The 72,089-nt window shown below is 37.5% G+C and overlaps 5 protein-coding genes, 1 long non-coding RNA gene and 2 pseudogenes across 22 annotated transcripts in view; 2 read left to right on the top strand and 6 right to left on the bottom strand.

Moving 5' to 3' along the window:
- Nucleotides 1–2,710, bottom strand: part of ugt2b6 (UDP glucuronosyltransferase 2 family, polypeptide B6) — a 19,046-nt gene extending 16,336 nt beyond the window's left edge. The window contains 1 exon segment of the mRNA NM_001177335.2: nt 1,957–2,710. Within this exon segment, the coding sequence (NP_001170806.2) occupies nt 1,957–2,665 (709 nt within the window). The 5' untranslated portion in view covers nt 2,666–2,710.
- A 5,994-nt stretch (nt 2,711–8,704) lies between these two features.
- ugt2b5 (UDP glucuronosyltransferase 2 family, polypeptide B5) lies at nt 8,705–14,102 on the bottom strand. Its single transcript, NM_001177345.2, is given in 6 exon segments — nt 8,705–9,062; nt 9,149–9,371; nt 9,560–9,647; nt 9,827–9,958; nt 12,920–13,068; nt 13,370–14,102. Coding segments are annotated over 6 exon segments (1,584 nt in total). The 5' UTR covers nt 14,079–14,102; the 3' UTR covers nt 8,705–8,779.
- A 15,298-nt stretch (nt 14,103–29,400) lies between these two features.
- ugt2b1 (UDP glucuronosyltransferase 2 family, polypeptide B1) lies at nt 29,401–43,214 on the bottom strand. Of its 4 annotated transcripts, none has more exons than XM_073951966.1 (6): nt 42,431–43,214; nt 31,887–32,035; nt 31,377–31,508; nt 31,110–31,197; nt 30,747–30,921; nt 29,401–30,545 (listed from the first exon to the last, which is right to left on the bottom strand). In XM_073951966.1, exons 1-6 carry the CDS (start codon nt 43,137–43,139, stop codon nt 30,473–30,475), a joined length of 1,326 nt encoding a protein of 441 aa, XP_073808067.1. In that variant the 5' UTR covers nt 43,140–43,214; the 3' UTR covers nt 29,401–30,472. The 4 variants fall into 4 exon arrangements, with proteins under 4 accessions (XP_073808067.1, XP_073808065.1, XP_073808068.1 ...); XM_073951964.1 differs by having other exon boundaries at nt 29,401–30,612; nt 30,699–30,921; nt 42,431–43,186; XM_073951967.1 differs by lacking the exon at nt 42,431–43,214 and adding an exon at nt 36,629–37,452.
- Nucleotides 33,646–35,036, bottom strand: ugt2b4p (UDP glucuronosyltransferase 2 family, pseudogene B4; annotated as a pseudogene). Its single transcript, NR_033480.1, is given in 1 exon segment — nt 33,646–35,036. The product of NR_033480.1 is annotated as a UDP glucuronosyltransferase 2 family, pseudogene B4 (transcript).
- On the bottom strand, nt 39,900–40,648 carry ugt2b2p (UDP glucuronosyltransferase 2 family, pseudogene B2; annotated as a pseudogene). The gene has a single exon (NR_033479.1). The product of NR_033479.1 is annotated as a UDP glucuronosyltransferase 2 family, pseudogene B2 (transcript).
- A 2,747-nt stretch (nt 43,215–45,961) lies between the features above and the next one.
- LOC141385707 (uncharacterized) lies at nt 45,962–48,645 on the top strand. The gene is given in 5 exon segments (XM_073951750.1): nt 45,962–45,977; nt 47,486–47,703; nt 47,705–48,045; nt 48,047–48,076; nt 48,078–48,645. Coding segments are annotated over 5 exon segments (1,173 nt in total).
- A 7,911-nt stretch (nt 48,646–56,556) lies between these two features.
- On the top strand, nt 56,557–60,576 carry LOC101885541 (uncharacterized). 11 transcript variants are annotated; one of them, XR_002456884.3, is made up of 9 exons: nt 56,557–56,896; nt 57,264–57,323; nt 58,054–58,205; nt 58,624–58,675; nt 59,516–59,700; nt 59,786–59,893; nt 59,967–60,026; nt 60,118–60,292; nt 60,389–60,576. It is a non-coding gene; the product is annotated as an uncharacterized lncRNA (long non-coding RNA). The 11 variants fall into 11 exon arrangements; XR_012406701.1 differs by lacking the exon at nt 58,624–58,675; XR_012406707.1 differs by lacking the exon at nt 56,557–56,896 and having other exon boundaries at nt 57,281–57,323; nt 59,598–59,700; nt 59,970–60,026.
- Nucleotides 60,577–70,200: 9,624 nt separating this feature from the next.
- LOC571561 (UDP-glucuronosyltransferase 2A1) overlaps nt 70,201–72,089 on the bottom strand; it is a 10,437-nt gene continuing 8,548 nt past the window's right edge. For both annotated transcript variants that reach the window (XM_021476405.3, XM_073951963.1), the window contains exons 5-6: nt 71,110–71,329; nt 70,201–71,035 (exon numbers count right to left, since the gene is read on the bottom strand). In XM_021476405.3, coding sequence (XP_021332080.3) covers nt 70,765–71,035; nt 71,110–71,329 — 491 coding nt within the window. In that variant the 3' untranslated portion in view covers nt 70,201–70,764. The remainder of the gene's footprint in view (nt 71,036–71,109; nt 71,330–72,089) is intronic.

Here is a 72,089-nt window from a genome sequence, read left to right as displayed (position 1 = left end):
CAGACTTCAACTGTATGTCTTCTTCCAGCCATCTCAGGTATTTTCATAAGAAGGTCGATTTATAATCCCCTGCTAATTGACATAGCATGTTAAAGTAGAATGTAGCTATACAATATGCTAGATACATGAGCTCACTGTGATTTAACTATTACAGAAACAGATGTGACTGGCTATATCATATCTAGATAAATATACCTAGATATCTATATCATATCTAGAAAGCTAGAACAATTTACGTTTTTCTGACTAATTTGCATGTATGCATTGATATGATGCACATTTTATCGATTACAGTTATTTTATTTCACCAAAACTAAACATATTTTATACTGTGCTTCATTAGTAGTTAGAACTATTCAGTTTCGCGAAAGAGTTGTATTATTACCTCATCCACTTCAGCTCTTCAAAATAATGAATAAATGAAGTGCAGTGGCGGAACTTTTTTTAACATCATGTGACAACAGTGCCACTCCCACCTGCCGGTAGATACAGGTACTGCTGAACAGCTGACCCGACACAAACACTGCGTGAGGTGGAATGTGCGTGATTTACGCAGTTATTTTCAGTACTTAGATAACAAATTAAATGTTATACACCATTATATATACTTATGTATTATATATTATATATACTTATATTTTTATTTAAGTGCAACATATAGCAAAAGATCAGGGGCTTTTGACAATACATCAGGGGCTTAAGCCCCCAAAGCCCCCCCCTCGCAACGCCACTGAGCGTGACATACAGTAAAATAAATCTGCTCTTCCAGACTCCAGTGTGTCTTTTAAATTCAACGCAGGCTATAATTGTAGATTTTATAGACTTAATGAAGCACCAAATATGTAATATTGCAATAATTACAGAAATTATTTGAAAACAGTAGTGCTAAAATAGTGACAATGTAAAATAGGATTAGTTAACTTTTAAAAAAGTGAGTATGATAAGCATAATTATAACAATAAATTCAACAAGCAGTTTCAAGTTACAATGGGTTTACATACATTATCTTTGTAAAGTCAACTTGTTGCTTTTAAGGCAATGGGTTTACTCCCTTTAGAAAGCTAATCATTGTTTACAGTGTAGTATGGAAGCTTTTTCCTAACAAAATAAAAATTAGAATGAAAAAAAAGGATTTGATTCATCATTTGCGGAGTCAGTTGGAGGGTTTGATTAACCATTTGCGATGTCAGTTTTATGGATATATATATACACTATATATCGCATACGGACCCTGAGCATGCGTCTATAGCGCCGCCATATTTGTACAGTGCTCCCTGGACAAGTGTTTTTCAACCGCACTAAGACAGTGTTACTACGTGACGATGCTGGACTTTATCGCTGTCTACGGGTGTAGTAACGAGCAAACAAAGAAAACAAAGCACAAAGGCAGAACATTTCATAGGTAGGATTTAGTTTTTTATGTTTTTGTATGTTATGAACTTTTGTGCTAAAAAACATGTAACGGATGATAATACAGTCACTTACTGCATTCACCATAAGGCAAAGTAGCTCCAACTTACTCTAAAATACTCGGCTTATGCTAGTTTTGTTGAATAAAAGCTGCAAATAATGCATAAGAAATATGACAACGAGATGCTGCGGTGCCAGAAACTTGTATTATTGTCGGCTCAGTGAAGGAGTCGCTCATAACGGAGATTCATTCACAACCGCATTCATTTCAAAGAAGCGCTACCCTGTACTAAAATGGCGGCTCTATTGACGCATTACTTCTAATAGTAAACAACAAGGTAGGCGACATCTAATGTATATATCTGTGTCAGTTGGGGATTTGATTCACCATTTGCGATGGTGGTTTGGGCATTTGATGTATCATTTGATCTTTTAAGCATTTTAATTTTCATTTGAATTTTTTAAGGAAAAAAAACTTTCATAGTGTAGGTAAAATATGAAAAAAAAATAGACATCTGTTGGACATGAACTCGCTCTTTAACTCACCAAAATATTCAGTGTAATAGTTGTCAATTTTTTTCCAGGCAAAAACAGCAAAAGCATCTTGGGAAAGGTAGAAGAGCATATTGTAGATTCGCTCAGTAAAGCTCATCCTGTCTGTGAGTTTACTCATGGCTCCAGGAACATATGATGGTGGAGCTGGTATCTGACCACACATGCGCTCTGCTGCATGAGCAAGGGAAAACCGGAAAGTGTAAACCAAGGGAACATTCAGCTCCTCAGCCACAATATCACTACACTGATAAATCGGATCAGAAAAAACAACATCAAACTTGTGTTTCCTCAATTTATCCAGCAACCCTGGAGACTTCAGGACGCCGTCACAGTATGAAATGGACATGTCCTGAAGTTTGGAGGTGAACTCGTAGACTTTTGATTGCATCTGGAAAAAGTTCAGCTGGTCCATTTCATACAGTGAAAAATACAGAAACTCCTCGATGAAGACTTTCATCTCCTGTTCATCCATGGACACGTTAAAGGGCTGGTAGGAGAAGCGATCCGATGCGTTGGCTTTCATGAAGAGAGAAGCATCGGGAACCAGCACCGTCACATCGTGTCCCCTGTCGATCAGCGTTTCCAACACAATCTTCATATTAATCCAGTGGCTGCCCTCAGTAAACCAAACCAAAACATTCCCACATTCTCCAGCGCTGAGGAGAGAGAGAAGAGAAAGAAAACACGCCAACGGTCTCATGTTTTCCAGCTAGATGGAGTGTGTGTGCGCGCGTGTGTGAGAGAGTGTTCCTTTAACCCTCACAGCACCTGTAGGCTACAGCAGAATATTAATTATTAACTAGTGTGGTCAATAAAGCATTCAGGTAAAAGATACTGATGAAAGGAAAATCAAGTTCAGCTAAAGTTAATTCATTTTGTGATTAAAATACTTGAAGCACTTATGATCGTTCATTGTTGGATACGTTTATCTTATATCTTATTATTATTAAATGAAACAATATTCTGCATATTAAAATGTCACGTTACGACCGTGTAGAGGCAATTAAATCTGCTTTTTTTTGTCCAAATATGGAATTGCGCGTCGATGAAAACAGCTTTCGCGGGTTTATCGAGGGTTGCCAGGTCCGTTGTTTTACCGCCGGATTGTGATACATTTAACCCTTGCAGCAGAGGCGTGTTTTTTCATCAACTACAATAATAATTGCGCTGAAATATTTTACTCTTCCCACAGTAGCTTATATTTTACAAAATAATAATAGCTGCTATAGGATGATGAGTAGCCTACGGATAATTTTGTGAAGTTCAGGTTATCTGGGTTTGCCTTATTTGCTGAATGTTCCCCTATCTGAAATATTGTTACGGCCTTTTATTCTATTTTCTTCATCTGTGTTAAGCTGCTTTGGCACAATTGTAAAAGCCCTATAGAAAAAAAGATTAACTGAATTAAATAGAAGAAAAATTTAAATAATTGCTAAATAACGGGAAAGTATGCAATTTACAGAAGAAAGTGAGTCAATTTACAATTTAGTTAATAAATCTTCCCTGATGAATAAAGGACTAAGCCGAAGGAAAATGAATGAATCTTATGGATAAATACCATGTCAGATGTGTTATCAGTCATTTTCATTGATAACAGAATAATTAGTTACTGATACATTATTTTTATAAAACACATTATATTTGTATATTCTTTCCAGTTCTCCACTATTTTCATAGGGACTCACTCGGCACAAAGGATTTGACGCATAAAACCACAAACTTGCGATGTAACAGTTTACTTTTCGTTTGTCAGGATTCAATAAAAATCAAAACACAAACGCAAGAACTATTTACACTTTTCCCAGCTTCAATAAGGCTTTGTAGAACGGTTAAATACTGTCTACCATCAAGCCCCTTATTTCTTTCTTTCCTTTTCCCCCTTTTGCTCACACATACATGTGACGTATGGCATTAGTTAACATATAAAAAAGTTATACATAATAATATAAAAGTAATAACATAATATAATATCACAAAATATACAAATCAAATGCTGTATTAAATAAGAATAACTATACACTTCATTACAAATAATACAATAATATAGAAAAATATTAAATCTCTTTGTGCTCTTTAGGGCTCTAATAATATTTATAATAGGGATGTAAATCCTACTGAAAAAAACAGCTTAAACCAGCCTAGGCTGGTTTTATAGGTATTTTGGCCACTTCTAGGCTGGTTTCCAGTCATTTCCAGGCTGGGAGATGACCAGCTAAAACCAGCTTGACAAGCCTAGCCAGGCTGAAACCCCAACCAAAACCAACTATGTCCAGCCTAAACCAGGCTGGTCAAGCTGGTTTTAGCTGGTCATTTTCCAGCCTGACCAGCTAAGACCACCAACTGTCCAGACAACCAGCTTAGGCTAGTTTAATCTGTTTTTTTTTTTCAGCAGGGAAATGTGTACTTTATGAATAGGTGGTGGCATATTTTGAGTTTGGATATTACTGGTCTATATTTCTTGTGAAACCTGGCAACCTAGGCTTAACTGTAATTTGAGCATGGCAAGTAGGAGAGAGTGCAGCTTCTGAGAGTAATCACTTACTTTTAATCCTTTTTCTCACGCAAACCTTTTTTTATGGCTTTAGATCGTGTGTAAAGCAAATATTAAAGATTATGGGCTCTTTTATGGTACGTTTGTTTTCCATTTTTGGAGATGAAAACAACAGTAACAGCAGTGAGGTGGGGCGCTATTACTCTCATTATGCTGCTAACTAAAACAGGTAAATCATTTAATAGCTAGGCCTATCTGATATTAAGGCACAGATATACCAGGGTGACAATTGACACCCTGAGGAAATGCATTTCCAGCACTGGCAACCAAGTGTATTAAATTATAAATCAGTTTTCTCAACCAATTTACAGCAGAGGCGCATCACTGACATAAAAATACCCCAGCAAACATAATTATCCCCTAAAGTTCTCATTTGGTTCCTGTTTGGTTGTTTATATATATATATATATATATATATATATATATATATATATATATATATATATATATATATGTATATATATATATATATATATATGTGTGTGTGTGTGTGTGTGTGTGTGTGTGTGTGTGTGTGTGTGTGTATTGGGAACCAAATAAGAACATTGTGTGAACGTTCTCTATAGATTATTTTTGGTAACCAAAATATAACCTTCCCAGATCGTACTCTGCAGCTTATTCGATGGTTATTTTTATTTTCAACAGAAAACTATTCCAGAACGTTCCCCTCAATGTTTATTTAGATTTTATTTTCATAACCTTGAGAGAACCTGTAGGTTATGTTTCCTGTAGGTTAATTTTAGGATTTATTTAATAACCAGGAGAACCTTCTCAGAATGTTTCCTGTAGGTTATTCATTCATTCATTCATTCATTCATTCATTCATTCATTCATTCAATCATTCATTCATTCATTCAATCATTCATTCAATAATTCATTCATTCATTCATTTATTTTCTTTTCGGGTTAGTCCCTTTATTAATCTGGGGTCACCACAGTGGAATGAAGTTCGAACCAGCGACCTTCTTGCTTTGCGGCAAAAGCACTACCTATACTGCGCCACCGCGACGCTCCCTGTAGGTTATTTGTGGGTTTTATTTTCGTAACATAGAGAAAACCTTCTCAGAATGTTCTATGTAGGATATTTTCATGTTTTATTTTATATCCAATAGAGAATTTTCCCAGAATGTTCCCTGTATGTTATTTTCACACATAGTTTAATAACTAAAATAGAACCTTCCCAGAACGTTCCATATAGGTTATTTTTTTATTTTCAAAACCTAGACAACCTTCCCAGATCCTTTTCTGTAGGTTTTTTTTTTTTTTTTTCAAATGACAAAATTATAGTAACACACAAACACACACGTTTGTTTTTATATTATGTTTTTATTTTGTTTCTGGACTTTAAATCTGTAATAGAATTTGATGATTTATTATTTTATTTTAAAATATTTAGTAATGCAATTTACATAATATAATAAGTATGTGTCGTTGACGTCGACTGTATCACGTGAATAATTCAAACTAATGACGGGCAGCTGGAACTCTACACAGAAGACCTGTCACTCACACTCCAGCTTCTTGACGTGGTCGTCCAGCTGTGCTAATCAGGTAGGTTTATAAATTTTCATTTGTTTTCGGTCATTTTTGAGGACTTTGTCAAAATCCTTGTGAATTTGTCCATTAAACCTAAATTATTGTACTGAATGTAGAAGGAGATTATTCAGATTATACAGTACTTGCTATTTAAAAACAAATGGTTATAACGGTCAACTCGCTGCTTCTAAAACCCCACAAATCTATTAACTTAAATAAATTTACAGTCATAATGGTGTTAGCTTGATTTATTGTTGAACTGCTCCTCATCGAAACCTTCGAGGTGGCCATATGAGCTGGTATATTGCAGAATGATAACGCAGGTACAATAACGTTATCTTTATCAATAAATGCACTGACATTTTACCAAGTTGGCTCAGATATTCAGAAATGTGCTTTTTACAAAGGCTAAACAGAGAATATTAGCATGTAATTAACGTCATCTCTTTTTGTAGGCAAGGTCTAGGCTTTTGTAACAAGCTGGGAGAAGAGACTCATTGGCCTTGTATGTATTGTTTTTACACACACTGACACATACACGTTGACTATGTGGTTTATAAGAAACAAGACAGAAATTAAACTTCATGAATTTTATTTGTAGTCCTTAATACAGCACACTTCCTAATAACCCCTCCTCCAGATCTCAAACCCTAGAAAGTGGCAAATGCTGCTATTTAATTGTAACCCCAGGCAGCTGAAGAAAAAGGCAAACTAATATCAAGAATTAAACTCAAACTAGAACCTCTGATTAACAATCAAACCTTTATTAATTTGATCACATCATGAACGATAAACTAATTTGAAAAAACAGATGCATCTGGGATTACAGCCTCCAGTGCACTTGAAGCTGGGTTCACACAACTTGTAATTGCAGAAGATAAGATACAAAGGCACTGGGGAAAAATATACAGTACGCCAGTTTTACATCAAGATCAATCACAAAGGAAGTCTCGCATGTCCCATTTACAAGCATTATTCAATGATATTGCAGAGCACCTGAACATAGTTAGTAACTGTAGATAGTAAAACTAGAATAGTAAAGTTCATAGACAAACGTTATGGTGTCTTGAGAAAGTCTAGTCTGAAAGTTTGAAGTCATTTCAAAGCTTAAATGACTGAAGTAGTTTGTGAAGTTTGAAGCAGCTGGCAGAGAGAGATCCCTACATATATATTAGCCGCTTTCTAGTATGGATTGGCATGTTTCTTGATAGGGGGTTCTGAGTGGTTGCTAAGGTGTTGCTAGGTAGTTATTAGGGTCTTCTGAGTGATTGCTAGGCAGTTGCTTAGGCATTGCTAGGTTGTTGTTACGGCATTGCTAGGTGGTTGCTATGGTATACTTATTGGTTGCTAAGGCGTTGCTAGGTGGTTGCTAAGGTGACGAGGTCATTGTTAGAGTGTTCTGAGTGGTTGCTAGGCAGTTGCTAAGGCATTGCTTGGTGGTTATTAGGGTCTTCTAAGTGGATGCTAGGCAATTGCTTAGGCATTGCTAAGTCATTGTTACCATGTTGCTAGGCGGTTGCTAGAGTGTTCTGGGTGGTTGCTAAAGCACTGCTGGGTGGTTGTTAGGTGGTTATTAGGGTCTTCTAAGTGGATGCTAGGCAGTTGCTTAGGCATTGCTAGGTCGTTGTTACCACGTTGCTAGGCGGTTGCTAAAGTGTTCTAGGTTGTTGCTGGGGTGTTTCAAGTGGTTTCTAGGTGGTTGCTAAGGTGTTGCTAGGTGGTTGCTCAGGTGTTGCTAGGTGGTTGTTAGGGTATTCTGAGTTGTTGTGTGTGTTACTACGCAGTTGCTAATATAAATTATTCTATATAAATATAAATTAAATATATAAATATATAAGTTGTAGTATGAATTAACATGTTGTTAGCATGAATTTGATCAGAATTAGCATGTTGCTAGTATGAGTAGTATGTTAGTATATTTCTAGTATGGATTGGTTTGTTATTATTTCCAATGTAAAGTCAATGGCAGTTTTTTATAATGAAGGTCGCTAGGGTGCCGTAAGTGGTTGCTAGGGTGTGACTAGTAAGATGAAAAGTGATCAGTGATTGGCAGATTGGTAGTGTGAGTTAAATGAGTGTAACCTTATGTCTGTTTGACAGTCTAGTGCAAAGTTATGAGGTCACAAAGTTTGGTCCAATGTTCAGTCAATGGGACTTCTCAGAGTTTTCCAGGTCAGTTTTTGGAAAACCGTAAGTCGATTCAGTTGGAAAAGATATAGCAACTTAATTCAGTATAGTTTGAAGGTTTGGAGGTAGTTTGGTGGTTTTAGTATGAACAGTCTAGTAGAAAATGCGTTAATACAGTAAATTAGTCGAAGAAGTAGAAGAATAACAAGTTTATGTAGTATAACAGTGTGTTGGATTTCTCAAGCCAATATAATAATCAAATGATACATTTTTGAATTTAGATTTTTTTTTTTTAAAGTTGGATGCTAATTGTATAATCAGATTTAATGATGCATGCTAAGCTAAATTTCTCCCTCCAGACACAGAGATTGGCTGAATGGATTCAAAAATGGTAAAACTAAACTGTTTAGGTCTAGGGGAGCTGTAAAACAAGCCTATTTTAAAAAGTGGAGTGTTCCTTTAAAAGTGCATATTAGAAGCTAAAGTTTACCTATTAGTACCTAAAATACAAAAGTGTTAAGTACTATCATGGACCCTTTAGGGACAAATATGTAACTTCTGGAAAAGTATATTCATATTAACTCTAGCAATATCTGTAAATCACTCTTTCTTGCTTTTCCTCTTTGATCTAAAGCAGCAGCGCATGATGAAGAATTTGGCCATTTTAAAGCAGATGTAGAGGACTAGAGTCAGGACAGTGGTAAGAAAAGCGAACACATCCAGACAGTGGTACTGATACCAGGTCAGGTTGTGGGCCTCCACACGCAGGTGTTTTGCACCTTTATTGCGCATGACGAACTCAATCCAGAACACAGACTCATCTAAAGGCTTCATTGGTCTGTCGTGATGAATCCTGGACAAACGCATTGCATTCTCTTTATACCTGTGGAGAAACAGAGCATCTTAGTCCAGAGATCTGCAGTATTATGCACTGATAACAGTGTAAATCAGATCATATGAGTGACTTACGAAGGGTCATTAATGACTGTATTGAGTTTGTCTACCAGTTCTTGTGGCTGCATGCTCTTAATGCTGTCTACTACAACAGCAGCACCTCTGGTGGTCATATGAACCATATTATCAGGCTGGTCACCAAACAAGGGGATGCCGACCATCGGGACACCATGATATATGGCCTCATATACGCCATTGGTGCCCCCGTGAGTGATGAACGCTCTGGTTTTGGGGTGGCCTGATTGAGAAAAAACGTTTAATTTGTCAATGAAGTAACTTACAAAGTAGATCAACAGACAGTGGTGAAATGACCAAAAAATCATAATCAAGTAAAAGTACAGAGAGTGTGTTGAGGTTAGTCTGTCTGTGATGCATGATTGGATTCTACTTAGTCTACTTGGCCTAGTCACAAATGTTAATACAAACCCAGTAAATCATTCTGAGGCATCCACTTATAGATTCTAGTGTTTTCACCAAGAGTATCTGGTTTCTCTCCACCGTATCGCCACAAGACCTGCAACACAGTTACACAAACACTCTCAACTGATCATTGCAATGAATAAGAGATTACAGACAAACACATGTGAATATTTAACATGACTTTATTTCATTTCAGTCCATTTATTTAGAAGCAGTGTTTAATCCTTAATGATACTTGCAAGTAAAGACTGCACTGTAGGGATAATCTCTTACCTTCTGAGGTATCTGTGCCAGTGCTGAGGCGATTCTATTGCTCATCTCTTTGGGCACTTTGTCTATCATAGACCCCAGTGTGAAGACCACGATCCCATCATCCCCTGAGCTCTGCACAAACTCTTCCATGTCCTGCACAACAACAAAAACACTTAAACTAAAGGTGTTTAAAGTAATTCCACATATTTATGAACAGTTTGTAATATGCTGGGACATGTACATCCCCAAATCAGAAAAATTGGGACAAATAAAAAAGAAAGTCTGATTTGTAAATTTACTTTGACTTATTTAATTGTAGACAATACAACAAAAATGTGTTCCTCAAGATATTTAAAGGATTTTTCAAAATAAGCACCTATTCCAATTCTTGCAACACATTTAAAAAAAGTTGTATCAGTAGACCATTTACCACTTCATAATGTTGCGATTCCTTTTCACAACACTTAAAAGGCATTTAGGGACTGAAGACACTAAGTGATGAAATGTTTCAGGTGTCATTTTGTCCCATTCATTCTGCAAACAAGTCTTAAGGTGAGCTACAGTACGGGGTATTCACTGTTGCATTTGCGCTTCAAAATGCGGCACACATTCTCTGTTGGAGACAGGTCAGGGCAGCAGGCAGGCCAGTCAAGTACCTGTATCTCTTCCTCTGCAGCCAGGACTTTGTAATGTGTACAGAATGTGGTTTTTCGTTGTCTTGTTAAAATATACATGGGCATCCCTGGAAAAGAAGGCAGCATGTTGTGCTCCAAAATCTCTATGTGCTTTTCAGCATTAGTGGTGCCATCACAGAAGTGCAAGTTACCTTTGCCAAGGGCACTGACACAAGCCCATACCCTGACTGACCTTGGCTTTTGGACTTGTTGCTGGTAACAGTCTGGATGATCCTTTTCTTCTTTGGCCCAGAGCACACAGCATCCATTTCTTCCAAAAAAAAAAAAAACCCTAAAATAATAATTCATCTGGCTACACGTTTCCACTTTGTGATGGTTCATCCCAGATGCGTCCGAGCCCAGAGAAGTCGACAGCACTTCTGGACACTGTTAACCTAGGGATTCCTTTCAATACAGAACAGTTTTAACTGACATTTGTGGATGTAACTACGTATTGTGGTACTTGACAAAGGTTTGCCAAAGTAGTCCTGAGCCCATGTGGTGATATTGCTTATAGATAATGACGATTCTTGGTGCAGTGCCACCTGAGAGATAGGAGATCGCGGTAGTTTAGCTTTGGCATGCGCCATTGTCCTTTACTTATTGAAATTCCCCCAGAGTCCTTGAATCTCTTAATTATGTTATGCACTGTTGAAGGTGAAATATCCAAATGTTTTCCTATCTTTCTTTAAGGAACATTGTTTTTAACATTTCAATAATTTTCTCACATATTATCCTTGGCCTATTTTTGCTTCTAAAGGAGTAGACCTTTTTTGGATGCTGCTTTTATACTTTACCAAATCATAACTATAATATGATATCAGAGGTCGCGTTTACCGAATATTTTCCGTCATTGACGGATTTTCTTCAGCAGTGACGGAAAAATCTGAAGGTGACTCACTCCTGTCCAGCTGATGGCGATTGTGCTTGTTTTGTCTGCTTTTGTAACCGCTGCGTAGTTGCAAAAACAGACAAACCTGATAACACTCCCGTTTTTCCCGGGAGTCTCCCGTATTTCAGACCCATTTCTCACATTGTTCTATCTCCCTGAAAACTCCCCCCCCCCCACTCTTCAGCTTTTTGGTACAGTCCCCATGCGCACCGAACACAACATGCAACCGTCTCCATACCTGCTTTGCGCCTTTCAGTTCATGCGCACCACACCTACCCCTCCCGCTCTTCACTAGCTTAAGTGGCTCTAGTAATTCTGGTCTCCAGTGTTGCAGCAGAACACTTCAGCCTCCAAAACAAAATTAAAACTATCAGAAGTCGACTTTCCAAGGCAAAGATGCAGAATTTAATGACAATTGCCTCTGCATCAGTTTCTCTTGATGCGTTTGATTACGCACAGGCAAGCACCCAGTTCAGGTCGACATAGAAGAAAGATATGAGTTTTTGTTCGTTTGTCAAATAAATAAATAAATAAATAAATAAATAAATAAATAAATAATTTAGCCTATATGCTCATTGTGCAAGTTCATTATTAAAATATAAATGAAAAACGCGATTAGAAAATATGCAAATTAAATGACAGTCAATAACAGGTTATGACGGAATTTTTACAACCCTCTCCGTCAAAATGGACAGTGAGAAAGTCTAACACGGCCTCTGATATATATATATATATATATATATATATATATATATATATATATATATATATATATATATATATATATATATATATATATCAGAAACCGCGTTAGACTTTCTCACTGTCCATTTTGGCGGACATTTTGATTATATATATATATATATATATATATATATATATATATATATATATATATATATATATATATTCCATTTTGTCCATTTTGATATATATATATGTCAAATCACATCATTATTTAACCAATTTACCTGATTACTCGCTCTAAAATGCTCCTGTACCTTTTTTGAAATGTGTTGCAAAACCAAAATTGGAATACGGGTTTATTTTGAAATAATATATAAAATCATGAGGAACACATTAAACAATGTTTGTTGTATAAGTCAAAGTAAATTTAGAAATCACTACTTTATTTTTTATTTATGATTTTCACACTGTTCAAACCTTTTCTAAATTAGGTTTGTAGAATATACTGCCGTTTGAATGCTGCTGGTAAAATAAAGATGGATGAAATGAAATGAAATATTAAAGTAATAATACTATTGGTCAGAAATTGATTTTTTTTTAAGTTTTATGTTTAAAATTTTACCCAAACAGCAAAGTACGATTCAAGAACAAATGACCCTCATGAGGTGTTGTTGTTTTTCAATAAAATTGGTTAAGAAATACTGAGTTTAATGAACATGATTCATTCAGACCATCACAATAACATTGTGACTCCCTCACCGAACATTACTTTCAGTCAAATAATGAACTTTTCTTGTACTTGTAGGCTTGCTTTTTACCAACAAATTAATCTTTGAATGAATGTTAAAAACACAGACACACCTTGGGTAATGGCTTGGCAGGGGTGCAGTGAAGCCCTCCGATATATTTGAAGTTGGGCACGAATGGCCGTGGAAACTCAAAATCCCAGTAGGTTCTGATTAACCAGATATCAGCTCTACCCATCATCTCACAATAGGAAGTGGACCGTCCTGAAATGAAGTGTGTTTGATAGTATGTAAAAAAACTACTTCCCTTAAGATATTTTTGCAAATTCCCTTCTACAGATTTATTAAAACTGTCATTTTTTTATTAATAATATGCATTGCTAAGGTCTGTTTTTCTCATTTATGCTGCTTTCAGATGATGTATGAATATCAATTGTGTTTGATTAGCTAAAGGAACATACCAAAAAAACCTTCATCTGGTGACTTGAAATATATCTTACATTCTGTAATAACTATTTTTTGAGCAGGCCAGTTAATTATTATTTGAAAGCTTCATGTTACTCACCAAAATATTCTGTGTAATAGTTGTCAAATCTTCTCCATATTAGTCTGGACAAAGTGTCTTGAGAAAGGTAGAAGAGCATATTGAAGATTCGCTCAGTAAAGCTCATCCTGTCTGTGAGTTTACTCATGGCTCCAGGAACATATGATGGTGGAGCTGGTATCTGACCACACATGCGCTCTGCTGCATGAGCAACGGAGAATCTGAATGTGTAAACCAAGGGAACATTCAGCTCTTCAGCCATAATATCACTACATGGGTACATTGGATCTGACAGGACAACGTCAAACTTTCCTTTCTTCAATTTGTCCATCAACTCTGGAGATTTCAGAATGCCGTCACAGTAGGACAAACTCATATCCTGATGTTGGGAACCAAGGTTGAAGAATTTCATTTGAATCTCCAGAAAACTTGAATTGTCCATCTCAAATACTGAGAAACGCATAAGTTCATCAAAGAAATCTTGCATGTCCTGTGCAGATTTGGACACACTGAAGTGCTGGTAGGAGAAGCGATCCGATTCTTTGGCTTTCATGAAGAGTGCGCCATCAGGAACCAGCACTGTAACATTATGTCCCCTGTCCAATAAAGTGTCCAACACAATCTTCAGATTAATCCAGTGGCTGCCCTCAGTATACCAGACTAATATATTCCCACATTGTCCAGCGCTGAACACAGTGAGCAGAGAAAGAAAACAGACCACGAGTCTCATGATTGCAAATGGCAGAGTATGAGATCATCAGTGTTCTGCTTGAACATGTACTGTCTGGATTAATTTTTAAGCTAGTGTAAACGTCAAGTCATGGCGCATGGCATACATCAATAAACTTTTAAGGTAAAAGGTAGGAGGCCAAAGGGAAAGGCAATGAAAGTTCATACTCATAGACCTATAATCACTTCTGGGGGGTAAAAACAGGGATACAGTGTTACACGTAAGCAAACACACTATATCAACAAGTGAGGGACAAAATACCAAGACAAACTAAATGCAATAAAGGGAGTTTTATTTACAAAGATAGTGTTAATAATAATAAGTGTAAAAATGTATATAGAAAGAACAATAAATATTTACAAAAATATATTGAAAATTACAGACAACAATTGGGACACAAAATGTTTGAACAGGTAGAGGGAAGAGTTGGAGACGTGAGACGTTGGTGGCGTCCAAACAATAGAAATAAAAAAAACAAAACAAGCCCAACTTCTATCCTAACTGTTTTAAAGGAAAATAAATCAGTTATTGAAAAGAAAATCTTCACTTCTCTGACGCACTACCTTACCTACACTAAGATAAGAGAAAAGTAAAAATTTACAAAATAAACAAAAGGAATTGCATTTTAGTATTTTTAGGATAAACCATACGAAACATGTCTGTTCCATCCTGTTTTCTTACCAGTAAACACGGCGATGCCCAACTCGAACACAAGGGTTTTTCAGTGTTATTCTTCAGCATGTATTAAGTCTAATTAAATGCGTTTTTCAAAAGGGACGCGATAAAAATGCTGGCGTATAGGTGAAGCATCACCTACATCCATGTAGTGCTCTATTAAATGTGTTCCAAGACTTCACACTTACAGTAGCTGATGATTCATTATAAGCAAGTTTGGCATGCTGTCCCGGGAGAGCCCTGAGCTCAAAACTCCTTGAGCCCTGGGCTCCCTCTCGTTTGTAGGGCGAGAGGGGAGATCTGAGCTCAGGTAGGTCTCGAGAACCCCCCCCCCTTTTTTTTTTTTATAAGAGCTGATGAAATAAAATGCTTGCCATGAAGAGATATGCTGCTGGACGAGAGTTTGACTGTAGTGCTAAATTTAGATTGATCAATACACGTGTAGTGCATGTTTTTGGAATGTGGGAGGAAACTGGTGAACCCGGGGGAAACCCACGCGAGCACGGGAAGAACATGCAAACTTCGCACAGAAACGACGACCGGCCTGTTAAAGGACTAGAACTGGTGACGTTCTTGCTGTGAGGCAACAGTGTTAATCACTGGGCCACCGTGCCGCCCTATGAAGGGCAAGGTGGAGGAGTAGGGGTGGAATCAAAGATGACTGTAGTGAGAAACCCTGGCTCTTTATAGTGGGTTAGGAATCGTCTGATTGGTGGATCATACATAGTTAATGCAGAACCAGCCGTGTTCAATCATAATCACGTGATCTTCTTGAAATTAGTTTATAAATAAACTTCACTTGTGATGGAACATTCCCAAATAATGATGGAAACTCACGTATCTACGGTGATAGCTTGCTGCAAAACAGACAAGTGAGACAACAAGTCCTCCAAATCTTTTAGAGTCTCAAAATTTTTTAATCGAGGTTGCACTACAGCATCATCTAAAAACGTACCCCCTCCCTGTCTCCCGCGGAGGACTGTCTCAGCACCTCAGTCATGGGACTGACCGCCTCGGATGATTTAATATCAGCTGCTTGACAATCGTGAGAGAAAAAAGGTTTCGGCAAGTTCACATGACAGACTTGGGTTTTTTTTCTTTCTATCTGGAGTTGCAATTTCATATTAAGATCAGACATGGCATGCACCTGAGTATACGGTCTCACAAATTTAGCGCAGAACAGAGAGCTCCCTAAAGAGAGCAATGCCAAAACCTAATCCCCGGACTGAATACGTGCTATTCAGACTGACGATCAAAAGCTTTTTCATTTTAATTTGAGCATTTTCCAATTTTTTTCTGTCCTGCCTGACCAGCTAAAAACAAGCATCTTTTAAACCCATTGACATATTCAAGTAACCTTTTTGGTGGTGGTTTACCTTTTAACTGATCTGCGAGAACGGCAAGGGGGCCTCGAATTTTGTGTCCAAAAACTAAATAGTTTGGACTAAAACCCAAACTAGACTGTGTGACCTCCCTTGTGGCTAACAAAAGCCACGGAAGCCCTTCTCCCCAGTCACGACTGAATTCGACACAATACGCATGCAAGAGACACTTCAGTGTTTGGTGAAATCTCTTTTCAAAGTCTACATGTGCACAATGTATGTCGTGTGACATTCTTACATGTCCCAATCTCTAAACTCAGATGTGCATAACACTGATGGTGGACAAATGGAGAATAGATAAATAAAAGCGGACATATACCAAACCGTAACACATACTGAATGAATTGCAATGAATCCCTGACACACAACACAACACAGAAATTTAAGTGTCCCGGGCCTCGCGAGAAGCGTCCTGTCACCACAATTATGCCACGGTGGCAGCAGCTGGATTGGAGACTGTGTGATGACGTCAGAGGGGGACACGGAAAACAGCTGGGCAGCGTGAGCCAATAGGGACCACTGTAGGAATAGCAGCGGGAGAAGAGAGAAAGTGAGAGAGAGAGAGAGAGCAAAAGAGATCACATGACTATAACACATGGCTTTAACGCTACCGGAAGACAGCAGACCAGCCTTCACTATAAACAACAACACGGACACAGAAATGGGAGCGTTTTTTGCACTATTGTCCGTTTTAGGTATCATTGTGCAGTTACACTCTGCGTTTTTTACCACAGCTGCTGCATATATTCGCAACAGGCAAGCTATTGTTCGAGCTCTCGCTAATCGCTCGCGTCTGTCTACAAAATTACCTCTCTTGCTTTCTTTGCCACCGCGTTCATTGTTCAACCGGTGTTTGTTGACTAACAATAACAAAATGCCGAGCAAGACACATGCTTCCTGTTTATACTAGAACGTGCATGCCCAGTGTGTGCGAATGGTCACGTGATATAGATTTTGGTGGCGTAGTGTGGACGGAGATATGTTCAGAAACGCTAGGTAAAACGCTGGTGTGGACGTGGATCGTTTTTTTTATCTAAAACACCGTTTTAAAACGAAAATGCACTAGTGTAAACAGGGCCTACAGATACTCGAAGCCTATGCTGGCATTTCCCCTGCGGTGTTGCTATCAGTGTGTGAAGAGTGGGAGAAGAGAGTTGCATTGACAATTCAACACAATGGGCAGCACATTGAACAAGAGAATAAAGAATAAAGTTATGTTAAAACCAAGCACACCATTGCTTTTCTTGTGAAATTCCCAATAAGTTTGTGTCAAATAACCCTCTTCCTATTGAAAAAACTAAAGTTGGATGCAAGATGGCCGACTTCAAAATGGCCACCATGGTCACCACCCATCTTGAAAAGTTTGTCCCCTCACATATACTAATGTGCCACAAACAGGACGTTAATATCACCAACCATTCCTATTTTATTAAGGTTCCATTTAAATGGCCCACCCTGTACACTATTTGAACCTCTTCAGTACACTTTCCAAGGGCTTAGCTTGTTTCTTTTTGTCATAGTAATATTTGCCAACACTATTAATGACACTTTATTCTGTCATCATTTACATCCCACCTTCACTCATTCCAAACATTCATTAGATTTTTCTGATTAACACAAAAAAGATATTTTGAAGAAAGCTGGAAACCTGTAAGTAACCATTGACTTTAATAGCATGTTTCTCCTACTATGGAAGTCAAGGGTTATAAGTAATCAGCTTTTTATTAAATATAGAAGACAAAAATATTATGGGTGAGGTTTGAAACTACTTGAGGGTTAGTAAACAGTGAGACATTTAATACAGTGAATAGACTATCACCTTATTATGTAAGAAAAACACAATGATTATCATCATATTGTCTAAACATTGTCAAATGCCATCAAAGCAGCAGCATATTTACCTTTATAGAGTGGAGGAACTATGAGGTCAATTTGTATGCCAAAACCTGGAAGCGAGTCAGCATTATACATATAGCAGTTTCGGTTCCCGTGTCCCAAAGTAAATGAGTTTTTTCAATGGGATTTCAGTTAAATCGCTTAAATAAGGTTCATGGTTTACACAAACTCAAGATACTTTCACTTGTTACTCTACGACATAAAACACATCAGTTACATTACTTTTGATTTTTTAAATCGGTTATGCTTCTTTAAAAAGACGGTTGCTATCAATTTACTAAATGGGACTACAGGGGGTGTCGGAGACATTATACGTCATCCAGCTGATCTGTCTGTGATTTAAGTATTAAATAATGCCTTCACTTGTAAAGACTGGCAAGACAGATTAATTTGTTGATCATTTATTTTAATGAAACGATATTATGAAGATACTGCTTACCAGTGCAGCCTGTCTCTTTCCTGCTCTCAGTAATGCAAACATGTGAATAAATGTGTAAAAAATACATATTAACTGTCATTTAAACATGAACAAATGATTTTTCGACATTTTTTTCTTCATCTGAACACATTTACTGTCATACCTGCACTATGTACACTCCTCCTTAAAATATATAGCAGATGTGACTGTATGGGCTGCTTTTCGCTGTAATTTGTGACACAAAAAGAATATTGATCGATACAGTTATTTAAATATGTCTTATGATAATACTATGTAGGCACATTTATACAGTTTTAAAACTTTTACAACAACCGTAAAGCAAAACAGATGTATTTCTCAGGTAGAAACATTTTTTGCGTATTTATTTGTTTATAATAAACTGAGAGATTAACTCTTTGTCACGGTCCATATTTCTAAAAATAAGCTTGAAAAGTTGTCTGTAGCAGGGGGGTGCTGACGTCACAGGCGAGTGTCCTGAAGGCGCTGTAGTCCGTTTATAGCCTAATGTTAGCTTTTCAGTTCTTGCGTTTGCATTTAAGATCTTAAAGTGCTCAAAGTTGTATTTTCGTGTGAGGATTATCCGGCTGGACAAAACGTGTAAGTGTAATGAACAGTGTTTCAGCACAGAGCTTATTATTTGCAATCTTTAAAAAGCCTATGGGAAAATCCTTCACGGATTTTATTGAGGGAACCAGTTTTATGCTAGCAGCCATTTAGCCTACAAGGTGATGTCATAGTTCCTCCACTCTATACAACAGAACATAACAACAGCAACTAAATCACAGACCAGGATGATGTAGACTACTTGTTTCTTTAAGTTTAGATAGATACATTTACAGTGGAATATCATTCATGAACATCCTTTAAACATTTCTCTGCTGAAAAAAAACAGCTTAAACCAGCATAGGCTGGTTGGCTGGTTTAAGCTGGTTGACCAGGCTGGTTTTAGAGGGGTTTTGGCCATTTCCAGGCTGGCTTCCAGCTATTTGCAGTCTGGTCTTAGCTAGTCAGGCTGGAAGATGAACAGCTAAAACCAGCTTGACCAAGCTGGGAGCCCAGCCAAAACCAGCTATGTCCAGCTTAAACCAGCTGGTCAAGCTGGTTTTGGTTGATTTTAGCTGGTCATTTACAGCCTGACCATCTAAGACCAGACTGGAAATGGCTGGAAAACAGCCTGGAAATGGCCAAAACCCCTCTAAAACCAGGCTGGTCAACCAGCTAAAACCAGCCGACCAGCCTAGGCTGGTTTAAGCTGGATTTTTCAGCAGGGTTATGTATGGTTGCCATTCATCCAACATAAAACAAATCTCAATGTGAACTGTTACACCAAAAAGTATTGTGTACAGACAAAAGTTCCTGTCAAGGTCTGTAAAAGTACTATACATATTGTCATCAAATAGTCTTTGCTGATCCTTCCTTTACCAAATGGCTGGCGAATCCCACCTTGCAGGGTAGGTTATTATATTAATCATCCCAATGTTCACTCATAGGGCAGCATGGTGGTGTAATGGGTAGCACAATCGACTCACAGCAAGAAGGTTGCTGGTTCGAGCCTCGGCTTGGTCAGTTGGCATTTCTTTGTGGAGTTTGCTTGTTCTCCTCGTGTTTGCAAGGATTTCCTCTGGGTGCTCCGGTTTCCCCAACAAGTCCAAAGACATGCACTATAGGTGAATTAGGTAAGCTAAATTGGACGTAGTTAATGCGCGTGAATGGGTGTGTATGGATGTTGGATGATGGGTTGCAGCTGGAAGGGCATTCGCTGGGTAAAACATATGCTGGATAAGTTGGTGGTTCATTCCACTGTGGTGACCCCAGATTAATAAAGGAACTAGGCCGAAAAGAAAACGCATTAATGAATGAATGTTCACTCATTAATGTTCACTCATCCCTAGTCATGATCAATCCCACACACACCCGCACTCGGCTAGTGTTTAAAGGGAAAGGCGCATTCATGTTTTACTGGATCTGGCACTTCATATTCAGAATTGTTTTGTGTCATTAGCCCCTTTAGCTTAGCAATTAAAATAAAAACCAGGATGCAGCTTAATGTATGATATTTTATTAAGTGTAAATAGCTACATTTACACTGGAATAACACTTTGTGTGGTTATTTATAACCTAATTACGAGAGGATCACGTGCTTATGATTAACACGGCTGGCACCTCATTAGCTCTGTAATCTGCCCTATTAGATGATTACGGAAGCATTATAAATAACCAGAGTTTTTCACTCCAGTTTTCTTCGTCTTGAAGCTTCGCCTCTTCCACCCCTACTTCCTCCCCTTTTTTTCCGATAGGGCGTCACGGTGGCTAGCACTGCTGCCTCACAGCAAGAACACCGTTGGTCCAACCTCCTATCAGGCCGGTTGGCGTTTCTGCGCAGAGTTTCCATGTTCTCCCCGTGTTCGTGTTGGTTTCCCCCAATTCCCGGTTTCCTCCCACCGTCCAAAACATAAACCATAGCCAATCGACTAAACCAAATGATCACCCAAGACAACCTTAGTTCACCCTTCTCACACAGCGACAAGCAGGGGAGTTCTCGAGACCTACCTGAACTCGAACTGCACTCTCGCCCTTCTAACAGGAGGGAGCCCCGGGCTCGAGGATATTACGAGCTCAGGGCTCTCTCCCGGGACAGCATGCCAAATACGCTTTATTCATCATCAGCTAAGTGTGAACTCTTTAAAATAAATATTCATTTAACATTTATGTAAATCACAGTGCAGGTTGTCATTCATCCATTAAAAACACAATTTTAATAAAAACACCAAACAGTATTATTGTGTTGCTGCATGAAACAAAACTACATGAATTTTATTTGTCGTCATCAATGCAGCACGATTATTAACAATCTCTCCACCAGATCTCATCATTTTCAATCCCTGGCAATAGTCATGCAAACAACCTTATGCTTTTTCACAAATGAAGCATGATACTGTAGTTCATTGATGAGATGAAATAAACTGAATTGTTGTATTAGGATTTTCAAAAAGACAATACAAATATTAATATTGACTAGACCTAAGGATTTCTCACTGCTTCTTGAGGTAGTTACTCACTAGTTATAAGTAGGCCCACACGAAATCTGCACGCAAAGAATTCTGCAGAATTTTAGCCCATCATTGATTACATTTACATTTAGCAGACGCTTTTATCCAAAGCGACTTACAAATGAGGACAAGGAAGCAATTTACACAACTATAAGAGCAACAATGAATAAGTGCTGTAGGCGAGTTTCAGGTCTGTAAAGTCTAAGAAGAAAAGTATTAGTACATTTTTTATTATTATTTTTTTTTTTTTGAGTACAGTTAGTGGTATATCCAGAGAGGCAATTGCAGATTAGGAAGTGAAGTGGAGACTGTTTATTTCTGTTTATTTACTGCTGTAGATGTCCATAAATTCATATTTATTCAGTTTTTAAAATTAATTTCAGTAATATTATTGACTAATATGAAAATATTTATCTGATTTATTTACAATATAGTTTGTAAAGTAATATTTTCTGTCTTTTAGTAGATATATGGGAGACTTGCTTTGTTTTTCAAATAATGTGGATCTACTGTAATTAGATTTGCATTGTAAACATTAAATACAAGTTAAAACAGTATTGCTTTTATTTCATATATGAAGGTTTTAGTTCTGATACTCCCAAAATCATTCCGCATAAATCCACAGATTTTTACCCAAATTCTGTGCAGAAATAGCAAAAAACGTCTGCAGTTCCTTTCTGGCCCTAGTTATAACTAAACAGCAAAGTTGTCAAAGCTGTACATGTATAGCACTTATTGAAAAACATGCTTTTCTTGCCACCACATAAATCATTTTCTAGGTCCGCCCCTGCTACTGTTATAATATGTACATTGTAGTGTCGGGATGGTTTAATGACTACTTCTAAATGACACAAAAAACGTACTTACATATTCGAATATTCCTATGCTTACAAAAACAGCTATAAGCAATGAGAAGAAACATGAAAGACGACAGAGGCACCTTCCACAGAGAGATCGAAGAGGACAAGAACGATATACTGAAGTTTGTCAATTTTCTGCTGACCACAAAGGAAGAAATGGCCCAAATGACACTTCTGACCAACTATTACAATCGGAAACTGAAAGAAGCCTGGGAGCATTATCTTAAGAAAAAGATATTCTTTGTCAACTAGGAGCTATGACCTTGGAGAACAAGACTCCTGGAAGACTGCCCGAAGGCTGAGGTAATACAAAAAATGCTTGCTATGTTTGTATTTCAATGTATCACCCTAGAGCAGGGGTCACCAACCCTGTTCCTGGAGAGCTACCTTCCTGCAGAATTCAGTCCCAACCCTGATCAAACACACCTGAACCAATTAATAGTACCTAAAGCAGCACTTGATAATTATAAACAGGTGTGTTTGGTCAGGGTTGCAACTGAAATGTGCTGGAAGGTAGCTCTCCAGGAACAAGGTTGGTGATCCCTGCCCTAGAGAGTGAACACAAAGAAATTTCTTCTATGTATTAACAGATATACTCACATATATCAAACTTTAGATATTCTCAAGTATATCTGACACTAATTGTGTATTTACTGAAAGGGATTTCTATGTATTAACAGATATCCTCAAGTATATCAGACTTTGATAGCTTAAAACATTAAAGGCATGCCTGTATTCAAGGCTTGAATACTGTATAAAAGGCTGGTGTGGACAGACCAGCAGCGCGCCTAAACTGACTTCTGTATACTGAATGTCTCAGGCCCTTTATTCTCAAAGGAGGATAAATGATTTTGATTTGTTATTGTGATTGTTTTATTCTTCTTTTTCACTGGATTTAACTTATAACTAAAAGGGAATTTTATTAATTTTCTTCACTGGAGTGAACATTGGCTTCATTTGCAGAACCCATCAAGATACCTTGTGTGGTAAGTTACAAATCTAATTTATTCCTTGTGGAGGAGTCCATCTATTAGCCCAATGACGAAACTAACAGCATGGTTTAATGCATGTAAGCCTTTTCCAGTATTTCTGAAAATAATTTTATTATTTATTAGAATTTATTTTTATTAGTTTTTTAGCTCCGAATTCAATCTGACTCCAATTTAAATGATCCTAAAATTTAGATTGTATTTCTAATTGTAAGAAGGGATCACATTCATCATTTATGATTTAATTTAGAGTTTTGATATTTTCTGGGGTCAGATATTCTAAATTGTACGATCATTTGGGACCAACATCGCTCAGAGTTCCACGCCCCGCGCTTCTTCTCACGGACAATATGTTGACACTCTGAAAATAGTCAGAGGATGCAGGATTAACTAATATTCAAATAGGCTGGTTGCCTAAGGCTCACCTAGTCCTAAAAGAATAGATCCTTTACCCAAGCCCATACAACTTGCTACTTTCAGTGGTTAGATGATTAAAAGGTCTACATGTTATCGGCTCGCTATGGCTACGTATAATCAAATGCGCCTATCAATCAAAATCTAATTTATGCCGTACTATAAAAGTAGCAAAGACTCCTCGTAATCTACTGGATACAATGAATTCGCAAAATCCAGAATTAATCAAAACTTAACATTTTATTTGTCAGGTAAAATTGTATTCTGCCAATTATATAATAAAACCCAATTCAAGGAAGCCAATTCAGAGATGAGACTGTAACAATACAGCATCCATTAATCAAAGATAAGTCAAAGAATTATAGATGCATACCTGACCAGAGAAGTACATTGCAGCATAAGTCTCAGAGATGCTGCAATGGGGTGTCTTTTTACTAGATCCCCCCGTCCTAAAGCACATCTTACCTTATATACTCAAGTCAAAACAAACAGTCATAAATTCAAGACAATAGAGGTGTCACAGAAACCCTTGCCTGGTTAATTTGGGGAGTTAAACATCTCTTAGGAGGGAGAGCATCTGGCAAAGATTTTATCAAAGTCAAAAACCAAATCTACATATACCAGTGAAATATTTCTGTAAAATTAAGACCACTTTACCAATCACACAGAGACATTTAAAATGAAACCAAACATTAATATAGTGCTGTAAGATACATCATATTAAAACCTTATAGGGTCACGAAACACCAAAACACATTTTTTGAGCTGTTGACAGTCGTATATGTGTCCCACACTGCTAAAAACACTATTAGGACACCTATATTTCACTAAAAAGTGTAAATTGGTTGTTTTTGCGTTATTTCAAGCAAATTCGTACTTCCTGTTTGAAACGAATTTTTGAAGCTGCGTCACGGTCATGACATAATAGCCTGTATTCCAGCGTGCAGACTGGGCGTCTGTGCCAGAGTGTGTCTTATTACGTCTTACAGTGTGATGCATTAATGCATGAGTAAGGCTTGGTTCAAACCAATCAGCGCGCTCTATTGTGCAACTTCATTAATATTCATTACTGTCACCGTGTTTACGCCACAGAGACGCCACGTTGTGTTGGCAAAACAAGCGTGAAGTGTTGCTTTTATAGTTTGCTGCCATTAAGTTTCGTTTTCATTTTCTCTCTGTGAGAGCTCATCTGGATCACGTGTGGATTAACAGTGTACGCGACGCTCGACAACAATAACTTACGTGTCTAAGGAGGATTATTGTTTACCTGAGAGCTGTTCTCATCTGCAAACGCTGAAATCCGGATTTGCTTGTAGTCTTCTCTCCATAAAGACGCGGCTCTAGTTGCTGGGTATTGTCCTGTCTCTACAGATTTGGTAAGTGAGGGACCAGTGCTCTTTGTTTATTCAGTTTGTTGTTATTCAGTACAAACATGTTAGCACCGCATTTTGTGACCGGAATAACTCACGCGGCTTTCTGACGCTACCTGCCGTGTGCATCTAAGTTTCCGGGAAATGCAGAGTTTTTTTTCTCTCATTCGCCGTGCGGTATCAAACATTGCATGAAAAATACACGCTTAGAGCAGTTCCTCGAATCAAATATCTCGTTTGTCGCGAGGGGCATGGATGAATTCCCTGAATGAAAGAGCCAAACTGCAGTTAAAGTCCAACATTTAATAATTTGGCAAATAATTCGACTACAGATGTCCATGTAGGTTAAACACCATCACTTTCTCATGTGTGTGTATTTTGACTGAAACTCGCGCATGCACAAATAGACACTCCCACACCATTCCACTTTAGTTCCTCCGACACTCCCCCCTAAACAGAGCTGGACACGCCCACTTTTCTGACTTTTTCCAAAGTAGAGGTGTGAAAACACCCTGCTGAAATGAGGGGGTTTCATGGCCCTTTAAACATTTTATGTGAAATGTGCTCTGATCAGAAGGTAACATAAGGGTCAAGAAGGGGGGTTTAGGTGAAAGGAGAAGGGTGACTTTCTCGCATTACCCCCTGCTGTGGTGTAGCTCTGTTTTTCAGCCTGTGTTTGCATTGTCAACAGTGATTTTAATAGAGCAGTTAAACAGCTGCTTTTCTGATCTTCTTCTCAGATCAGAAAGGCTATTGTTGTATTGCATATCAATTCTTATGGTCTTGTCTCATGAACAGTTTTCAGGGTCCGATATTCTGGAATCTTACACTTGAACAACCTTACAATATAAGGTCCTAAAGAAAACTCTAGCTAAGAAATATAGCCAAGAGAAGATTCTGGTTTCGTTGTTTAATTAGGGTTAGGGCTGGGCGATTTTTCCGATCTTTTCGATTAATTCGAATTTACGTTTTCAGACGATTTAATTTAGAATCAAATCGAGAAATCAGGATTTAAAAAAAAAAAAGATAGATATATATATATATATATATATATATATATATATATATATATATATATATATATATATATATTACATTATAATGGCACCAATGCGCTTTGGTTCACTCTGTATGAAGCAGGAAGCACACCAGAAGCACCTCTCGGCGACGCGCCACGCAGCACCACGATTCAGGATGCAGGTCATATTTCAGCCGCGCCACAGAGTGCCATCTGATTAGTTTCATGTTAATAATCATGCGAATGTGCCCGTTTGGTGTGTGATAGTTTAAACTGTCATGTGTCGCGGCGCTTCTGGTGTGCGACCTGCTTGACTGTCTGTTAAAGCGTGAAGTCATGTAGGATTTTACTTGTAGCATTAGTCTGAGTCACGCCCGTGTGGATTGTCAAGACATATTCCCTCATTAAGTCGATAAACTCGATCTCAACATGTTTGAAGGACGTAAAACCCTTCCATGTGAAAAACCGCACCAATCTTTTGGTTTGAACACGAGCAGAGGTGAGGGCCAGTAGCAGTGAAAATGAAAAAACCCGCCCCCATGACGTCATTTAGCGCACCTAGTTAAAAACCAGACAGATCAAGCAGCATAATACAGAGAGTGGAGCAAAGCACATCAAATGATCGATATTCAAAAGGGGGAAAAAAGAAAAAAAAATTGAATATATTAATTTATATTAGACGCACATCTGGTACTTGTTTTTGCTCCTGCTTTGCGTCCACAACTTCACACATTGGGTTAAATTAGGCTTTACAGTTTCCATGTTCAGTCCTTTTTCTTCCACTGTATCTTTTTAAGAAAAAGGCAGCATCATTACAACCTTTCATTCAATTCCTAGGCTCAGCAAAACATGCAAAAAATACCTCTGTATTCCTGCATCTGCAATATTTACACAAACATTTCTCATTCAAATCTTCAGCAACGCTATTTAATTCGTGAATTTGTTTTACATTTACTTACACCTTGACCGATTTTTGAATGACATGGCCATTAAAAATACAATGTTCCTTAACCAGATGGTTTAAGTCACTTTTAAAGAGAATGTTACTATAGTCATGTTGTTGTAATGTTTTGAGAAGACTAGTAACACAATAAAAAAATTAAAAAATCGAAATCGGTCAAACTTTATGAAAAACCTAGATTTTTTTTTTGCCAAATCGCCCAGCCCTAATTAGGGTATTAAATAAAGGCATCCAGTACAACATTAGTATTTTACATTGGTTGCTGAAATATAAACACGAATACGTTATTAATAACAAAGTATTGAATTCGATTTTATATGCTGCTTAATTCCAACAGACTGACAGGACTTAAAATTAGACCAAATTACACAATTAGCTAATTCTATCCCATTTGTTTTTAAGGAGGGATCACATTTTTCACAGTCTATGAAACAATGCTTTGAGACCACCAAAGCCTATACAATAAAAGCGGGCCTTAACATTAATTTATTGATTACTGTTGTCACAATTTGATGATATCTTTTTTCCTATGCCTTATGATGCTTTGAACAAACTACAGGAGTAATTTACAATAAACTGTACACAAGCAGCAAAGTGTTAATGTATTGTATAATACAAACACTATGGATGAGCAGTGTATAATGAACTCTAAAGAGCTTCAGCCACACAAATCCTCTTGATTTCACTCATATCACATTCATATTCCAAGCATAACACTGCTTTCATTACAGATAAAAATAAAACACAAAGGTAACAATTAGGGGTGTAACGATCTATCGTTGTACGTTTTATTGCGATGCAAAAATTTCACAATATGCGATTTGATTACAATATGATGTCCGTTTTCTCTTATTAGTTGAGCTGTTTGCACGTGAGCTACGTTCCACCTGCTGTCGCACATGAGTTCAGATTGCAGCAGCAGTAATGTTAGCAGACCAAGATGAGTGGAGTTGAAATAGAGGATGGCCCATCTCCTCAAAATCAGACGTCTGGCAACATTTCGGTTGTACAGTCATTGCTTTAGACTCGTCCGCTTTTTGACACGCATACTGGGACAAACATAGCCTAAGTTTTAGTCTTCACAGTGATTTACATACTTTGCACAGCGACATGGATACCTCCTAATGGTGTTGAAAGAGTCACATACTGTATTTATAAGGTACAATTCACCCTAAAATATCATTCTGTCTTCATATAATGATGTATTGGCGGCCGCAAAATCACACATGACGTGAGCTGACCGTGAGCTGTTACTACAGAGGGAGCGCGCGTCTGCTTCAGTGAACAGAACCTGCAGGTTGTGACAAACATTCAGCATTCAACACTGTGACTAACATTCAACATTCAGTTTGTGGAACAGAGTGATCGTTCAGGAGCCGCGTGGGAAGTACGAACAGCACTTAGCAGTGGAAATGAAACCGAAAGCGTGCATATTATTTAAATAATCATATCGCATTTTAGAGTTATGATTACGACGAGCATGAACTCTTTTGAGTACAGAGGTACACAAAAATGCACGTCAACATGAGACACTTGATAGTGCCGACATCAGCGACGCCGAAGAAATAGTAAACCTGCCTAAACCGCTGAAAAGAGCCACGACTGTCCCGTGTAATGAAAAGACGGCCACCCTGTCACTCATCATGCACAACATGAAGTTCAGGATTATTTTATAGAACTGCTGATTACCTGGAAATGTAGAATTTTTTTTTTTGCACACACAAAAAAAGCAAGTGACCAAGCAAAGCCTTAAGCTCTTACTGTTAAATTCAATTGAATTGAATCATTTCAATAATATTTTATAAGAAGTTTTTAAATTGTTTTATTCTCCAGAGACAGTCCTGTTTAATTTATTTTCTTAAAGAAGGTTCAGTTTAACAAGTTGAAAAAAAAGAAATGCATAAAAAATAGTTTACTTGGTAATAAATTTTTTTTAATAAAATTTGCATTTCAGTTTAATTTTCAATTTTTATTCCAAATATCGTGATACATATCGAATCGTGAACATTATATCGTGATACACATTGTATCGTGAGCTGAGTGTATCGTTACACCCCTAGTAACAATACCTCTCTATTAGTTTTCACTACCCTTATGGATCATGTTTTAATCTCTAATCTCTCACCATAATATTAATGTAGTCAGTTGCCCTGACTAGATTGTGGCCCATATTAGTTGTAAATAGTGTTAATATGTTATTAATTATAACCCCAGTCAGGGTAAAAAAGCATATCGTAATATCAAGAATAAAACTCAAACCGAAACCTCTGGTTTTTAACAATCCAACTTTTAATAATTTGATCACATTATGATTCATTGATTTTCTTTTCAGCTTAGTCCCTTAATTATCTGGGGTCGTCACAGCGGAATGAACCGCCAACTTATCCAGCATATGTCTTACGCAGCGGATGCCCTTCCAGCTGCAACCCATCTCTGGGAAACATCCATACACCCTCATTCACACTCATACACTATGGATAATTTAGCCTACCCAATTCACCTGTGCCACATGTCTTTGGACTGTGGGAGAAACCGGAGCACCCGGAGGAAACCCACACGAATGAAGGGAGAACATGCAAACTCCACACAGAAACGCCAATTGACCCAGCCGAGGCTTAAACCAGCGACCACTGCGTTGCCCACATAATGATGTATAAACTAATAAAAAAACATGTATCATAAATTACAGCCTCCAGTGCATTTGAAGTTCACACATCTTACAATCGCAGGTTCAAGGCACTGAAAAAAAAATATAGCCAATTTTACACAAAGTACAAACACAAAGGAAGTTGCGAATGTCCCGTGCATAAGCATAATTCAATGAATCACAATGATATTACAGAGCACCCGAAAATAGTAACTACAAAAGTGTCAAGTTCCAAATGAGAAAATGATCAGACTCTAATCGTCTATTCGGATTTAATGATGCATGCTAAGCTAAATTTCTCCCTCCAGACACAGAGATTGGCTGAATGGATTCGAAAATGGTAAAACTAAACTGTTTAAGTCTAGGGGAGCTGTAAAACAAGCCTATTTAAAAAAGTGGAGTGTTCCTTTAAAAGTGCATATTAGAAGCTAAAGTTTACCTATTAGTACCTAAAATACAAAAGTGTTTAAATACCATCATGGACCCTTTAGGCACAAATATGTAACTTCTGGAAAAGTGTATTCATATTAACTCTAGCAATATTTGCAAATCACTCTTTCTTGCTTTTCCTCTTTGATCTAAAGCAGCAGCGCATGATGAAGAATTTGGCCATTTTAAAGCAGATGTAGAGGACTAGAGTCAGGACAGTGGTAAGAAAAGCGAACACATCCAGACAGTGGTACTGATACCAGGTCAGGTTGTGGGCCTCCACACGCAGGTGTTTTGCACCTTTATTGCGCATGACGAACTCAATCCAGAACACAGACTCATCTAAAGGCTTCATTGGTCTGTCGTGATGAATCCTGGACAAACGCATTGCATTCTCTTTATACCTGCGGAGAAACAGAGCATCTTAGTCCAGAGATCTGCAGTGTTATGCACTGATAACAGAGTAAATCAGATCATATGAGTGACTTACGAAGGGTCATTAATGACTGTATTGAGTTTGTCCACCAGTTCTTGTGGCTGCATGCTCTTAATGCTGTCTACTACAACAGCAGCACCTCTGGTCTTCATATGAACCATATTATCAGGCTGGTCACCAAACAAGGGGATGCCGACCATCGGGACACCATGATATATGGCCTCATATATGCCATTAGTGCCCCCGTGAGTGATGAACGCTCTGGTTTTGGGGTGGCCTGATTGAGAAAAACAGATTAATTTGTCCTTAAAGTAAATTACAAAGTAGATCAACAAACAGTGGTGAAATGACCAAAAAATCATAATCAAGTAAAAGTACAGAGAGTGTGTTGAGGTTAGTCTGTCTGTGATGCATGATTGGATTCTACTTAGTCTACTTGGCCTAGTCACAAATGTTAATACAAACCCAGTAAATCATTCTGAGGCATCCACTTATAGATTCTAGTGTTTTCACCAAGAGTATCTGGTTTCTCTCCACCGTATCGCCACAAGACCTGTAACACAGTTACACAAACACTCTCAACTGATCATAGCAATGACTAAGAGATTACAGACAAACACATGTGAATATTTAACATGACTTTATTTCATTTCAGTCCATTTATTTAGAAGCAGTGTTTAATCCTTAATGATACTTGCAAGTAAAGACTGCACTGTAGGGATGATCTCTTACCTTCTGTGGTATCTGTGCCAGTGCAGAGGCGATTCTATTGCTCATCTCTTTGGGCACTTTGTCTATCATAGACCCCAGTGTGAAGACCACGATCCCATCATCCCCTGAGCTCTGCACAAACTCTTCCATGTCCTGCACAACAACAAAAACACTTAAACTAAAGGTGTTTAAAGTAATTCCACATGTTTTATGAACAATTCGAAATATGCTGCAGCATGGGGAATCTACTGCAGTTCTGGTGAAATAAAGATGGTAAATGACATATCACTGTGATAAAAAGATTAACACAAACAGCACAGTGCGACTCAAGAACAAATTACTCTTTTTTATAACGTTTTATTTAATGAAGTGGTTAAGAAATCTTGAGTTAAATGAACATAATTCAGACTATCACTAAAACATCATGTGACTCATGTGACATTACTTTCAGTCAAATAATGAACTCTTCTTGAACTTGTAGGCTTGCTTTTTTCCAACAAATAAGGCTGAATGTTAAAAACACAGACACACCTTGGGTAAAGGCTTGGCAGGGGTGCAGTGAAGCCCTCCGATATATTTGAAGTTGGGCACGAATGGCCGTGGAAACTCAAAATCCCAGTAGGTTCTGATTAACCAGATATCAGCTTTACCCATCATCTCACAATAGGAAGTGGGCCGTCCTGCAATAAAGTGTTTGATAGTATATACATTTCTTTTTGTATAGTATTCAGTATTTTGCAGCACATTATACTGTATGAACAGCTGTAAATTCTATATTTGACCCTGGACCACAAGCATTGTACAGCGTTATATGGGTCAAATGATTGATTTGTCTTTAATGCTAAAAGTCAAAGGATATTAAGTGAACATGATGTTCCGTTACCATACTAAACCATAACTTTTCTATTCTTCTTTCAGATTAATAAAAAATTACCCTTATGATTGGTTTTGGTGTTCATGGTCACATATTATGAATAATTTGCCTGTACTGAAGTTTAACATAATTACAAAACTGATTAGCTGAAGGAACAAGCCTAAAACCTTTCATCTGGTGACTTAAATTTTTTAAATGATTCAGACTCAGTCAGACACAAAATAGACACGTCAATTCATTTTATAAAAATAAATAATAAGTTCATATTAATCTGACCGGTTAACAAGTTAATATTCGATTAACCTGTGGTGGTTGTCGGTTGGGAAAATTAACCAAAATGAGTATCCCCACAGGGGACTGATACTGTTGCTCTCACTCCTAGACACATACTATAATCCCTTTTGGCGGTGAAACATGGGTACTGTGAAAAATATAAGCCAACAATGCTTACACGATGCTTTTAAAAGCAGAAAGCAAAATAAAATAAAAAGTTGATGTCACGTTTTTAAAAAAGGGGGACCGGAGGGTGTGCTCCAACTGTAAGGAGATCATACTCCGCCTCCCTGGAAAAGCCTATGCCAGAGTACTGGAGCGGAGAATCCAGCTGATAGTTGAACCTTGGATTCAGGAGGAACTATTCATGGGAGTTTGCTCAGTCCACATGTGCTTTGTAGGCTTGGAGAAGGTATTTAATCATGTTTGTGGAACTTTGTGACGGTGCTCTGGGAGTATGCGTTCGAAGGCATTCTCTTACGGGTTGTCTCTGTATGACCGGAAGAGGAATTTGGTTTGCATCGCCAGCGAAAATTCTGACGTGTCCTTGAACATGACTCTAAGTCTGGTTTAGGGAGTCATCTCTGCTGTTTGCAGATGATGTTGTCCTGTTGTCTTCATTGGAACTTGGACCTTCAAAATGCACTGTGACAGTTGAGTGTGACATGTGGGGGTGAGAATCTGCACTGGTGCTCATCCGAAAAAGGAGGCTTGCCATCTCCAGCTTAAAGGAGAGTCCTTGCCCCAGGTGGAAGAGTTCAAGTCTCTTTTAGATGGCTCAGTGCAGCAGCAGTAATGCAGTCAATGTACCGGCCTTCTGTGGTGAAGATGGAGCTAAGCCGAAAAGTAAAGCTCTAGATTTACTGCTTAATCCAAGGTCCTACTCTCACCTATGGTCATGGGTTTTGGGTCATGATTGAAAGAACCAGACCTCGGATACAAGCAGCTGAAATTAGCTTCCTTTCCTCAGAGATAGGGTGAGGAGCTCTGTCACCCAAGGAGCCACTGTCGAAAGAAGCCAGTTGAGGGGGCTCTCAACCAAATATTACCCTGTCCCAATGAACCATACATCAATGGAAAGTTTATATATTCAGCTTTCAGATGATGAATACATCCTAATTTCCAAAAATATACACTTTTGACCGGTTTTGTGATTCGAGGTCACATGATAAATAATTAGTCTGCACTGAAGTATAAACTAGCTGAAGAAACAAGCACAAAACCCTTCATTTTAAATAGTAGTGTGCCTCTTGCATTCTGTGGATGCTTTTTTTTAAGCAGGTCATTAATTTATTATTTGGAAGCTTCCTGTTACTTACCAAAATATTCAGTGTAATAGTTGTGAAATTTCTTCCAAGAAAAACTGTAAAAAGCATCTATAGAAAGGTAGAAGAGTGTATTGTAGATCCGCTCAGTAAAGCTCATCTTGTCTGTGAGTTTACTCATGGCTCCAGGAACATATGATGGTGGAGCTGGTATCTGACCACACATGCGCACTACTGCTGTCACAACTGTCCGTGACCACCTGAGGGCGCTGTAGTTCAACAGGACTCAGATGGAACTACAGCGTCCCAAAACACTACAACTCCATACTTACCACGCGCATACACCGGAACACATACACTGATCTGCCATTCACAGCTGTCTCCATTTCTGTTGATTATCTGGACTATATATCCCATCATTCCACCGTCGTTTGTCTACCTTGTCTTTCCTGTTCGAGTTTTCCCAGTAAGTCTTGTATGCCTAGTTCGTTGTTTCTTGATCTTGTTTTGGCATTTGCCTAATCTAGTTTTTCAATTATTGTTTCTGAGCCTTGTCTCTGTTTTAGTTTCTGGTTTTGTCGTTTGTTTGTTACTTTGTATTCTGATCACCTTGTTTGATGCACTGTAAATAAATAATCTGCTGCACTTGGATCCGCACCCTTTTTGTTTCTCTGATTTGATCACGCTAAAACGTGACAACTGCATGAGCAATTGAGAATTTCAAGGTGGAAAAACCAAGGGAAGGTTCAGTTCTTCAGCCACAATATCACTACATGGGTACACTGGATCTGACAGTAGGACATCAAACCTTTCTTTTTTCAAATTGCCAATCAACTTTGGAGATTTCAGAATGCCGTCATCAATAAACCCATATATTGATGTCTGGAATAAAGATTGTAGAATTTCATTTGAATCTGCAGTAAGTTTAATTACTCCATCTCAAACACTGAGAAATGCAGAACTTCGTGTATCAAATCTTGCATGTCCTGTGCAGATGTGGACATGCTGAAGTGCTGGAAGGAGTAGCAATCCGATTCTTCGGCTTTCATAAAGAGCGCGCCATCAGGCATCAGCACTGTAACATTGTGTCCCCTGTCCATCAAAGTGTCCAACACAATCTTCAGATTAATCCAGTGGCTGCCCTCAGTATACCAGACTAATATATTCCCACATTGTCCAGCGCTAAACACAGTGAGCAGAGAAAGAAAACAGACTACGAGGCTCATGATTACAAATAACAGTGTATAATTATCAGTGATCTCCTTGAACATGTACTGCCAGGTTTAATTTTTAACCTAATATATAGATTTCAACAAGTCATGGTGCTCATAAATCAATAAAAGCTAAAAGATAAGAGGCCAAAAGAAAAAGGTAAAGCAAGTTCATACACATAGTCCTATAATCATTTTTGAGGGTGAAACAGGAGTACACTAAAAAATAGATGCCAATTTTATGCAATAGTTTTAAAAAGAGAATGCAAACTAATATAAAAGGTTGATGTCACAATTTTAAAGAAGAGGGACCAGAAGGTGTAGTCCAACTATAAGGGATCACCCTCCTCAACTTCATTTGAAAAGCCTATGCCAGTGTCCTGGAGAGGAGAATCCAGCTGACAGTTGAACAATGGATTCAAGAGAAACAATGCAGATTTTGTCTAGGCTGTGAAACACTGGATCAGCTCTGTATGCTCTCTACGATGCTTGAGGGTTTATGGGAATTTACCGGACCAGTCTACGTATGCTTTGTAGACTCGGAGAAGGTATTTATTCATGTCCATTCAAGAATTATGCAGTGGGTGCTCTTGGAGGATGGGGTTAGAGCAGGGGTGTCCAAACTCGGCCCTAGAGGGCCAGAGTTCTGCAGATTTTAACTCCAACATGTCTCAACACACCTGCAAGGATGTTTCTAGAAAGCCTAGTAAGAGCTTGATTAGCTTGCCCAGGTGTGTCTGATTGGGATTGGAACTGATCTTTGCAGGAAACCGGCCCTCCAGGACCATGTTTGGGCACACCGGGGTTAGAGGCACTCTGTTAAGGGCTGTCCAGTCTCTTTATGACCAGTGCAGGAATTTGGTTTGCATTGCCTGCAAAAAGTCAAGCATGTCCTTGAACATGTTGGACTCCGGGTCTGGTTTGAGGACACAGAAAATCATCTCTGCTATTTGCAGATGATGTTTTCCTGTTGACTTCATTGGACCTGGACCTTCAACATGCACTAGGACAGTTTGCTCTCAAGTGTGACGTGTGGGGGTGAGAATCAGCAAAAAGGAGGTTTGCCATTTCCAGGTTGGAGGAGAGTCCTTGTCCCACGTAGAAGAGTTCAAGTATCTTTTGAGAGTTATTCAAGAATAAGGGAAGGATGGACATGAGACTGACAAATGGCTCATGTCAAAAAAAGCAGCAGCAATGCAGTCAATGTACGGGTCTTCTGTGGTAAAGAAGGAGCTAAGCTGAAAAGTAAAGTACTCAATTTACTTGTCAATCTGAGGTCCTACTCTCACCTACTGTATGGTCATAGGTTTTGGGTCATGACTGGAAGAACCAGATCTCGGTTACAAGCAGCTGTAATTAGCTTCCTTTGCTGTGTGACTGATTTAAACCTCAGAGATAGGGTGAGGAGCTCTGTCACCCAAGGAGCCACTGCTCCTCCACATTTCAGATGATGTATACATCTTGATTTCCAAAAATGTACCCTCATAACTGGTTTTGTGGTCCAGGGTCATATAATTAATAAGTAGCCTGTACTGAGGTATAAACTGGCTAAAGAAACAAGAACAAAACCCTTCATTTTACAACAAAATTGAAGTGTGCCTCTTACAAGCAGATCATTCAATTACTATTTGAAAGCTTCCTGTTACTTACCAAAATATTCAGTATAATAGTTATCAAATTTCTTCCAGGCAATAACAGAAAAAGTGTCCATAGAAAGGTAGAAGAGTGTGTTGAAGATTCGCTCAGTAAAGCTCATCTTGTCTGTTAGTTTACTCATGGCTCCAGGAACATATGAAGGTGGAGCTGGTATCTGACCACACATGCGCTCCATAGTGTGAGCAATGGAGAATCTCAAGGTAAAAACCAAGGGGACGTTCAGCACTTCAGCCACAATATCACTACACGGGTACATTGGATCTGACAGGAGAACATCAAACTTTCCTGTCTTCAATTTGTCCATCAACTCTGGAGATTTCAGAATGCCGTCACAGTAGGACAAACCCATATCTTGATGTCTGGAACCAAGGTCGAAGAATTTCATTTGAATCTGCAGCAAGTTTAATTGCTCCATCTCAAACACTGAGAAATGTAGTTCATCCAAGAAATCTTGCATGTCCTGTGCGGATGTGGACACACTGAAGTTCTGGTAGGAGAAGCGATCCGATTCTTTGGCTTTCATAAAGAGCGCGCCATCAGGCATCAGCACTGTAACATTGTGTCCCCTGTCCATTAAAGTGTCCAACACAATCTTCAAATTAATCCAGTGGCTGCCCTCAGTATACCAGACTAATATATTCCCACATTCTCCAGCGCTGAACACAGTGAGCAGAGAAAGAAAACAGACCACGAGTCTCATGATTGCAAATGACAGAGTATGAGATTATCAGTGATCTGCTTAAATATGTACTGTCTGGTATAATTTTTAACCTAGAGTATGGATTTCAACAAGTCACGGCACTCATAAATCAATAAAGTTTTAGGTAAAAGGTAGAGGTCAAAGAGATAGGTACAAGTTCATAGTGTACACAAGTCCTATAATCTGTTTTTGGGGTGGTGGTGGGGGCATAGGACTGTTTGTATACATCTCAATTTCAGAACTGATTGGCTAAAGGTGTCAAAGTGCTACAACTCTGCACAGTTGGGAAAAGTCTGGGTATAGACTACAGCCCTGCTCACACTCTGAAATTTTAGCCACGATTTTGTCATCTGAGACAAACTTGGGAAATCCTAAAAGATTCCTGAAATTCTAGGCTAAAATCTGTGATCTTTGATTGTTGGTTTAACACGTTTACTGACAGCTTAGAGCCTGTTGCAATCAGATTTTTCCTCAGATGAAGTTCTGGCAGTGTCAGAAGATTTCAGACACTTTCCTGCAGTGTGACAACAGATGTAATGAGCGTCAATCCAAGAACCAATAGGAGCTACGAATTTGATGATGCAATCCATGCGACAATTCAACTGACTGCTGAAATTTTCAAAATCGTTTTATTACCTTCCTGATTTTATTATTGAGACACGGTTTGTGCAAAATTGCCGCTACAGATTGTCTACGTTTGCTGTGAGGAATCATTTCAGAATGTGGGATTGTGAAATTGTCACGGACGGATGACATCAAACTCTGGGTCATTTTCTTTCGTGTTTGGCATGTCTTTATTGTGGTTCAGTCTGACTTAATTACAGCTGAGGTCTTACAGTGTGACATTGGAGCCATGTTCCAGCAGTCTGACATACTACAGTTTGTAGATTTAGGATTATAAAAAGAAAAATGAAAAAAATCCCACAGTGTGACACGGCCTTAACTGCACATGCACTCTCAAGGCTAATTTATACTTCTGTGTCAAGCGCACGTGTATGCTACGGCGCAGCCTACGCGTGGACGCATCGCCCTATGCCATGGTCGTCGGCGTCGCTGATGTGCAGCTCTCAAAAAATGTAACTACACATTAAACGACTCGTAGCGCAAGCTCTGTGATTAGTCAGCTTGGTAGCGCTAACGAGTTTGGGCGGGACCGAGAGCTGCACGAGCCCAATGGAGTGATTGTTTACAAGTGTGGAGTCCCGTGAAGGAGCTCCGGATGGAATGTTTTGTTGCACGTCCGCCAGTTCCTGCCTCAAAATGAGCAAGTTTGAGCCACTTGTACATTAAGGAAGCGTTCAGAAAAAACAAAACACAAGCGAAAAAACTCGACACAGAGGAGCATTAACACCTCACTGCCAACTAGCGTTTTGGAGGTGTTATTGCAGAACAACCCGAAACAGAGCGCAGAAGTATAAATGCACAGCTACGCGCGTTGCATGTGCCGTAGGTCACGCAGATCACTTGACACAGAAGTATAAACCTGGCTTCAGCCATACACTCTCATGCTCTATAAACGTCTACACCTACCCTGCCTATAAACCCTTCACATTGAAGTCACATGTAAAAAAAAGTGCATACCAGACACTCTTGGAGCACACACTGGGTTCCCATTCGGAAGGACTCATTCATCCCTTTACCCCAATACGTCTGGAGGGTCTCTCTGAAGAGATTAGAGCATAGGAATGAGCCCTTCCAAATCATGGGGACCCAAAGTGTCCATCAGTTGTATCCTTTAAAATGGTTCATTTTGATGGCACTTCCACATTTTGAGAACTTCCAATTGGAACAATAATTAAATTTGATTGTTTACATTGCCTTTCAGAAAGTGACATATCTCATTTAGAACAAACTGAAAGTTTAGTTTTATCCCTCATAAAACACACCTGATCAAACTAAATGAGTCTTCCAGGGTTGTTTGCAATCTACAGGTAAGTGTGTTAAAGCAGGGTGGAAACCAAAACTGCAGAGCAGTTTGACAACACTGGGCTAAAGGAACAAGACCAAATTCTTAATTTGGTGACTAAATGGAAACGTCTCTTACATTTTGTGCATGCTATTTTTTAAGAAAGCCGAAATATTCAGTGTAATAGTTTTCAAATTTTTTTCAAGAAACACTGTAAAAAGCATCTATAGAAAGGTAGAAGAGCTGTTACGGCTGTTGCCTTTTTTCTCTTTATTGCCTGTCTCTGTGCTTGCGTGTGTGTCATGACGTCACTCACTGTTTGTTTTCTATAGAGTCCGCCTTTGCGCACCTGCGGCGAGTTGCGCTTATTGAAACTGGCTATAAATGCGGACCATCCTTGAGCGGAGAGAGAGAGAGGAGACTTCACAGCCAGCCATCAAGCTTCTTTCGTTTCTTTAATTTACTGTTTTGTTTCTTGAAGTCTTACTTTGTTCTAATTTGTCAATTGTTGGGTTGTTTAGTCTTTGGTTAGTGTTGTATGTTGTTGGAGAACGTGAGTTATTGATTCTTTATTCATTCTTATTTCGTTGTGACACATGATCTGTTGGATTGTTTTGGTTGTAATAAATTTAATAATTTAGACAACTTAGTTCATGTGTACTCTTTGTTGCGTTCCCTTCATGACTTAATTATTGATTTGATTTGATTTAAAAAAGGGATCGTAACAGAGCATATTAAAGATTCGCTCAGTAAAGCTCATCTTGTCTGTGAGTTTACTCATGGCTCCAGGAACATATGATGGTGGAGCTGGTATCTGACCACACATGCGCTCTGCTGCATGAGCAATTGAGAATCTCAAGGTGTAAACCAAGGGAACGTTCAGCACTTCAGCCACAATATCACTACACGGGTACACTGGATCTGACAGGACAATGTCAAACTTTCCTTTCTTCAGTTTGTCCATCAATTCTGGAGATTTCAGAATGCCATCACAGTATGAAAGTCCCATATCTTGTTGTCTGGAACCAAGTTCAGAGAATTTTCTATGAATCTCCAGCAGGTTTGAATTCTTCAGCTCAAACACTGAGAAATGCAGAACTTCATCTATCAAGTCTTGCATGTCCTGTGCAGATGTGGACACGCTGAAGTGCTGGTAGGAGAAGCGATCCGATTCTTTGGCTTTCATAAAGAGCGCGCCATCAGGCATCAGCACTGTAACATTGTGTCCCCTGTCCATTAAAGTGTTCAACACAATCTTTAGATTAATCCAGTGGCTGCCCTCAGTATACCAGACTAATATATTCCCACATTGTCCAGCGCTGAACACAGTGAGCAGAGAAAGAAAACAGAACACGAGTCTCATGCTTGCAAATGACAGAGTATGAGATCATCAGTGATCTGCTTGGACATGTAATGTCTGGTTTAATTTTTAACCTAGTGTATAGATTTCAACAAGTCACGAAGTTTATAAATCACTTAAGATAAAGGTGGGAGGCCACAGGAAAAAGTAATGCAAGTTCAAACACAATCGTATAATAACTGGAGGGGGAACAGTGAAAAATAAAAGCCAAATGTATAAAAATGTTTTAAACAAGAAAGCAAAATAATATAAAAGGTTGCTTTTACATATACTCATTTATTAGAAGCTTATATCCACCATTTTATGGAGGGTTTTTAAGACAACTATAAAACGTTTTTCCTCTCTTGTGTAAAACTCTGCAAGTACTGGATTACATTCATATTAGTGTAAGTGCTTTTCTAACTAGTTCTGGCAGAGCAACATCAAACTCTCTTCAATTTTGTCTGTCATGGTATGCCATAGTATTTCCATATCCATAGCTGAACTAAGACTATCAGTGTCATGGTTACCAGCAACCGAGTCTGTGCTTCTCTGTGTCCATCAACTACTTTCTGACAAACTCTTTACAGAGCATACAGATTTAACATGAAATGAGCCAGGTAAAGATGCTTTCCTAAAGCAGTAAACTGATGGATATTGCAGTTGCATATTTCATCATGACGGCAGCATCATGCTGTGGGGGGTATTTTTGCAACACAGGCTCATTCTGAAAATGTAACCCTATAGACATTTCTGCGAATTATGTAGCCAGAAGTACGTATGGTTGCATTTCGTTTTTAAAACGAATGCTATGGGGAGGTATAATGCCGTTCTTTTTTGCGCTTACCAGCTGACTGCTTACCTCCAAATGGACGGCTTTCCCACTGTTACCAGTTTGTCCAATTAGCTCGCCATGAATGTCGGCGAACTTGAGATGCAGGGAGGAGTTGACCACAACGATGAGGTTCGAGTCCGGTAAAGAATGGTTCCAGAAAGCAGGTAAGACAAAAACAGAAGCCAAAAAATAAAATAAACAAGTCAATAACAGGGTGAGAATGTGGTAAAATCTAAAAATGTGGTAAAAACCAAGTGAGGGCTTTTCTTTTTCTGGATTACTTTTTAAAACTGTCGGTTGGGTTTAGGGAAGTGGATGGGCAGGTCATTCGGTGCTTTTGAAAACCCTATTAGTTGGGTTTAGGGAAGGAGGAGGGTGAGTCAGTCGATCAGTCAGTCAGTAAGTCAGGCAACATCGGCCTCTGGTGGATTTACATGAGAAAAGAGGGCAGGAATGGCACTTGTGAGAGAAATTTGAGATCTCAAAAAGCATGCACAGCGGCCTCTGGTGGATTTGCGAAAACAAAAACTGCAAAAAAAAACATAGCCCCTGGGATTGGCGCTCTCCAGAAATGTATATTAAGGTACCTTTTCAGAATGAGCCTGGGTTGTATTTTTTAGCTGCAGGGACAGGACGATTGGTTGCAATCGAGAGAAAGATGAATGCGGCCAGGTACAAGGATATCCTGGACGAAAACCTTCTCCAGAGTGCTCAGGAACACAGACTGGATCGAAGGTTTACCTTACAACAAGATAATGACTATTCAGCTTTCAGATGATGTATAAACCTCAATTTAAAAAATAAATAAATTTATGACTGCTTTGTTATTCAGAGACACATATTATGAGTAATTTGCTTGTACTGCAGTATTACATGATCACTAACTGTGTTTGATTAGATAAAGGAACAAGCCCAAAACCTTTCACCCGGTCACTTGAGATCTATCTCTTACATTCTGTGCATACTATTCTGGAAGAGGATAATTATTTATTATTTGGAAGCTTCCCTTTACTTACCAAGATATTCAGTGTAATAGTTGTCAAATCTTTTCCAAATGAGTCTATAAAAAGTATCTATAGAAAGGTAGAAAAGCATACTGTAGATTCGCTCAGTAAAGCTCATCTTGTCTGTGAGTTTACTCGTGGCTCCAGGAACATATGATGGTGGAGCTGGTATCTGACCACACATGCGCTCCATAGTGTGAGCAAGGGAGAATCTGAACGTGTAAACCAAGGGGACGTTCAGCTCTTCAGCCACAATATCACTACATGGGTACATTGGATCTGACAGGACAACGTCAAACTTTCCTGTCTTCAATTTGTCCATCAACTCTGGAGATTTGAGAATGCCGTCACAGTAGGACAAACTCATATATTGATGTTTGGAAAGAAGGTCAAAGAATTTCATTTGAATCTGCAGCAAGTTTGAATTCTCCAACTCAAACACTGAGAAATGCAGAAATTCATCCAAGAAATCTTGCATGTCCTGTGCAGATGTGGACACACTGAAGTGCTGGTAGGAGAAGCGATCCGATTCTTTGGCTTTCATAAACAGAGCGCCATCAGGGATCAGCACTGTAACATTGTGTCCCCTGTCCAATAAAGTGTCCAACACAATCTTCAGATTAATCCAGTGGCTGCCCTCAGTATACCAGACTAATATATTCCCACATTCTCCAGCGCTGAACACAGTGAGCAGAGAAAGAAAACAGACCACGAGTCTCATGATTGCAAATGGAGTATGAGATTATCAGTGTTCTGCTTGAATATGTACAGCCTGGTTTAATTTTTAAGCTAGTGTAAGGGTATCAACAAGTCATGGAGCTCATAAATCAATAAAGTAAAAGGTAGAGGCCAAAGAAAAAGGTAATACAAGTTCAAACATTGGGGAGAGGGGGTGACTTTTGTCTGTCATGGTATCCCATAGTATTTCCATATCCATAACTGAAGTCATACAAGGAGTATCATGATTACCAGCAACTGAGTCTGTGTTTCTTTGTGCTTTCTGACAAACTCTTCACCAAGCACACAGATTTAACATGAGCCATGTAAAGTGCCAATGCTTTCCTAAGTCAGCTTTAAAAGTTCAATAATTTTACTGTAAAATAAAAAATTGAAGCACACTAAGGCCCAATCACAATTCTACCCCTAAAGGCTGATCTATACTTCTGCGTCGAGTGATCGGCATGACCCAAGGGCTTGCGCGTAGTATCGCATTTATACTTCAGCACACTGTTTGTATACCTCTGCAATAACACTTCTGAAACGCTAGCTGGCAGCAAGTTTTATGTTCCTCTGTGTCGAGTTGCTTCGCTGGTGTTTAGTTTTTTCTGAATGCTACCTTAATGTACAAGTAGCTAATATTCACTCAATACAGGTAGGAACCGGCTGACGTGTAACAACTTTAAACATTAGTTAAGCACAAAACAACAGTTTCCATTTGGAGCTCCTTCATGGGACTTTACACTTGTAAACACTCGCTCCATCGCGCTTGCGGCTCTCGGTCCAGTGAGGGCTATGCAGCAGTACGAAAGCTGCGCCAGTCCATTCGCATGTGCTTGATGCAAAAGTATAAATCAGCATTTACCCCAGGGGTGCCCAATCTTGTTCCTGGAGATCTACATTCCTGCAGAGTTAGGCTGTTATCTTCAATCGCACCAGTCTTTAAATTACCAAGTGCTCCTAAAGATCCTACTTGGTTTAGTTGTTTTTGATCAGGGTTGGAGCTGAACTCTGCAGGAAGGTAGATTTCAATGACTGTAAAAAATATGGACGACGCGACAGCCCTTTTTCCCATTGAACGCCTTGAGGGCAAAACGCTTGCTGGACGGGCACAAACTGTCGCAAAAGACTGCTGAAATTGGAGCCTTGACAAGCGCAGAAGGATTGTCTGATGGAGCCAGAGGAGGAGCCACGAAAATGAGCGGAGTCGAGCTTCCAACCAAACGCTTTATGTAAAATCAACCACGCCCCCTGAACTTCTCAGCATGCGTTTGCTGTTATATCAACACAAATGGATGTAATAACGTTAACAAATATGAGGGTTTTATATATTCAATCGCGCCAGCTCCGGACCGCAGCGCATAACCTACTCGCGGCGTCGCGGGCTGATTCCGGCTCGCATGCGGCAGCGCCGGATCGCTCGGCTGCCGCATCTGGCTCGATTGACTTGGGCTGGAATCGGGTAGTGAGTTCAGGCATCCGGAGTAGGTCCAGCAGAGGTAACATTAGTCAGTCTGAGCTCTGAGGGGTAAGTCTCCAGCAGGCGAGAATCTAGCCGGAACTGTGTTTTGCTATCTGGGTGGTTAGGCGTGTATCAGCAAACTAATAAAGCCCGAAAAAATCCCTGAACTTAGCGAATAAACAGAGTTCCACCAGGATCATGTATGTCAGAAACTATAGTTTACTGCTGAACTCATTTTGTCATGGTAAAATAACACAGAAATCGAGTAATAACACTTCAGTCTTCTGCCGAAGCTCAGATGCGCTGCTTTGAGAAACTGTCAATCACAGCTGTCAATCACGATGACACGCCCAGCATTAAATTACTGCTAAAAACAAACTGTTTACAAAAATGAAGATCTGCACCTATTTCAGCACAATAACCAGTGCCTTAATCGACCAGAACCATATTTTGGGACATTTTATTGCAAGTGTAATAATTTTTTTTATTTGGGCTCAAGTCTCCTTCATTAACATGGAGGAGGCGGGCTTTATGACTTGTACTGCAGCCAGCCCCCAGGGGGCGATCTAACGGCCGAGACCTTCACTCAAACGCAGGCTTGCGGCACACTTGGTAGATTTCCAGAAACAGGATTGGGCACCCCTGCTTTAGCCCTTCCCCTTAAGGCTAATTTATACTTCTGTGTCAAGCCCACGTGTATGCTTTGGCACAGCCTTTGTGCGGTTGCATAGCCCTGGCTGACACTCACCTCTCAAAAAATTTAACTACATGTCACAACAATGCGTAGCGTAAGCTCTGTGATTGGTCAGCTTACTAGCTTTGACCAGTGTAGGCGGGACCGGTGTGGTGTGGACCGGTGTTTACAAGTGTGGAGTCCCATGAAGGACCTCTAGATGGAAACTGTTGTTTTGTATTTACCTTATGATTAAAGTTGTTGCACGTCTGCCGGTTCCCGCCTCTGAATGAGCGACTTTGAGCTACTTGCACATTAAGGTAGCGTTCAGAAAAAACAAAACACCCATGAAGAAACTCGACATAGAGGAACATAACAACCTACCGCTGGCGTTTAGGAAGTGTTATTGCATAGCAAAACAAACAGCACACAGAAGTATAAATGCATAACTACCTGCAAAGGTATGTCCTGTGGGTCAAACCAATCACTTAATGCAGAAGTATGAATCAGACTTTATTCCTACCCTCTGTGTTGCACGTTCAAGAAGTAAGGGTGTCTCAATTCTTTTTAGCTTGAAGGCATAGCGCTAAGCGGAAGGGCTTGATAGCCCTTAAAACTGAAATTTTCCCGGACCACACTAAAAACCAACAAGTACAAAAATTTCCCAGAATACACCAGCTACAACGGCAACATGGCTGTACAAGCAAGTCAAGAGATGCACACTTGAAAGAATTTTTTGGTATTATTAAATAAAAAATATAAAAACAATCATATGTTGTAATACATTCATGATAATGTTCATGTTTTACTGACATGCTTTAAAAAAACTTTCAAAAAAAGCTAAATTTGGCTATCTATAATCCATAATAATAACTCCTGTATAGTAGTCCCACAACATACTTTCACATCTGACACTCGATGGCACTCGAGTACCGATGTGGTCATGTCATTAACCCATGAACATTTCCTGCTTGTTGTCAAACTATTTCATAACTGTAACAAGAGGCAATTCAAGCACAATCTTGACACAATCTTCAGATAATCTAGTGACTACCAGTCTCTTGATGGCAAATTATTCTATGTCATTTCACTTGATATCATTTGTGTATTCTGCCTTGAACATTGTGGAGGATAGTATGCATCTGTGTGCAAGTCCAATATGAACTAAGGATAGCTGATGTTGAGCTGCATCTTCTTTTATTTAAAGGTAACTGTATAGTTACTAATGCAGTGAAAATCTGTTTGCTAATTATACACACATGAACACATTAGTGCATTGAATGACTGTACGTTTTTGTGGGCTAAACTAGGTTTTTGAAAAATTAGCATAGTATGAGATGATGGAATACGGTTATTTTCTGTAAATTTTAAACAGTCCTACAAAACTTCTGTATTTTTACAGAAAATTCACAGCCGGTATTTTTCCGTAAATTTAACAGATTTTTTTTAACAGTGTAAATAAATTGAAGCTAAATTATAAATGTTGCATTGATTGAACTAAACAACATAACATTACCTTTATGTAACTAACTTAAGTTTACTCAAATGAATATTCTTTCTTTAAGGTAACTTGGTTATGTGGAACCTGTTGACATAAAAAATTTAATTAAAGCCAACATATCATTTTTTTGAGTGCATGTACTGTATGGTTTATTTTTATACTGAAACATTTCACCAAGGGTTAGGGTTAGGGTTACGCACTCAAATCAATATATCAAGGTAAAAGGTAAAACCTAGAGAAGCAGGTTGATACACAAAGCTTAAACTCTTAAAAATGACATTAGAAAATACTTCTACTACATATTACCTTTGTGCATTTGACGTACCTTGTATATAACTCATTCATGGTTATGTAACCGGTCCCCCTAGATGGGTCATCGACTCTGTGCTGTGTCTAAAGCATGAATGACGTCACACTTTAGGTGCTCAGCATCTCTTAATTCTGATATTTCTGCACAAATAGAGATTTTTCTATCAAAAGACAAGCTCACTCGTTAAATCAAGGTGTCCTAGGCATACATTCAGTATGAGAAGTTAACATACTGTGAAAAAGAGCATGTAAAAACAATATATATGCCAAAAGACTGACAAAAATGCTTGGACTATACAACGACATAAGTCCACAACTGGACATATATCCAGAACTGGTTATTTTGGCTTCTCCTATTAGCTTAATGTAACACAAACCCATCAGATGGTTCATACTCTTGTAAAGTGTACGGTTTAAAGAAAGATATAAACATCACAAGCTTTCTGCGCAGATGGATAGGCTTACACTGCAGTCTCAGCAGTGCAGCCCTCTATGGGACCAGTAACATCTTACAGCTGCCTTTCAATTCACTCACTGAAGAATTTAGGGTGGCATGCACAAGAGAAGCCCTGCAGTACAGAGACTTCAGGGATCAGAAAGTGTCAGGAGCTGGCATTAAGGACAGTGAGAACAGGGTGGAGGGCGGAGAGAGCAGTGGAGGTGGCGGAGTCATGCATCAGGCAGAAGGAGTTGGTTGGCACACTGGCAACAGGGAAAGCTGGCTTGGGATTTTCCCCAAAGACCCTAGTGGGCAAGGCCAGAGAAAAGGAGAGACACCAGCTAATCCAGGAAGAAGTCTGAGCAAGCCTACAACGTAAGATCACCTGGAAAAACATAATGTAGACAGACTTCCAGCACATCCCATTCCTCATCTAGGCTGTGTACTATACACTACCAAGTCCAGCCAACCTTCATGTGTGGGGCAAAATTGAGACTCCAGCATGCCAGTTATGCTCTGGTAGGGGATCACCAATTGAGCAGCTGTCCAAAGGCCCTGGCATGACCAAGTACTGAAGGTGGTGGCAGAAAGCATATGCAATGCCATCATCTTTGGAAGGTACCACCTTGCCCCGAAAAGAAGGATTGAGTATGTGAAAGCTGGGGGGGAACCCTGCCAACTGCAAATGTCAAGGCCGGGCCTTCTCCACTCAGCCCCTGACTGGCAGTTGCAAGTCGACCTGTTCCTACAGCACATAGTTACAACATCACTCCGATCAGACATAATTTTCATTTCTGAGGCAACAAGACAGTTGATTATGCTTGAACTAACAGTGCTCTGGGAGGAGCGGATGGAAGAGGCAAATGAAAGGAAATACTCGAAGTACCAGGAGCTAGTAGATAAGTGCCGAGAAGGGGGCTGGAAGACCAAATGTGAGCCAATAGAGATGGGCTGTAGCGGGTTTGCAGGGCGTTAATTCTGTAAAGTCTTCAACCAACTAGGCCTAGCAGTAGCAGCTAAGAAGAAGGCCATTAAGTCCATTTGTGAGGCTGCAGAGATAGCCTCAAGATGGCTTTGGATAAAGAGGGCTGATCCGATGGCTACTGGGATGCAAGCTGTGGTCTGATCAACCTCAGCTTGGTCACCTGGGCGAAGATGTCTGATGTTGAAAGACCCGAAACACCCAGTGACCCCAGGATACATCACTGATGTTGCCAACCCAAGCTCATTCTGAAAACGAAGTCCCGCGGACGTTTCTGGAGACAGCGGAATACGTCCCAAGGGGTACGTACAGCCGTGTTTATTTTTTTTAAGCGAACGCTGTGGGGCGGTGTGACGCTGTTCTCTTTCGCGCTTGCCTTACCTCCTTGTGGAGGGCTTCCCCGCTGCAACCCGTTTGTCTCACCGTGTACGTTGGCAGGCTCGAGATGCAGAGAGGAGTCGAACATGGCGATCGGTTTCGAGTCCGGGGAAGAGCAGTTCCAGCAATCAGGTAAGACAAAAACAGAATGCCAAAAATTAAGTGAACGAGTTTCGTGACAGGGTGAGAACGTGGTGAAATCCGAAAACGCGGTAGAAAAAAAAAAAATCGGGGCTTTTATTTTTTTGGATGGCTTTTTGTAAACTGTTGCTTGGGTTTAGGGAAGCAAGCGGGCGGGAGGGTCGATCGATAAAATTAGTTGGGTTCGGGGAAGGAGGAGGGCAGTCAATCATCCGGTCAGTTGGACAGCGGCCTCCGGTGGGTTCACGCGAGAACAGAGAGGCGTCTGAGGTGCGAAAAAGCGCACAACAGCGGCCTCTCGTGGATTCGCGAAAACAAAAACTGCAGCCGTACGTACCCGCCGGGACGTATTCCGCGGTCTCCAGAAACGTCCGCGGGACTACGTTTCCACAATGAGCCCGGGTTGGATATTGCATCCCAGTGCATCTAGATCAGGAGTGTCCAAACTCGGTCCTGGAGGGCCGGTGTCCAGCATAGTTTAGCTCCAACTTCCTTCAGCACACCTGCCTTAAAGTTTCTAGTATACCTAGAAAGAGCTTGATTAGCTTGTTCAGGTGTGATTAATTGGGGTTGGAACTAAAACATGCAGGACAGGCCCTCCAGGACCGAGTTTGGACACCCCTGATCTAGATGATGTGTATTGGACAATATATATTAGTACATACTTGTATTTACAATGCTTTATTAATGAATCCTACACCATAATGTAACGATAGGTATATACTGGAGGTCAAAAATACAGTAAATAAAACATTTTGTAGGTGCTGGCGCAGTAAAAAACATTGTCAAAGTGGCTAGTTTTGCCACTAAAATAAGTAAATGGCACAAATGTTGTGACACACTATACACTACACACTTATAATACTCATTACACTATAGTCTATTGACTTTATAAAGTTATTTAGTCATCCAAATTCTGAGTCTGACGGCCTTTTATCGTCAACTAATAAGGAAAGCTGTGCAAATTACACTCTAAAAAATAACTCAAGAGATCTGTTACCACTACATAGTTTAATACATTATTGTAACTTAAAAATTCAAAAATGCTGATTAGATTAAAACTTTTAAGTTGCCAAAATAATTTTATAAAGTTTTCAAAACAGGAAAATATTGATAATTACATAAATTTAAAAATGCAGGTAATTTAAAGGTAAATATATCTGTCAGTTGCTTTAAAACAATATTTAACTTGTAGCAACACAAAGAAATGAGGTTACTAACTCACACTAATGGAGTTCTTTTGTATTTTTAAGTCCACACAATAATGTTTTTTGTTATTTTTTAGCAAAAGATTCAAAGTAGGTCGGCACACTGCCACTTTAGCTCTCAAAAAATTTTATTAGTCATAATTACAAAAACACTACGTTTCGACCGACATTGTCTTCATCAGGTAAAGCGTTGCAAATGGAAGTCCTCCAGAAATAGACAAACAGCTCTACACAACACCTGCAGTCAATTATCACAATCAGCTAACAAGCCGGTAAACAGGAACAATTGCATACAATAATATACATCTTAGACAATGTGAAAAACATGAATACAATTACAAACAGACATTTAAAATACAAATACAAATTCTCACTATAGAATTCCTCGGAGACAGTATTCTATAGGCTAGATAGATATAGCACATCACACCTGCACAAAATTACATCACTCAAACAAAGCCAGTAGACCTAGGGGCAAAAAACATTATGTACATATTTAGTATACAACAATTCATTCATTCATTCTCTTGTCAGCTTAGTCCCCTTACCAATCCGGGGTCGCCACAACAGAATGAACCGCCAACCAATCCAGCAAGTCTCTACGCAGCGGATGCCCTTCCAACCGCAACCCATCTCTGGGAAAAGTATACAACAATATAGAATGCACAAACACTTACAAAAAAGATTTTAAATCAAAATCTAAATTCAAACCTCTCGGGGATAAAGTGTTTAGTGTGTAAATGTAAAACGCTTCCCTCTGTAATAAAAGTCTGTCAACATCGCCTCCCCTTCTCGGCACCTTCACTTGTTCAATGCCAATATATCGCAAAGTCGCAAGGTTATGTTTCAATGCATTAAAATGAACGGCGATAGGATTTCGTTGATCGTTTAATCGTATATTACTTCTGTGTTCAGCAATTCGTGTTTTTAAACACCGTCTTGTTTTACCTATATAGGCTAAACCACAAGGACATTTAATCATATAGATCACATTTTTTGTGTTGCATGAAATCACACCTTTAATCTTTAATTGTTTACCTGAATGTGGATGACTAAAAAACTAACATTTAGTTGTAAAGTTACACTGTGCGCATTGACCACATCTATAGTTACCTTCAGGGACTGAGAAAGGATTATCCGACCGATCGGAACCTTGATCTGCTCTCACTATCATTTGTCGCACATTAGGAGCTCGTTTAAAAACAATTCGTGGAGGATCTTTACAACAGTGTCTCATAACAGGGTCTGAATTTAATATATGCCAATGTCTACGTACTATATTTGCAAACTCATTACTTAAAGCCGAATATTGAATAATACAAGAAATCCGTGTGTTAGTAGGTTTTAGTGTTTTTCGAACCAAGGCTTCTTTTTGATCCATATTTTCGAAACGGGCCGCAGCTTCCTTAATCCATTTTGTAGAATAACCTCTATCATAAAAACGTTGACATAATTCCTTACGTTGTTTTTCAAACGTTTCCGTGTCACTACAGATCCGTCGAATTCTTTTAAACTGACTAATTGGCAAGCTTTTCTTTAATTTAGTGGGATGGAAACTCAGACCATGTAAAAATTTATTTTTATCAGTAGGCTTTCTATATAAATCTGTCACCAATTTACTCCCATCTTTTATTATCAGCAAGTCTAAAAAACTCACTTGCGAGGGGTTGAACTCAATAGTAAATTTAAGATGTTCACTAGTGTGGTTTAAAAATTGCTGAAAAACAAGCAAATCATTTTCTGAGCCACACCAAATCATGAAAATATCATCTATATATCGCCGCCACAGAAGAATATTAGACAAATATGAATTAACTGTTGGATTAAAAACATATTCATGTTCAAAAAAGCCCATATACAAATTCGCATAATTAGGAGCCATAGTGCTTCCCATTGCAGTACCTTTAATTTGTAGAAAATAGTCATCTTTGTACATGAAATAGTTTTTTGTAAGCACTAATTTAGTTAATTCTTTAAGACATTCGATAGTAGGTTTCTTATCACTTAAAAACTCGCGTAGAAAAAAATCAATAGCTTGTATACCGCCATCATGTGGAATGTTGGTATATAACGATTCCACATCTAAGGTAACCAGTAATGTTGGAATTTGCGGAAGTGAGACAGACTGTAATGTTTTAATCATATCCTGTGAGTCCTGTACAAAAGAGGGAAGACTTTGAACATGAGGTTTTAAAAATGAATCAACAAAGACTGAAATTTTCTCAATTAGAGAGCCCATACCAGCAATAATGGGTCTTCCAGGAGGTTTAGCCAAATTTTTATGTATTTTAGGTAGAATATATATTACCGGTGTGATTGGATAATCAACTTTTAAAAACTCAAATTCTTTGTTGGTCACATCTCCTCTTAGAAGAAAAGTTTGTAAAGAGTCATAAATTTCTTTTTTAAAATTATTCGTAGGATCACCTCTTAGTTTAGTATAGAAAGATTGATTTTGAAGTTGTCGATAAATTTCTTGATCGTAATATTGAGTATCCATCACCACAATTGAGCCCCCCTTATCCGCCGGTTTAATAACCACAGATTTATCATTCTTTATATCGTGCAAAGCATTCCTTTGAGCTACAGGCATATTGTTAAAAACAGTATATTCGCGTTTTTTGTTGAGAACTTGTCCCACATCTCTTTCAACCAATCTGCAATACGTCTCAACAGAAAAGTTTTTGTTTTTAGGAGGCATAAAAGTCGATTTTTTATGAAAAGCCCCAGGATCAATTGCTAGATTATTAACGGGAGGGGAATTAGTATTATGCTGTGTGGGAGGACACAAATTGAGTCTACTATCATTACTCGAAAAGAATTCTTTAAGACGTAAAGTTCTAAAAAATTTTTGAAAATCCAGAAAAACATTAAAATTCATTACAATATGTAGTGGGTACAAAAGACAAACCTTTCTCTAGAGCTTGTAAACAGTCAGATGATAAGGGTTTACTGGAAAGGTTCACTACATTTTGACAGTTCAGTGAGGAGGCAACTTGTGACGTGTCCCGTATTGGTGATCTCTTCTTACCCCTTCTGCATGCCTTCTTCTTCCTCTTGCTCTGCGAGGGGGATGAATGAAATGAGAAGCATGCCTTGTCATGTTCTCTCCTAAAAAAGATGATGACGAGGAAGAGCCTCTGCTTCGTGAATCAAAGTCTGTGTCATTACCAGATGTCAGTTCAGGTTCAGTCCTGCTGTGATAGTACCGCGCACCATGAGTCGAATTACCGCGTCTCCAGGTGTAGACCCGCTGCATCTTGTAGTCTTCTGCGTCTCGATGGAACTTCTTCTTTTTCACTGCCTTTAATTCAGCTTCAAGTTGTGTTTTCTGTAGTTCACATTCAGCAATGATATCTTTCAATTTGTCTGTATCATTAAAAGAGTTCTCAAAACTTTCCTGTTTCGACTTGATCTCTTTACGAACGTCAGACAGCTGCTCAGTGATTTCTTGAATAAGAAGTACCATCAAGTCAAATGAGCATTTGTTTGTGATCTCACACCACTTGTCACAGAAGGCCGTATTGTTCCTGCCCAAAGTCGGTCCTTTTTGTATTCGAAGTCCTCGTGGAATTCTTTTATTTCGAAGGTAATCACTCAAAGTCACCGCATGCAGGAAAAGTTTTGTTTCTCTTGTGAAAAGATGATTAAGTGTGCGTTTTACATCTTCATTTGCAGCAGATGTCGGTGTATCTTCAAAGAGAGATTCTTTAAAAATAATCTTATCATAGTCATCTTCCGAAAACTCAAAAGTAGAGCTTGTTGCCATCTTGTCTTCCGTTTAACAGTGAGAGTCTTAATGGAAGAGTGCTGCACAATAGTCGTAAATCTTGCAAAAAACAGAAATGTGCGCACATCTAGAAAAAACTTGAAGGCAGGTGCACGATCAAAAAACAAACATAAGTAGCAAAAGATTCAAAGTAGGTCGGCACACTGCCACTTTAGCTCTCAAAAAATTTTATTAGTCATAATTACAAAAACACTACGTTTCGACCGACATGGTCTTCATCAGGTAAAGCGTTGCAAATGGAAGTCCTCCAGAAATAGACAAACAGCTCTACACAACACCTGCAGTCAATTATCACAATCAGCTAACAAGCCGGTAAACAGGAACAATTGCATACAATAATATACATCTTAGACAATGTGAAAAACATGAATTCCATCGAGACGCAGAAGACTACAAGATGCAGCGGGTCTACACCTGGAGACGCGGTAATTCGACTCATGGTGCGCGGTACTATCACAGCAGGACTGAACCTGAACTGACATCTGGTAATGACACAGACTTTGATTCACGAAGCAGAGGCTCTTCCTCGTCATCATCTTTTTTAGGAGAGAACATGACAAGGCATGCTTCTCATTTCATTCATCCCCCTCGCAGAGCAAGAGGAAGAAGAAGGCATGCAGAAGGGGTAAGAAGAGATCACCAATACGGGACACGTCACAAGTTGCCTCCTCACTGAACTGTCAAAATGTAGTGAACCTTTCCAGTAAACCCTTATCATCTGACTGTTTACAAGCTCTAGAGAAAGGTTTGTCTTTTGTACCCACTACATATTGTAATGAATTTAATGTTTTTCTGGATTTTCAAAAATTTTTTAGAACTTTACGTCTTAAAGAATTCTTTTCGAGTAATGATAGTAGACTCAATTTGTGTCCTCCCACACAGCATAATACTAATTCCCCTCCCGTTAATAATCTAGCAATTGATCCTGGGGCTTTTCATAAAAAATCGACTTTTATGCCTCCTAAATACAAAAACTTTTCTGTTGAGATGTATTGCAGATTGGTTGAAAGAGATGTGGGACAAGTTCTCAACAAAAAACGCGAATATACTGTTTTTAACAATATGCCTGTAGCTCAAAGGAATGCTTTGCACGATATAAAGAATGATAAATCTGTGGTTATTAAACCGGCGGATAAGGGGGGCTCAATTGTGGTGATGGATACTCAATATTACGATCAAGAAATTTATCGACAACTTCAAAATCAATCTTTCTATACTAAACTAAGAGGTGATCCTACGAATAATTTTAAAAAAGAAATTTATGACTCTTTACAAACTTTTCTTCTAAGAGGAGATGTGACCAACAAAGAATTTGAGTTTTTAAAAGTTGATTATCCAATCACACCGGTAATATATATTCTACCTAAAATACATAAAAATTTGGCTAAACCTCCTGGAAGACCCATTATTGCTGGTATGGGCTCTCTAATTGAGAAAATTTCAGTCTTTGTTGATTCATTTTTAAAACCTCATGTTCAAAGTCTTCCCTCTTTTGTACAGGACTCACAGGATATGATTAAAATATTACAGTCTGTCTCACTTCCGCAAATTCCAACATTACTGGTTACCTTAGATGTGGAATCGTTATATACCAACATTCCACATGATGGCGGTATACAAGCTATTGATTTTTTTTCTACGCGAGTTTTTAAGTGATAAGAAACCTACTATCGAATGTCTTAAAGAATTAACTAAATTAGTGCTTACAAAAAACTATTTCATGTACAAAGATGACTTTTCTACAAATTAAAGGTACTGCAATGGGAAGCACTATGGCTCCTAATTATGCGAATTTGTATATGGGCTTTTTTGAACATGAATATGTTTTTAATCCAACAGTTAATTCATATTTGTCTAATATTCTTCTGTGGCGGCGATATATAGATGATATTTTCATGATTTGGTGTGGCTCAGAAAATGATTTGCTTGTTTTTCAGCAATTTTTAAACCACACTAGTGAACATCTTAAATTTACTATTGAGTTCAACCCCTCGCAAGTGAGTTTTTTAGACTTGCTGATAATAAAAGATGGGAGTAAATTGGTGACAGATTTATATAGAAAGCCTACTGATAAAAATACATTTTTACATGGTCTGAGTTTCCATCCCACTAAATTAAAGAAAAGCTTGCCAATTAGTCAGTTTAAAAGAATTCGACGGATCTGTAGTGACACGGAAACGTTTGAAAAACAACGTAAGGAATTATGTCAACGTTTTTATGATAGAGGTTATTCTACAAAATGGATTAAGGAAGCTGCGGCCCGTTTCGAAAATATGGATCAAAAAGAAGCCTTGGTTCGAAAAACACTAAAACCTACTAACACACGGATTTCTTGTATTATTCAATATTCGGCTTTAAGTAATGAGTTTGCAAATATAGTACGTAGACATTGGCATATATTAAATTCAGACCCTGTTATGAGACACTGTTGTAAAGATCCTCCACGAATTGTTTTTAAACGAGCTCCTAATGTGCGACAAATGATAGTGAGAGCAGATCAAGGTTCCGATCGGTCGGATAATCCTTTCTCAGTCCCTGACAACACGTTCTCACTCCCAACTCGTCATATACTGACGCTTGGTCAGGAACCCTCGGCGTCAGTTATTGACGCACAGGGTACCCCTTTAGCGTCATATTTAGACGTGCAGGGATTCCCTATAGAATCTGTGCCTGAGCCTGAGGCGTCATAGGGAGACGCTGGAGGCTCGTATAATTACCAATAGATGTCAACAAACTTTTTAAAACCTGATTTACGCCTATTATCACAGTTTTCTTATTTTAAAAATATGTAATTTTTATTTTGTTTATGAAAAGCGTCTGTAAACGGGGTCGAAACTACTGTATGAATAAACTTCGGCCCACGTGACATCCCTTCACGGTGAGTTTAACGCCGCTCTGCTATTGGTCAAACTGCATCAGCGGTGAGTTCTCAGATGAGTTCAACTGTCAACATTAAATATTACGTTAATGCTGCATAATATATTTTTTATTGGAGATTAGTTGGTGTTTATAAATATGTTATCATTTACTTTATATTTAATGAGTGAAAATATATTCGGTTGTCCAGTTTAGGGTAACTATGCCTAATAAAACTTTGATTCATTCATATTATTTATTATTTTTTTACTTTAACAAAAATATTAAATTTCAAGTACTAAGTTTAAAAATGTTTTCGGCTGATATTTTTCATTTTAAATTATTTATTAAAGTTGGAGTCATTGTATGTGGCGATCTATTTTTTACAGTCTATGCTCGCTATCCCAAGGTTCATTGCGATCCCAAGGTTCACTGCGGTTTTCCACAAGGTAAGTAAAAAGTAAACAAATAAACACGATTTGTTGATAAAGCATGTACTGTGAACTAGCAACGTTATCTAATTACATCAAGTTCATTTATTAAAAACATATTTTTCTCACATATAACGTTGGTCATGCATTAGAACAATATAAGTTATACATTTTAAGATAAGGAACAGTGTAACCAGATTGTTGTTTTCCACAATAGAATTCGTGCAAAATCTATATATAATATGCAATATGCAACTCTAATAATACAAATGTATTCGTAATTGTTTCAATATTAAAGAACATCAAGTGTTTCCAAAGGTTTATTGTAAAAACAATTATTTTCCATGCCTTTAAAGGAAAAAGGCAGAAATTTTGCCCGTCTGAGCACATTTTATTCATTGTACAACACAAAACTAAACAAAAAAATAGCTTAATCTACCACACACACACACACACACACACACATATATATATATATATATATATATATATATATATATATATATATATATATATATATATATATATATATACAGGTGTACATTATAAGGTGTTCACTGTTCAGATATGAATATTTTTTCTTTGCTCTTTTCAGGTTCTTTAGATTTCTTTAAAAATCCAATTTTGTTTTCTAATAAGCAAAAAGTAAAATCACTTTACCCATGTTTATATGTTAAATTGCACTTGTCTCTCTCTCTATCTCTGTTAACACATTTATATTTGTTTGATTAATTCTTGTGTCTTTCAGCCTGTTTCTGCCTATCACCATGAGTGATTCCTCAATACTCAGATTTATCATCAAGATCTCAATTATAAGCTCAAGTTTTGATGACAACTTGGTGATCTGCAGAAAGCCCCACCATGTAAGGAAGGCCAAGACCACTCTGGAATCAGTCAAGGGTTAGTGAAGTTTTTCATTCCATGTATATTAAATATCTACATTGTTTAGGCATATGTGATTGTATGAGATAAAATGCATTTATTCTTTCACTACTATTGTAATAACAGAAAGAAACGCATTAGTTTTACTATTACTATTGTTTATGACAAACATTAAAAAACTACAGCATAAGCTCACAAAATATTGTGGCCTAACTGTTTAAAACTAATTGTTCTGGGTGGTGATAGTGGCCAACCATTTTTTTTCTTTTTCAGAAAGTATTTTGTTTTGTCTGATTTTATGACACCTTATAGGCCATCAACTGCCCACATTGGGGTTTAGGAAATTAGAACTGCTTATGCTGCTTGTCTACTAGTCTTAGGATAAGTTAGAAATGTTATAAATGTACATTTTTTTTGTTGTTTTTATCTGGTACAGCTCATAGGAACTCCAATCTTCCCAACTGTGAGAGGGCCTTGCTCCAGTGACTGTCAGTGTGTACTTCATTGTTTCCATTAGTTCCTGTATCTGTAGACCTAGGTGACAGTGGGCTAGAGTAAAATTTTGGTTTTATTTAAACTAAGGCATACTGATGGCCTTTTTATCTCAGATTTGGTCATGCAAGTATTAATATATCCTAAAGTATTTTTATATTCTTTCCATTGGTGGAAAATATGTTGGTATAATTATTTTTAATGGACTGCTAAGATCTCAGCAGACATTTTTCTGAGATATTCTTGAGTGGGAGTCTGTGCAATACAAGGTGGATAGTATTTGCAAGGAAGAGCCCTTCATCTGTTCTGCTTTCACACTAGATATACTGCCAATTTAAGTAGATATGAACCATAAGCATAACCATTTCAAGAATGCACGAGGTACTTTAAACTGTATGTGTTGAAACTAAATTAACAAGAAAACAGCTCTGTGATGTTCACCTAAGAAAATTAGATTAGAAGATATAAACTGTTATGCACTTGTTCTGTACTGTTTCATTCCTTTTTCAAACACTGGCATTTTTGAAGGTTTATTTACAGCTAAGGATTAAGAATTGACAGGAAGATTTGTGGACTACATCAACTAATGACACTACCTCCAAAGAGTTGCAAAAAGCTGTCCAAAGTTTCAGCACCATCTTTAAGCCCATGATTTTAGTGTGTTTCATGCCTAATCACATGAGTTTATATCTGAGATAGATGAACTATGTGATTGTCTTAAACTGATCTACAAGTAAATGCCAAAACTTATTGGTTTACTTATTTATTTATTTGTTTGTTTGTTTGTTTGTTTGTTTGTTTGTTTGTTTGTTTGTTTGTTTGTATATGTTAACCAGGTGAAATGGAGTGAGGCATACCAGGATATGCCTGGTTTTACTTTTGGGAAGGAGGTTGAACAGTGCAATATTTCTTCTATAGGATTGCAGTGACCAGACATGCTACTGTAACTCTCATGGTCATGTGCTGGAATTAGCAGATATTCAACAATTTGGCCATCTCGCTGACCTGTTGATATCAGAAGGTAACAATATCCAGTTGAATTTGTTTTAGTTGTTCAGTAACCTATTTGAATAGTATTGTGATTTTTTGATTGCTTATCACTGTAGACCGCAACAGCTCTACAAAGCAAGTTGCAAAACAGAATCCATGAAACTGGCAGTGACTGGAAACCAATTGGAAGACTTTGGTCTGTGATGTAGAGGAGTGGGCAGAGGGTGAGGAAATTATTATTAATATTACATGTAGTCATGAAAAATTGTGTTACTATTACTGTCATTTTTTTTTCAGTAGCAGAAGCAAAGACAACAAAAAACAGAAGTGATATGGATGTCTTTGTCATATTGCATGGTATGGACACTAGACTTCTGTCAGTGTTGATTCTTTAAAAGTTGACGTATAATCCTTGTTATACAACTTTCTTTTCATAAATATATTTCAGACTCTGCTGACCCAGCAACAAAGAGGAGGGTGTTCAACATCATCCTGCTGGTCAGGATTCTTCAGGAGAAGCAGTGGATTCTTGTGGCAGAGATGTTCAACCACTATAAATACCTTTCAACTCATCCTGGTTCTTTCAAAGAACTTTCTTGCTTGTTTGCTACTGAAATGTACTGGTATGTATTTGTATTTTTTGGCACAGACATAAGCATAAGGTTACCCAGTCCAAAGAATATTAATATATTTTTATGTTGTTGTGTTCTTTTTTTAAGATTCGACATGTGCCCTTAACGAAGAGGGGTTAAAAGGTCTATGGATCATCATTCTCAAAAAGCAACAAAATAACTGAGAAATAAACAACAATACGATGGTGCAATCTAGAGACCTGCAAGGTACCTGCAAGTTTTGGCTGGAGCAGAGAACATAGATTTTTTTTAAATAAAGCTCCAGCTGATGAGTATGACATTGACTGTGGATGTTCTTTTACTGTAATCCAGAAGAGGATGACCTCAACCCTGAATCTAAAGCATGTAATAAAATCTGTAAAAAATTAAATAAAATTGTCATCTATAACCAAATTGTCTTTTTTTTTAAATACATAGATATGTACAGTATGTAAGCATTCCTCTAAAATCAATCAGTGTTGTAAATTAAGAGCATTATTGTATGCCTAACTGCTTACAACATATAACGATTTAAGGAACTCTATATTAAAATAAAATTATTACATTAAGTGACATTAAGAGCTTTTAAAATATTAATTTTATGATACATTTTTATGATAAATTTAATTTTTGCATATACTTGGGCAAAAAATGTACATTATTATGGTCAACTGCTCAGATACCTCCAGTCAATATGTGGCTGAGTCAGGCAACCAGACTTCTACCTCTGGAAAAATTAACCTATGATTTACATCAAAGATCTGATGGATCCATTTGGTCCTCATGGATTTTTCTAAAAAAAAAAAAAAAATTAATCTCCTTTTATTTTTGTCCTTACTTTGAAACATTTGTATTAATTTGTTAGAATGTCTAACAAAAAACTGCTGCACTTGTTGTGAGATAACAGTGCGACGGTTGTTATTCTGAAAATAAAAATTAACTTTGTATAATGTTTTATTGAATGCAAGATAAAAAATAAAATATTTTCCAAGAGATGGATTGCGGCTGGAAGAGCATCTGCTGCATAAAAACATGCTGGAAAAGTTGGCGGTTCATAGCACTGTGGCGACCCCTGGTTAATAAAGGTACTAAGCCAAAAAGAAAATGAATGAATGAAAATAAAATATGTATTGAAATATGTATTTTTGGTAGACATAGAACTACACAGTAACTTATAAATACAGCACAGAACTATTTTACTTCTAGTTTAGATAATTTAAATGTTTGCATTTTTATTTTGTTGGTTAATGGCTATGTATTTTTAATCATTTGGAGGTTTGAACTATTCGCAGCATTTGAAAGGATATCTTTTCATCATTGTTACCTCATTTCTCAATATTTTCATGATTCTTACAATGCAGCAAATCTTACAATCATTTGATCATAAAAAAAAATAATTAACAAATTAACCCACATGCAGGACAAAGACATTATGTGGAATCATTATTAAACACAAGTTCATCCATTGTCATCAAATCATACTGTTACACAAACAGTTGAAGATTTAGTAAGTAAAAATAATCAGATAAAGAGTGGTTTTTAAACAAATACATGTCTTTAAAAAGGTTTTATTTATAAACATTTACATATTTTAAAAGAGCTTTTATCCATATTTCAAATAAAGTGAAAACAATTAAACATCACATGATGACCATTAATGAAACACACTTACAGAATTACATCCACACATATTATTCTGAACTCATAATATTTGTGATGAACATAGATCACTATTGCTAATAACTTGTGATTAAAGAGGATACTAATGTTTAGCTTATTTTTACAACTTTTTTTTTTTTTACCACAACTGTACATGTGACAATACAATTTCTTGTCCATGTTGAAGATAATACATCTACATAGGTTAACTGCCCTTTTACTCAAAGGGGATGAGTAGAGCCCCGTAGAAAAGGAAAAAGTATTCACATTCATTTCAAACGAGAAATGAGTGAGAGAATATCAGCAAGACTATTACCTATGCTATGTTCAATAAATAATGTTGGATATAATAGTCTGATATATACTGATCAAGTCAATAAAAGCTGTTTAAAAAATACTCATTGTAAAATAACAAATTTATGCCTGGCTTTCATATATGTCATAAATATATGCACAATTACCTTATTCAGATAGTCTTTAGTTCATTAAAATTTGTATCTGTTCCATTTTATTACAAAAAGGCTTTAAACTACATTACCCACAATCCTTTGTCGCTGTATAGATGGGAGGGGAAAGACATGGCGCTACAAATTGTAGTTCCTTGAAAGGTGTAGTTAGGGTTAAGTTTAGGGTTACGATCTTGGTTAATCGTTAACTATTTAAAACACAGCGATAACTCATTGATAAAGGACACTGTTAGTAAAGTGGCAAAGTTAGCAAAACATAGTTAGCAACACGAAGGATCTTTTAATTTGGCTTTGAAGTTATAGTCCAATCACAACGTCGCAATCTACGTCACACTTTGTCTCTATTTGGTAATCTTCCGGCTGAAGGTTGATTATAACCTTATAACATAACTTAAATATCAAAATGTGTATTAATATTACATGTTATTTATTGTCTTATTAAAAATACAAATGTATATTTACCGTGAGATTACTTTGTGGGGGTAACCTGATGTGCAAAATGATCATAGTAAAACCAGATCATAGGCAGTATACTTAATTTGAAACGAATAATAAAATAATAAAAAAGCTTAATGTTTGAAAACATTTCAAGCATTTGCTGTAACTAAACCCTGCATCATGTAGGTATACAAATATAAATATATGTCAAACTTAAATGACAAATATAGTGCCCATTAAATAGTATAAATAGTAGTTCATTGTAAATGAGTATGCAAATAAACACAATACATTTTTAATGAAACATTTATAATTTATTTATAATGCCACAAATAAAAATAAATAATAAAAATCACACAAAAATGCAAAAATATATATTTTAACCAAAAATATATATTTTATAAGTTTTTAATGCAATAATATATTACCATACATATATAAATGATTAAAAACAATTATAATTGAAGGAAATGTATATTTTGTATTATTATTATTATTATATTTATTTTGTGATATTTATTCATGTCATACATCTGGTATGTCAAGCTCAAGTAAAACTGCACTGCAAAAAATCTTTTCAAATGATGCCTTTGGAAATGCCATCATAATAAACAGCTTTCACAACAACAAGAAGTCAAGTTCATGACAAATGCAAATTATGTTTATAATAACAACTTTCTGAACTTAAACATCAAAAGTAGAATAAGTTCAAAACATATTCAAGTATTTACTGAAGAATAGCAAAAACTATTTTTACAAAACACTGAGAACCAAAGTGTGCTTGGTGAGTCCAGGTGTTTATGCTGACTAGACTGTCATATTGCAATCCGGTTAGCATGAGGAGACTTGGGCGTAAAGTGTCAGGAATTCCTGGAGGGCTCCCATGTGTTATTCCAGGTTTTGCCACTGTAAAGTATTAGAAGTGCACAACATCATTACTGAACAAAGAATGAGTGTTAGGTTTCATTTAGAAAGTTCAGTGATATTTATTTATATATGTAAAGTGTCATTAAACCTGGCACTCTTGAATTAACTGTATAATAGGTTAAACATTTCCAGCATGTTTCCATTTATTCCAAGCAGATCTGTCAGTTCTACAAACTCAGAGATCAGGATAGTGACTGCACTTCTCATTATGAACACCCTTATCCTTCTCATACATTTTTATCACCACTGATGTCCACTGTTGTAGTTTTCATTGAAGGGAATGCTGACACAAATTCCAGCATGATTTTTTAAATAGCAGAATATGGGTATTATTGGGCCAAAACCTTAAAAAATATAAGATGCAAGATTTGAATCTTGATGAACATATTGTTAATTCACGTCTTGCAATTTAAAACACATCTCATGTTTGACTCATCAATTATGTGAACACTACAACAGCATACTGTGCTCCACCCTAAAAATATTTCTAAATTATAACAAGCTTATTGCTTTACATGGCTAAACATTTATTTTATGCCTGCATGATTCACTGCTATTACTGTAACCCATTACACTCTTAACCCAAACTAGTTGACTTTATTAGAAAACTGCATCGAAACATGTTGCCTTAAATCCTTTATGTTTTTACACAAGGTGAAACTAAACAGCCCACTTTAAATTAACCTAGAACCTTTACAATCTTCTTGAACTTACAGTAATATTTTAATTCAAGTATGGCTGTTAAGTTGTACCTTGTATAAAATGTAAGGGGTTTAAGCCACTGGGTTTCTATACAATTTTCTAGTAAAGTCAACTAGATTGGGTTAAAGGAATAGTTCACTATTTACTCTCCTTTAAGTGGTTGTAAACCTTTTTTAAAAACTTCCAAGTTACTTTGTGTTGAACATGAAGGAAGTTTTTTGAAGAAAGCTGGAAAGCTGAAAACATTGACATACATAGTAGGAAAAAACAAATACTATGGAAGTTAATGTTTGCAGGTTTTCATCTTTCTTTAAAATATAATTTTTTTGTGTTTAACTGAAGTAAGCAAGTCAGACATATTTGGAACAAGTGAAGGATGAGTCAATAATGACAGAATCTTCATTTTTGGGTGAATCTCTTTAAGAGTATACTGAAAGAAATGTCCTACTCAATGAAGCTAACTTCAGCTGCATGTGTAGCCCCATGAGTACTTATCTAGAAATCAAAACAATGATCACATCAGTCCCATTTTAGGCCCTTTATATCATATTGGCCACAGAATGGACTACTTAGTGTTGCAATAAAATAAAAAAATTAATAAAACTATGACTTACCACACAATACAAGACAAACAGTGAATTTTCAGCTCTGCCTTTGCTGTACACAAGATGAGGTTCCAGCTTCAACACTGATCTGAGTGGGGCAGTTGTGCAGCTCTGTGAGGTTGTGACTGTTTAGCTGCAGTGCTGTGAAGAGTTCTTTATTAAAAGAAAGTACATTCTTTTAAAATCTGTACATAATAACAAAGAAAATACAATGATTTTAAATAATGATTAATTCTGAACAAAAACATTACCCTTAGTCAAGATGAATTCATATGTCAAAAGTTTCTGCATCTGAAATGAATAAAAACAGATGTGACATTAGTTAAACCCACTAAACTACTAGATACATCAGTACTGCATTAAGCAGTTGTAAAGTAATGTTAATGTAGTCCAAAATGAGCCTTAATCTGTTTAAGATAATGATTTAAAAAAACGTTGCTTGTGTTAAAAACAATCCAGCCACTTGTAATACATTTGATCAATGGTAAATTTCTGAGAAGGTGCAAGGTAATCCTTGAATTTTACCATTACCATCCTGACTGACATAATATTTGAAAAGAAGACAGCTTGTTGTGCCTCTTTACCCCAATTTAGAGATGATAGATTCTTTCTTTTATTAAATAAATTGGTAAAGGCCAAATTGTACTGGTAATAGTGTATGATATTCATTGTGTGACACATCAGCTTAAGTTATACTTGAGCTTTTGTTATGCTATATATATATATATATATATATATATATATATATATATATATATATATATATATATATATATATATATATATATATGTGTGTGTGTGTGTGTGTGTGTGTGTGTGTGTGTGTGTGTGTGTGTTTTAAGGCATGGAAAATAATTGTTTTTACAATAAGCCTTTGGAAACACTTGATGTTCTTTAATATTGAAACAATTACGAATACATTTGTATTATTAGAGTTGCATATTGCATATTATATATAGATTTTGCACGAATTCTATTGTGGAAAACAACAATCTGGTTACACTGTTCCTTATCTTAAAATGTATATATTGTTCTAATGCATGACCAACGTTATATGTGAGAAAAATATGTTTTTAATAAATGAACTTGATGTAATTAGATAACGTCGCTAGTTCACAGTACATGCTTTATCAACAAATCGTGTTTATTTGTTTACTTTTTACTTACCTTGTGGAAAACCGCAGTGAACCTTGGGATCGCAATGAACCTTGGGATAGCGAGCATAGACTGTAAAAAATAGATCGCCACATACAATGACTCCAACTTTAATAAATAATTTAAAATGAAAAATATCAGCCGAAAACATTTTTAAACTTAGTACTTGAAATTTAATATTTTTTTAAAGTAAAAAATTAAAAAATAATATGAATGAATCAAAGTTTTATTAGGCATAGTTACCCTAAACTGGACAACCGAATATATTTTCACTCATTAAATATAAAGTAAATGATAACATATTTATAAACACCAACTAATCTCCAATAAAAATATATTATGCAGCATTAACGTAATATTTAATGTTGACAGTTGAACTCATCTGAGAACTCACCGCTGATGCAGTTTGACCAATAGCAGAGCGGCGTTAAACTCACCGTGAAGGGATGTCACGTGGGCCGAAGTTTATTCATACAGTAGTTTCGACCCCGTTTACAGACGCTTTTCATGAACAAAATAAAAATTACATATTTTTAAAATAAGAAAACTAAGATAATAGGCGTAAATCAGGTTTTAAAAATTGCGTTGACATCTATTGGTAATTATACGAGCCTCCAGCGTCTCCATATGACGCCTCAGGCTCATGCACAGATTCTATAGGGAATCCCTGCACGTCTAAATATGACGCTAAAGGGGTACCCTGTGCGTCAATAACTGACGCCGAGGGTTCCTGACCAAGCGTCAGTATATGACGAGTTGGGAGTGAGAATGTGTTGTCCCTGAAGGTAACTATAGATGTGGTCAATGCGCACAGTGTAACTTTACAACTAAATGTCAGTTTTTTAGTCATCCACATTCAGGTAAACAATTAAAGATTAAAGGTGTGATTTCATGCAACACAAAAAATGTGATCTATATGATTAAATGTCCTTGTGGTTTAGCCTATATAGGTAAAACAAGACGGTGTTTAAAAACACGAATTGCTGAACACAGAAGTAATATACGATTAAACGATCAACGAAATCCTATCGCCGTTCATTTTAATGCATTGAAACATAACCTTGCGACTTTGCGATATATTGGCATTGAACAAGTGAAGGTGCCGAGAAGGGGAGGCGATGTTGACAGACTTTTATTACAGAGGGAAGCGTTTTACATTTACACACTAAACACTTTATCCCCGAGAGGTTTGAATTTAGATTTTGATTTAAAATCTTTTTTGTAAGTGTTTGTGCATTCTATATTGTTGTATACTTTTCCCAGAGATGGGTTGCGGTTGGAAGGGCATCCGCTGCGTAGAGACTTGCTGGATTGGTTGGCGGTTCATTCTGTTGTGGCGACCCCGGATTGGTAAGGGGACTAAGCTGACAAGAGAATGAATGAATGAATTGTTGTATACTAAATATGTACATAATGTTTTTTGCCCCTAGGTCTACTGGCTTTGTTTGAGTGATGTAATTTTGTGCAGGTGTGATGTGCTATATCTATCTAGCCTATAGAATACTGTCTCCGAGGAATTCTATAGTGAGAATTTGTATTTGTATTTTAAATGTCTGTTTGTAATTGTATTCATGTTTTTCACATTGTCTAAGATGTATATTATTGTATGCAATTGTTCCTGTTTACCGGCTTGTTAGCTGATTGTGATAATTGACTGCAGGTGTTGTGTAGAGCTGTTTGTCTATTTCTGGAGGACTTCCATTTGCAACGCTTTACCTGATGAAGACCATGTCGGTCGAAACGTAGTGTTTTTGTAATTATGACTAATAAAATTTTTTGAGAGCTAAAGTGGCAGTGTGCCGACCTACTTTGAATCTTTTGCTACTTATGTTTGTTTTTTGATCGTGCACCTGCCTTCAAGTTTTTTCTAGATGTGCGCACATTTCTGTTTTTTGTTATTTTTTACACATAATATGGGATAGTACATGTTTTTGTTTTGTAAAACAATGAAAATCTGTGGTTTAATACAAATAAAAAACTACCGAAAAACAAAAATGTTGTTGTTAAATGTACTTCTTACAAGCATGAACAGTAAATCTGAAAACAAACTAAAAATTTAGCAATTTCGGCTACTTAATTTATTTGTGGTTCTAAAGTTGAAAATGTGCATGTAATTAAGTGCATAACATTACACTGGATTTGTTTTCTAGTTGAAAACTAGTTGAAAAAACATTTTTGAGTACTAAACGTATAGATTTGAGGTTTTTGCTATGTAAAAAAGCCTCTGATTGAAGAGGAAAATATTTGGCTAACATAATAAAGTTTGTTGTCTGAACCTCATTTTGTTAGATGTTGTCGTAACTTCAGTATATTAATGCAAACTGTTGCCTTAAATTTTTTTCTTTTGTCTAAACAATATTTTTTAGAGTGTAGGACACACCTATACTAATACCCCGCCCCAGAACTGTTTTTCAGGTACAATTTACAAGAGTTTGATTAAATAATAAAAGAGAAATCCACACTGGGCTTTTTTTCCTATTGAGCTCTGTATTTAAGTCACACAGTGGTGTATTCAGTTGTCAAATGATCAAGTTTCTGAGAAAATCTTGCCAAACAGGTTTCTGACAATGATAAAAGTGTTCATTTTGAATGATAATGCCTCTTTTATATATTCATACTGATTAATTTCAGTATCAGATGAATCACCTGGGTTTCCCCCACAGTCCAAAGATATGTGTTATAGATGAATTGAATAAACCAAATTGGCCATAGTGTGTGTGAGTGTGAGTGTGTATGGGTGTTTCACAGTGCTGCATTGCAACTGGAAGGGCATCCGATGTGTAAAACATATGCTGGATAAGTTGGCGGTTCATTCTGCTGTGGTGACCCCTGATAAATAATGTGACTAGGCCGAAGGAAAATAAATGAATGAATGAGTTAACTTGAAAATTACAGAATATTATATCATCCTCTTTGTCTGTGGCTTTTGGAAAAAAAAGCCTAAAGTTTGTTTCATCCAATTACATTTACATCAGTGGTCTCAGACTCCAGTGGTCCTCAATTCCTGGAGGGGCACAGCTCTGCGTAGTCTAGCTCCAACCACCTCCAACCTAAGCTGCAGTCACACCAGAGTTTGAGAAATTCTGTCATACAGCTCTGCGAAAAGCGGCGGGATTAAACAAGATTATTAGACATTTAAAAAGCGAGCGATTGCTCCGTATCTTAAATTTCTGTCCCGAGATGTCATGTTTTGATCCTCGATTGGTCTTACGCAGTCTAGTGATGCAATTTCGCAGGTCAGAGTTTGAACTTTGCACCGCAGCAACCTGCAAAACTTGACGCATGACCCTGCGTTTCCGGTCTGACACATTCGCATGCGTATGAGTGGAAGTCTGTGGGAGGAAAAGCCCGGTGTGACTGCAGCTTTACACCTACTTAATAGTCTCTAGTAATGTTGAACACCTTGATTAGTTGGATCAGCTGTGTTTGATTAGGGTTGGGGCAAAATTGTGCAGAACTGCAGCCCTCCAGGAAACCAGTTTAAGACCTATGATTTACATACTGCAGACAGAATACCCAAATTGTAGGACAATAACTTTGAGTTTATTTAAACAATAATAATTCTGGAGTAATTTCTGGACACTTAAAGCACTTTTCACACATTGGGGGAATCTCCTTATCCACCACCAAATAGTTGGTAAATTATTATACTATTATTATTATTATTATTATACATCTCTTCATCAAACCCAGATTAGAGATTTCTTTCAGATATATAAATAAAGTTCTATATATATATACACACACACACACACACACACACACACACACACAAAATAAGCACATCACATCATGGCATATATATATATATATGTATATATATATATATATATATATATATATATATATATATATATATATATATATATATATATATATATATATATATATATATATATATGTGTATATATATATATGCCATGATGTGATGTGCTTATTTTGTTGTTTAAAAACTAAAACAATTAAATTTACCGAATTGACTTTAATCACACTTTTTTAACACAATTTTTTTTTACTATTAATAAAACCTTAACTAAGATGTGTAGCTCAATAAACTCCCAATTTGTTACTTATTATTTGATAGAAAGGTAGTAGTTGGGTTTAGGCATTGGGTAGTAGAACTACTGTAAAACTTTAAATACTTTATACATACTAATAAACAGCCAATATCTTATTAATAGGGAGGCAATAAGCCAATAGTTAATTGTGGGAACTGGTACATGAACTAAAATATTGATATCACTTTATATGCATATAAAGCACATTCAATTCAAGTAATCAATCATGCAATTAAGCTGTATTCTGCAAATCAACTGATTTTTGATTAAGTATAATGTTTGGTCATGGTCTCTGCTTTCTTATAAATAGACACAGTTACTGACCAATAGGACTAGAGGTATTGATTTTATAAACAATATTTAAGACACAACAACCTGTTTTACATTAGTTTTTCATCTTATATAATGTAATTTAAAACCAAAATGCACAGTACTGAATACATAAACTATATTGATCTTTGTATCAGTCCAAATCACTCTTTCTTGCTTTTCCTCTTTGATCTAAAGCAGCAGCGCATGATGAAGAATTTGGCCATCTTAAAGCAGATGTAGAGGACAGTGGTAAGAAAAGCGAACACATCCAGACAGTGGTACTGATACCAGGTCAGGTTGTGGGCCTCCACACGCAGGTGTTTTGCACCTTTATTGCGCATGACGAACTCAATCCAGAACACAGACTCATCTAAAGGCTTCATTGGTCTGTCGTGATGAATCCTGGACAAACGCATTGCATTCTCTTTATACCTGCGGAGATGAAGAGAAATGCTGTAATAATTTGCATAAGGTTCATATGTGAATATTAATGAAAGTCAACTCACGAGGGGTCATTAATGACAGCATTAAGTCCATCCACCAGGTCTTGAGTCTGCATGCTGTTAAAGTCCATGACAACAGCAGCACCTCTGGTGGTCATATGAACCATATTATCAGGCTGGTCACCAAACAAGGGGATGCCGACCATCGGGACACCATGATATATGGCCTCATATATGCCATTAGTGCCCCCGTGAGTGATGAACGCTCTAGTTTTGGGGTGACCTGAATCAGGAGACAAACAAAAAAAATGTAAACAGCAGAGGGCGCTAGAGTTTCATTTAAAAGAACCTAAATGTAGTATTATATCACAAATTCATGGCATTGATTTTCCATTGGATCCAGAGATAGATTTATTGGGCAATTATACAAATTCTAACCTCCAGCATAATCATGCTATTAAGCTTACTGAAATGTTAGTGACAATAGCTAAAACACTGTGTTGCTTTGAGATGGAAAACAGACATTGATGTACCAATTGGACTGTGGGTCTCAGACGTCTGCAACTGTGTAGCACTGGAGAAGATCCTATTCTTTGAGAGGAAGGAGTGATTTATTTAAATAGATTTGAAATCCATTTTTGATTTTTATAAAAACAATACATGATTCGATTTGACAAATATTTCCCCCATTGGTTTGCTGTACCTCCTCCCTTTTTTATCATTATTATTTTATGTATTTTTAATAATGTGTATGTATTACTGTAATTTATTTGTTGCTTAGTTTTGATGTTCTTGAGTTTAGAATTGGCACTCCTACCAATGTTAACCAGTGTAATGATTTTAAACCCTCTGTGGATGATCTTCAAGTGTCTCCCTCCCAGGTGTGCAACCTTGGGGTACTTTTTGATGCTCAGCTCAGTTTTAACTCACATTTCAAACACTTAAATAAAATAGCTTTCTTTTACCTACGTAACATTGCGCAGATTAGACCTTTTCTATCACGGCCTGATGCGGAAAGGCTTATCCATGCCTTTGTCACGTCT

This window comes from Danio rerio, chromosome 5, assembly GCF_049306965.1.
Source record: "Danio rerio strain Tuebingen ecotype United States chromosome 5, GRCz12tu, whole genome shotgun sequence".
Taxonomy (NCBI): domain Eukaryota; kingdom Metazoa; phylum Chordata; class Actinopteri; order Cypriniformes; family Danionidae; genus Danio; species Danio rerio.
The sequence above is the reverse complement of the archived record's forward strand: the minus strand, read 5'-3'. Positions and strand labels throughout refer to the sequence as shown.

What these genes read in the sequence shown, in the direction of transcription:
- ugt2b1 (XM_073951964.1), bottom strand. Translation starts at nt 43,139, where the DNA reads ATGAGACTCGTGGTCTGTTTTCTTTCTCTGCTCACTGTGTTCAGCGCT. An exon ending in CTGCCAAGCCTTTACCCAAG is followed by an intron (nt 31,509 to 31,886) that starts GTGTGTCTGTGT and finishes GTTGTTGTGCAG; the next exon opens with GACATGGAAGAGTTTGTGCA. An exon ending in ACAGTCATTAATGACCCTTC is followed by an intron (nt 30,613 to 30,698) that starts GTAAGTCACTCA and finishes GTTTCTCCGCAG; the next exon opens with GTATAAAGAGAATGCAATGC.